This window comes from Hippocampus bargibanti, linkage group LG17, assembly GCF_051943395.1.
Source record: "Hippocampus bargibanti isolate YZ-2025 linkage group LG17, ASM5194339v1, whole genome shotgun sequence".
In the NCBI taxonomy this organism is placed as follows: domain Eukaryota; kingdom Metazoa; phylum Chordata; class Actinopteri; order Syngnathiformes; family Syngnathidae; genus Hippocampus; species Hippocampus bargibanti.
In genome coordinates this window covers 5,635,324-5,706,335 of record NC_142750.1, presented here as the reverse complement: position 1 = coordinate 5,706,335, position 71,012 = coordinate 5,635,324, and the positions used below count along the sequence as shown (strand labels likewise).

General features: G+C 40.4%; 5 protein-coding genes across 11 annotated transcripts in view; 3 read left to right on the top strand and 2 right to left on the bottom strand.

Annotated features, from left to right (window-relative positions):
* Positions 1–3,368, top strand: part of map3k14a (mitogen-activated protein kinase kinase kinase 14a) — a 17,047-nt gene extending 13,679 nt beyond the window's left edge. For all 4 annotated transcript variants that reach the window (XM_089018556.1, XM_089018558.1, XM_089018557.1 and 1 more), the window contains exons 13-16: positions 31–140; positions 1,228–1,366; positions 1,455–1,555; positions 2,705–3,368. In XM_089018556.1, the coding sequence (XP_088874682.1) occupies positions 31–140; positions 1,228–1,366; positions 1,455–1,555; positions 2,705–2,866 (512 nt within the window). In that variant the 3' untranslated portion in view covers positions 2,867–3,368. The remainder of the gene's footprint in view (positions 1–30; positions 141–1,227; positions 1,367–1,454; positions 1,556–2,704) is intronic.
* Positions 3,369–4,797: 1,429 nt separating this feature from the next.
* On the bottom strand, positions 4,798–10,622 carry LOC148885397 (apoptosis regulator BAX-like). Its single transcript, XM_089018559.1, has 6 exons — positions 10,551–10,622; positions 7,952–8,000; positions 7,710–7,868; positions 7,433–7,568; positions 6,611–6,715; positions 4,798–5,768 (listed from the first exon to the last, which is right to left on the bottom strand). Exons 1-6 carry the CDS (start codon positions 10,579–10,581, stop codon positions 5,670–5,672), a joined length of 579 nt encoding a protein of 192 aa, XP_088874685.1. The 5' UTR covers positions 10,582–10,622; the 3' UTR covers positions 4,798–5,669.
* A 5,394-nt stretch (positions 10,623–16,016) lies between these two features.
* On the bottom strand, positions 16,017–54,513 carry cacnb1 (calcium voltage-gated channel auxiliary subunit beta 1). 3 transcript variants are annotated; one of them, XM_089018020.1, is made up of 17 exons: positions 54,401–54,513; positions 52,679–52,765; positions 52,308–52,343; positions 49,501–49,743; positions 45,643–45,729; positions 34,321–34,440; positions 33,277–33,399; positions 33,066–33,202; positions 32,207–32,274; positions 29,526–29,686; positions 24,737–24,817; positions 24,522–24,580; positions 24,328–24,437; positions 21,673–21,824; positions 20,752–20,847; positions 20,492–20,677; positions 16,017–17,981 (listed from the first exon to the last, which is right to left on the bottom strand). In XM_089018020.1, the coding sequence occupies exons 4-17, from the start codon at positions 49,588–49,590 to the stop codon at positions 17,439–17,441; spliced, it is 2,013 nt and encodes a 670-aa protein (XP_088874146.1). In that variant the 5' UTR covers positions 49,591–49,743; positions 52,308–52,343; positions 52,679–52,765; positions 54,401–54,513; the 3' UTR covers positions 16,017–17,438. The 3 variants fall into 3 exon arrangements, with proteins under 3 accessions (XP_088874146.1, XP_088874147.1, XP_088874148.1); XM_089018021.1 differs by lacking the exon at positions 29,526–29,686 and adding an exon at positions 29,159–29,187; XM_089018022.1 differs by lacking the exons at positions 45,643–45,729; positions 49,501–49,743; positions 52,308–52,343; positions 52,679–52,765; positions 54,401–54,513 and adding an exon at positions 40,749–40,979.
* On the top strand, positions 53,509–55,335 carry rpl19 (ribosomal protein L19). The gene is made up of 6 exons (XM_089018023.1): positions 53,509–53,534; positions 53,868–53,974; positions 54,481–54,603; positions 54,683–54,803; positions 54,946–55,056; positions 55,142–55,335. The coding sequence occupies exons 1-6, from the start codon at positions 53,530–53,532 to the stop codon at positions 55,263–55,265; spliced, it is 591 nt and encodes a 196-aa protein (XP_088874149.1). The 5' UTR covers positions 53,509–53,529; the 3' UTR covers positions 55,266–55,335.
* A 5,873-nt stretch (positions 55,336–61,208) lies between these two features.
* st8sia6 (ST8 alpha-N-acetyl-neuraminide alpha-2,8-sialyltransferase 6) lies at positions 61,209–67,304 on the top strand. 2 transcript variants are annotated; one of them, XM_089018352.1, is made up of 6 exons: positions 61,209–61,571; positions 62,662–62,736; positions 62,860–62,934; positions 63,052–63,163; positions 63,298–63,503; positions 64,799–67,304. In XM_089018352.1, exons 1-6 carry the CDS (start codon positions 61,441–61,443, stop codon positions 65,280–65,282), a joined length of 1,083 nt encoding a protein of 360 aa, XP_088874478.1. In that variant the 5' UTR covers positions 61,209–61,440; the 3' UTR covers positions 65,283–67,304. The 2 variants fall into 2 exon arrangements, with proteins under 2 accessions (XP_088874478.1, XP_088874477.1); XM_089018351.1 differs by having other exon boundaries at positions 61,211–61,571; positions 63,052–63,196.
* The last annotated feature ends 3,708 nt before the right edge of the window (positions 67,305–71,012 follow it).

Genomic DNA, 71,012 nt, shown 5'->3' with positions numbered 1-71,012 from the left:
CTTTCATGTTTTTTTATTTTTATTTTTTAGACTTTTATCTCAGTAGCCTTTCTCAGCTTCACTCTGCAGAGATGCAAGAGCAGCTCCTGTCCTGTCTCAGCAGCGACGCCTACTCCAACCGAGATCCGTGGGACAAAAAGGTACCGTAATTTCCGGACGATAAAGCCACAAATTTTTTCACAAGCTTTGCGGCCAATTTATGCATTTTTTTCTAACGGCCGCCATGGGGCGCTCCAGCACCAAAGGTAAGAGTGAAACACGGAAGTGTGCCGAGGAAGATGAAAGTTAATGTAACTACGTGATGGAGAATAAGAAGTTATCATATTTAAAAGTTTCATGCAGTTACGTATATGCTTAGTCAACATGTGTGACTCGAATACACAATTGAAGCACAGACAACCTGGGGTCAATCTGAGGTCAACAGACACAGCAAGTTAAACTGTCATCTTCATTTAGGAGATCTGGCCTTGGACAGAATTTAGGACTTGGGAAACTCCTTTATCACCGAAGCAATTTACGACTCGAAACCCCTTCACAGGAAGAGCTCATTAGCCAGGTTACAAATTTATCAGTTCATGGAAAAGACAATGTTTTATTGCTTACAGCTGTTCGCGCTCAGAACGTTCCAGGGGCGTGGTATTCTAATCAAGAAAACTATGTTTTACTAATGTATCACTTTAATTTGCATATACTCTCAATAAATAGCTTGGCAGAGGGCTGCAGAATTCAGACATCTGCCATGAATGGCTACGTCTCCTGCCGGCAGTAAAGCCAATCTTTCTGGGTTCGAGTCTCAGTCCACAGTGTCCGATCGAAGGAGTTTCAAGTCGTAAATTGCTTCGGTGATAAAGGAGTTTCCCAAGTCCTAAATTCTGTCCAAGGCCAGATCTCCTAGATGAAGATGACGGTTTAACAAGCTGTGTCTGTTGACCTCAGATTGACCCCAGGTTGTATGTGCTTCAATGGTGTATTCGAGTCACATATGTTGACTAAGCATGAAACTTTTAAATATGATAACTTCTTATTCTCCATCATCCATCTTTCTTTCTAAGCATGCGGTTTCTAGTCGGGTGCGGTTTATGTATGTACAAAATGGTTTGTCCTTTAAAAATATACTGGGTGAGGCTTATAATCAGGTGCGCTCTGTAGTCTGGAAATTACGGTAATTCAAAACTCATAACGGGACAGTAGCATAGCGGGCGATAATGTTACACTTGGTTTGTTCAGGACTCGGGCCGCTGGTCGCTGAGCCCCGCCGACGACTACAGTTCGGGAGTTTGCTCCGATAGCAGCCAACTAGACGGGCATCACAGTGTCAGTTTGGACTTATTGAGCCACTCGCCGCCTCAACCTTGCTGTTTCCAAGGTGCAATTAACGCTAGCATGCTCGCCATTTTTCACTCACATATGTACAGAATCAAACCCTCACCTTTTTTTGTGCCGGGTCCATCCAGGGGTGGATGTTTGCATCAGAGACTTTAAAGGGACGACCATCCAAATCCGAGAGACTCGGCGGGTGAAGGTGGGCCACATCGCCACCGGCATCAGCGATCAAGTGAGAGCCGACATCTTGTCCTCGTCCATCTATTTAACTCATTCACTGCCATTCCTGAATTCATTCGGGAATTGAAAATATCACGTGGAACGCCATTACCCAAATTTGTTCAAGTTTTGGTTATTCTTGCGCATGGGTGACAGTAAACCGCTGGTCAGACCTCTGGCAATGTTTTTTCCCCTGCCACGAGGGGGCAAAATGTGCCTTTTTGTCCATGTTAGCGCTTTGTTCCAGCTTCAGCTTTTGTTAAAGCACTATATAATAACATTAATAATAATAATAACAATAATTCATAATAATAATAATACATTTCATTTGTAAGCGCCTTTCAAAACTCTCAAGGTCACTTTACAGTCACAGGATCAGTTTTTCTGTGGGTGAGCAGCTAGCTACCAGATAGCTAATAGATAGCCAGCCAGCTAGCTAGCTAGCTAATAGATAGCTAAAAGATAGCCAGCTAACTAGTTAGCGAGCTAATAATAATAATAATATATTACATTACAAGCGCCTTTCAAAGCTCTCAAGGACACTTTACAGTCACAGACAAGCATAGGTACTATAAATAAAATATAATCACAAATACTATGCAATAAATAAAATACAATTAAAAATAGAAACAAGAGAGCGAGCTACACACAAAATGCATTTTTAAATCGATAGTTAGCCAGCTAATAGATAGCTAATAGCCAGCTAACCAGCCAGCTAGCTAATAGATAGCGAGCCAGCCGAACAGATAGCTAACAGATAGCCAGTCAGCCAGATTGCTAATATATAGCCAGCCATATAAACCAATATGTATGTATGCCACCCCCATTTCAAGCTCAGATAACTCAAGACCCATATAACTTGGGAATTAACTTTTTTTTCGGATGAAAGAAGATACTCCGAGGTTTCTTACACTGCATTGAATGTTTATGTAGTCCTAAAACTCAATATTCTGTGGAATTTGAGTGAAAATAACAAAAACCCTGGCACTGGACTGGACACATTTTTGCACATTGTCTGGCAGTGAATGAGTTAAATATGTGGCTTTATTTTACCCATAATTTATTATTCATTCAGACAGCAGATACATCCCAAGTACCCATAAGATTTTTTTGTTTCTTTCTATGGCCATTCTAAATAACCTTTCTTTTCTTCCCGTTTTAGATTTCTGAAAACGTTTTCACCTTGGAGACACACCTGGGCTGCACAGTGGCTCACGACGAGGAGGTTCAGGAGTCGGGGCTGAAGCTGTGCTGTGTCCCGGCTCCTGATTTCAGTGCTTCTTGGAGGTGGAGGGTCAGAGATGGCGTACTGGAAACTAGATAAGAGTTAAATAACAACAACAACAACAACAACAATAATAATAATAATAATAATAATAATAATAATAATAATAATAATAATTTTTTGTTAAAGAACAATGAAGATCTTTTGAGTTGATGTGTCTTGTTTTGGACGTTTTAGTCCCTCATCAAATTACCATTGGTGCTTGGTTTCTTAGGATGATGTACCCTGAACAAAAGAAGCATCTAAACATGTACTGTATTTTCTGGTGTATAAGGTGTATTTTTAAACTTTTTCCATATATAAGGTGCGCCGGAATATAAGGCGCACCCCCAATGAATGGTGTATTTTCAAACTTTTTCCATGTATAAGGCGCACGAGAGTACAAGGCCGTGGCACCCCCAATGAATGATGTATTCAAACTTTTCTCATATAAGGCGCAATGGACTATAAGGTGCACCCCCAAAGTGTATTTTCAAACTTTTTCCAGGTATAAGGTGCGCCGGAATATAAGGCGCACCCCTAATGAATGTCATATTTTTTTTTTAAATCCATGTATAAGGCGCACCAGAGTGCAGGGTGCACCCACACTTAATGGTGTATTCAAACTTTTCTCATATAAGGTGCAACGGATTATAAGACGCACCCCCCGAATGGCGTATTTTAAAACATTTTCCATATATAAGGCGCACCCCCAATGAATGTTGTCTTCAAACTTTTCCCATTTAAGGTGCAACGAACGATAAGTCGCACCCCCAATGGTGTATTTTCAAACTTTTTCCATGTATAAGGCGCACCCCCAATGAATGGTGTATTCAAACTTCCCATATGAGGCGCAACGGACTATAAGGTGCACCCCCAATGAATGGTGTGTATTCAAACGTTTCCCATATATAAGGTGCAGGAGATGATAAGGCGCACCTTCAATGAATGAAAAAAAGTTTTGCAAATATAATATATAATAAATATATGTTTTCCAAATATAAGGCACACCACATTATAAGAGGCTACAGTAGAGGCTGGGGTTATGCAACACGTCTTCTACAAGGGGGAAATGGAGTCGGTGGCTTGCAAGACCTGTTGTGGCTCAATATGACTTCACATATAAGGCGCAAGTTCATCTTTTGAAGAAAATCAAGGCTTTTGGGTGCGCCTAATACACTGGAAAATACTTTTTTCCTTTTCAGGAATCACAATCATTTGATACTTGATTTAATCAGAAGTCCCCGGTTGTGAAAAAAAAGGTAAATACAGTGATACCTCGGTTTACCAACCCCTTGGCTTCCGAACTTTTCGGTTTATGAACGTTAAATTTATGAAAATTTTACCTTGGCATACAAACTATTTTTCAGGATACACACAAAGCGCCACAATGAGTGATGTGTCGTTCGCGAACGAGCCCGTTCTAACAAGAAAATGCCATAGCACATTTATTACACACAAAATAATGTATATTTTCTGTAGTTTTAATGCTTAGAAAATTAAAAAGTGGAAAATTATGTTTTATGGGGACCTGGGAACGGATTACTCTCAATTTAATGGTTTCATATGGGAAATTAATTTTTGGGATACACACTTTTCACCTTACACACTGTCGGGGAACCAATTAAGTTCGTAAACCAAGGTATCACTGTACTACAATAAATGCCACTCTACGGAGTTTTGGTGTATTATTTAATGCTGCTCTAATTCATTGTACTGCAGACACAATCACAATTACCAGGAGGACATAAGTTTAAAAAAAGACCAGGTTAAATATTTTAAAAGACATAATAAACCTCTGACTTAGTAATAAACAGTGTTGGCCTTTTGTGGGTGTGGGTGTAATTTTTATAACTCATTCTATCTGCGTCATATTTAATCTTTAAAACTGCTATATTCTCCGCTTCATTTGAATTAAATTGTCTGCAGATTGTTAACAGATGATCAATTCTATGGAAAGTTTAATCATGCAAGTAAAGAAAAACACATGGTAAGAGTGAATGTTTAATATTCATATTACAACATTAAAAACTCATTCCAAAGTGATTGTTTTCTTTCTTGACTTGAAACTTTTAAGAAATGTGATAGAAAAAGGTGAAAATTTCAGTATAAAAACAAAAAAAAAACAAGACCAAGGCACTGACAAACAAATGTATATATATGTATATATTATTTTTTTTGCTGTGCAGAGAAAACGTAATATTGAATGACTCACATTAAACTAAACTGCACTTTGAGGAAAAAGGTGAGGTACACCCAAATGTGGTGTTTTATATCCGTTTTGGGACAACACGCAGTTTATTAGAAAATCTGGTCCAGAATGTGTCGAAACATTTCCATAAGCAGACTGCATTTTTTTTAGAAGACAACAGAACTGCTCTATTAACCATGTGACATGTCGACATATTGCTTTGGATACGAGAGTCAAACAAAAACAGGAAAGAGAAAAACGGCTGCCACAGTCTTTGCTTTTTAATTTTACTAACAACAACTAAGGATTGCTATGTTTCAACATAAAGAAGCCAAGAATCGAAGATGTTGATTGCACGTTGAAAAAATCATGAGGAATATGCATTCTTTCGGAATGAAATGAAGGAGATCAAAGATCCTCCAAATGATAGCAGAAAACAAAAAAATACAGTGATTTTTTTTGTTTCTTTCTGTACCAAAAAAAGGTATAAAATAAATTATTTAAAATGCATTCCCTCGCTCAGGTGTGTGCGTGTGTGTAACCTCCAAAGAACCTTTAGTGCAGACGGCCCACATGACACAGGGAGTTGGTGGTGGTGGGGGAGGGTTACAGCAGCAGTTCAAATCCTCATGCAAGTTCTTTGTTCTCCTTGGCCCCCACCGGGTGTGCTCCTCACATTTTCCGAGTCACGATGATGGTGGCGATGACCCCTGCCATGAACACGGCCACCATTTGCCACGTGGGAGTGCCAAAGTAGGCGCCAATGCTCTCCTTAAAATGAAAAGAAAAAAAACAAAAACAAGAAGAGCAGGTTAAAGGATAACCGACGTCTCCGGACAAGTTGTGTCCATAATTTGTAAAATGGCTTCAAATGACTTTTACTGGGCGTATTTTACAAAGATTCCACCGCATATAGCTGTATTTTACGTTTTAATACTCGCGCTGAATATTCCGGAAGTCTTGTTTTTGAGTTGGTGACGAGTTCGTACGTGACGTCACTGAAGGAACGCCCCTGACCGAAAAAAAGGACACATTATAGCAGTCCTTCCATCACGTCAATGCTCGTTTGGTCTTAAAACCTCGTGTTGCACCAGAAAAAGCCAGAAGAGGGCGACCAAGCTCCATGTAGGGAATTTCCTCACACGGTGCTTGGTCGCCATTTTATGCCTCTTTTTTGGTGACCCATTCCCCCCCCAATGTTGCCTCAAAATGGCACGGAATAAATTCTTTAATCGATTGCAAACATGTATGCTTTCCTCTTCAGAACTATTTGAATCATATTCATAACTGGATGTGTAACAAGAAAGCATATTCTCTGAATCTGAAGCCATTGTTTTGATTCTCCAGCAATGCAAGACGTCTTGGCGTGATGTCACGAACTGGGGGGGCGGGACTTTCTGAAAATGCCTCATTCGCAGCTCAATTTTTTGCAGATTTTGGACACTAAGTCATTGTTATTGGTGTTTTGCATTTGAATAAAAATATACTGCGTGTTTTGGGTATTTTACATGCTATAAAACGTTTTTTTCTGATGTCAGTTAGGATTCTAAAAAGTGCCGTCGGTTGTCCTTTAAGATGTACCTGCAAGGTGTGATGAATTGCGACGTTCTTACCCAGCCTCCTTGCTCCCAGATCCAGTTGAGAAAGTGTTCGCGGAGGTAGTCGATGGCACAGTTGATGATGGTTTGGATGACGTCGGGAACTTGAGTCAAGAGTGCCTTGCGACAAAAATACACAAGTTGGAATGGCGTTACTATATTTCGGCAATAACAGTATGTCACAGAGGTGGTCAAATTATCCTGAGATGAAACTTTAAAACGATCTCAATTTAAAAAAAAAAGGTATACAAACAATTCCCAAAATACACATAAAAATCCTCACATTGTTATCTTTTATGACGCATTTTTTTAAAGTACTAAATTTGGATTTACACAACAAAGAGGCATTTTGGGTATTTTATTTCAATATAAGGGGGCCATACAGTTTATTTTTTCAATTACAGTCCTCATGTAATGCGCCTCTCTTTCCAAACAGCAATTCCCTTTGACCTTCGACCTCCAACGCCATTCCATCAAGCCATAAATGACCATCACAAATGTAAATAAAGTGACTTTATGATACAATGCAGTGTATTTCTTTCATTACAATACAATAGCACATTTATTATACATAGAATAAGGTATGTTGTGTGTAGTTTTAAGGCTTATTTAGTTGAAAAGTATATTTTATGGAAACCCGGGAATGGATTATTCCCATTTCCTATGGGAAATTGTTTTTTGAGATACACACTTTTCGCCTTACACACTGTCTGGGAACTGTTGAATTGTACAATTAAAAAAGAACTAAATAACTGCATGTTTGCCTTATGCGTTAACATTTTGCCGTTTTTTTTTTTTTTTTTGGGGGGGGGGGGGGGTGTTCTGTTCCGCACTCACTTTGATGACTAGTCGACAGGCCAAGTAAAAAAGAGTGACAACTCGGCCCCAGGTGAACTTTCCATCGGAGAAGATCTCAACAGCCACTTTCACAAACACCTCCTTAGTGGGTCTCAGCGAGGGGGAGTTGATCATCCTTTGCGAAGGGAAATTACGATCAAAATTGGATTAGAATTACTGTTAAATACAGACAGGAATGACAAATACCAGTTTTATTTCTTCATCTGATTTTAACGACGGAAATAATTAAAAAAAATGAAATGCAGCAGCGACTTACTGTTGGAGCTCCACATTACCATCCAGTTCGTCTCCAATCTTCTGCAGACACTGGCCGAGCGTCTTGTGGCTGGAATCGCCGATTTCGCTTGCACCCAGCTGGGCCCGGGTGACCATGGTACCTTTGTCTCCATGCCGGCGGACTCGCTCGTAAATGAAACTGCAAAAGGGGCGGCGGGACGGTGTCAATAGAAAATTACGAAAGCACACATTCGGGATTTGTCATGTGACAATTGAGCTTACTCTTTTAACAAGACAATGCCCAGTTCCAGTATCTGCTCCTTGGAGTCGCCTGGAAGACAGAGAACGGGATTTTTAAATCGTACAAAAGCAAAGTCGAGACTTGCAATGAATGGATGAGGTAATCCTCTTAGTCACCATTTTCATTTTAAAACCCCTCCCCTTTCCTCATACAAGATTAATAGAAACTAAACATATATTTATTTATGTATGCATTTATGTATGCATTTATTTATGTGTTTGTTTGTATATATTTATGTACTTATTTATATATGTATTTATTTATGCATTTATACATGTATGTATATATTGGATTGGATTTTGGATTGGATTTGCCTTTATTAGTCTCGCAGTGGAGAAATTTACATTTCACAGCATATATGTATTTATGTATGTATTTATGTGTTTATAGGTTTGTTTGTTTATATATATTTATGTATTTATATGTATTTATTTATGTATTTGTATTTATATATGTATGTATACATGTATTTATCTATGTATTAATTTATTTGTCCATTTTTGTTTATATATATTTATGTATTTATTTATGTATTTATATATGTATGTATATATGTATTTGTGTGTATTTATTTCAATGTTTGGTTATGTATTTGTTTGTTTATATATATTTATGTATTTATTTATGTATTTATATATATTTATAATAATAATAATAAATTTCATTTGTAAGCGCCTTTCAAAACTCTCAAGGTCACTTTACAGTCACAGGATCAGTTTTTCTGTATTTATATATGTATTTATATATGTATTTATGTGTGTATTTGTTTGTTTATGTATTTATTTGTTTATATATATATATATATATACATATATATACAGTAAAGTCTCGTTATATCGATAGTACTGCTTATTACGATACTATTTCTATGAACTCAAGGAGAAAATTACATGCCCGCAGGATCGGATATATCGATAGTCCGGTTATATCGATATAAGAATATCGAGAATATCGATATAACGAGACTTTACTGTATATGTATTTATTAATGTATTTATTTATATATTTATATATGTATTTATTTATTTATGTATTTATATATGTATTTATGTGTGTATTTATTTGTGTGTTTGTTTATGTATTTATTTGTTTGTTCATATATATATATATATATATATATATATATATATATATATATATATATATATATATATATATATATATATATATATATATATATATATTTATTTATGTATTTATATATCTATGTATGTTTGTATTTATGTATGTATGTATATAAGTATTTTAAATACATATATGCATACAAAATGAGTTAAAGTGTCCCAAAACTACTTCAAAATGACCCGGAGATGCCATGTTTCAGAATGTCCCGCCCCCTTGTTCGTGACGTCACGCAAGGACGTCTTGCCTTGCTCGAGAATCAAAACAATGGCTTCAGATTTGGAGAAGATGCTTTCTTGGGACTCATCCAGTAATGAATATGATCCAAATAGTTCTGAAGAGGAAAGCATCAATGTTTGCAATTGATTAAAGAAGTCCTCCCGTATCAATTCGAGCCATCAGGACTCCAATGTAGCATCCCAGAAATATACAAGATGGCGCACAAGCTCCGTTGGAAATGGGCTGATTTGTCTGCTGGGAATTTGTGTCAACTAGTATTAAATAGCAGTCTTGGTGCAACACACAACGATTCACCATCACGTTATGTATGTGTTTTCCTTCTAATTTCGCCATCAACACGGATCAACACGAAGTTTTCAGACCAAACTAAGTACCCAATATGCATCGTGTGTCGCTTTCTTGGTCAGAGGCGTTCCAGACGTGACGTCACGTCAGGCATCAACTTGAAAAAACTTCCTGAATATTCAGCGCGAGTCTTAAAAAGTAAAATATAGCTGTATGCCGTGGAATCTATGTAAAATAAGCTCAGTAGAAGTCATTTGAAGTGATTTTACATATTATGGACACAACTTGTCCGGAGGCGTCGCTTGTCCTTTAACTAATTTGCCTATATATAGGCAATTTAGTTGCATATCGTATATAAATAACAGCAATTAGTATATGCTGTTATTATAATATTGGTGGCATCTTGGCGTCAAGGAAGTGCATGGGAGTGACCCAATGAGTTTCAGTCTGTTCTAAATTGCGGTTGCTGGCAGCTTGTGGTACAAAGAGGCAATTACAAAGTTTCGCTACTCACGTGTATTGTCGATTCATCGCATTACTTTTTTAGTTGTTTCACTCTAACTTAATGGATTCAATTCCCTTACACAAAAACTGTAGGAAAATATCAACACAGGGTGTTCATTTTGCGCGGTAAGTAAACACTAAGCTTTAAAATCGTGCAAATATATGATTTTTGAGGTCTTAAATCGCCCACAGTAGTGTGGTTTATTTCCTCTTGACTTCTCCCGAGATTAAACTTGAGGCTAACGTGAAGCTAACGTTTCACCTCCGATGCAATCTAATGTTGCGTTTTGCCAACGAGACGTGAAGGCATATTTGTCGAATGAGAACGAATGGCGACAAGGGCAATATCGTGTAAGCGTTACGAAGAGCCAGCGATATTGTCATGAGTATTTTAAGTGAGGATAACGAAAGCGATACCGGCTAACAGACCTTGTCTTCCTCCACCCGGGTGCGCTGCCATCTTGATTTGTGCTCAAACAAACACACACCGATGGAACTTCCGTATTAAAACACGTGACAACTTGTGTGTCACGGGCGAGCGGGTGCGATGACGTCATTTTTGCTCTGTCTTCAACAATCGACCAGATACCGTATTTATTTCACTAATAAATATTTTTTTAAATATTTACCCCGTCGTCAGGAGTCACGGGCTAGTTCTGCGGGTTTTGTAATTTAAGAGCGTCGATTTTAGGTTCGCAGAAATGATCGCAAATAAAAAAAAAACAATCTACATAGCAACAATAACATGTATAATGCTCTATTGATAATAATTGTATAAGAATAATGGCCAGAAGGAAACCGATTTGATTAAAACTTAGTTTTAACCTGTCAACCTGCCAACCTGACATATTTCCGCGCACGCGCACGTTATGCTTTTATTAATCCTACTGCAGGCAGCGATTAAAAAAATACACAGTACGATTGATGATTACTTTTTCTGATTTGCCGTGACAATAGTAGCGATTATTAGCAGCGGCATTATTGTCGTTTGCTACCAGCAGTTGAAACGAATTGGATTTGAGCCAAAATGGTCTTTGTAAGATCGGTTCACAATTGTATTGTTTTCCCCTGTATAAAAGTTGTATTACATATAATACGGGGGAAACGTATAAATTGACAGGTATGAAAATATCAGAAATCAAGATTTGTATTGACGAAATTCAGGCGAAACTGAACAATAATTACCTCTCAGACGCCATGCATTTATATATAAACGATATGGCCATTCGTGAAAATTGTTATTTTTCTAATTTCGTCGTAAAATGGATTATCGACATGGAAAACGTCCCTTATCCCTTCCCCATCTCCTTAGTTATACGAAAGCTTTGTGATGATTACTCCTCTAAAATGATTGGCTGGAGATGTCACGTGGGCTCATTTTTATTATCTTTGATACAAAAGGTTATGAAATTCCCACCGTTTATGTGAGACGTGATCAAATTTCACACACGCTTTTTCATAATGTGTTCATGTTCAATAAATAAGTAAATTAATTCGTAGTCAAAAAAAATCGCAAAATGCTCTTCCGTGACCACCATTACAGCAATGCATTTTTATTTCAGTGTAGTATATATATTTATTTTGTGACATTTTAGTTTGTTTGGTGGTCTGCCGTGAGATTAGTCAGATGTAAAATGTAGAATAACTCTTGGTAAATTTGGTAAATAGTGCATATATTCGCCTGAATGCTCTGCGGGGTACATTGGAGGAGTTGTCGCACCTGCATGACATCACACTAAACACGGAGCTATTTTTCCTATGCTCTGGCTTAGAGGGTTGATAGGCGGAGTCATGATGACGTCACACTGTAATTTAAAACCGAAGTGTGCTGGAATGCATGTCCAATTTAAATGAAACCATCAACTTGCATGACCTCATCACTAGCATTGTGCTAACTATCTGTCCTCTGGCTTAGAGGACAAATGGGCGGAGTCATGATGACATCACAATATGTAATTTTAAACAATAAACCCCAGAATGGATGTCATACCGAAGTCGTAGGGAAGGATGCAAATCCTCAGCAGTGTCGGTTCTTGGCTCTCGGCAACAGCTAGAAGCTGCTTCCTTTCAACGCCCTCCACTGGAGGACTTCAGAACTCCTTCACTGGTGCATCACCGCCTCAAACTGAGCGCATCTCCCCCCACGGGAAATCCACCAAGCATGTGCTGCTGTATCAGATCACCGGAACTTGCTCCGCGAACGCTCAACACACTCCATGCTGGCAGCACCTGCACACCATAAGCTCCACGTTGAGCTACATGCACCACAGGAGGACACCCGTGCAGAGTTACCCGAACATTTCCTCGACAGCGGCATTCGTCAAAACAGGGAAACAAGTTCCCACGATGCTTGTACGCTTGACGCGGGCTGCTAGTTCAGTCGTGGCCGCAAGCGGACAGAAGACTTGTTGTTTCTTGGAGAGTCTGAAGAGCAAATTCTTTTACTGCTTCAAGATGGCGGTGACGCTGTACGTCATATTGTGCATTAGGAACCTGGTAGTGGATTGTGTTGACATTCTGGCCGCCATCCTTTACTTGATTCTTCTGTTTAAATTGTAAAAATGAAGATGAAATGGTGTATTTTCAAACTATATAAGGTGCACCGGAGTATAAAGCGCACCCCCAATGAATGATGTATTTTAAAACTTTTTACATAATATATAAGGTGCACCGCAGTATAAGGCGCACCCCCAATGAATGAGGTAATCTCATACTTTTTCCACATGTAAGGTGCACTGGAGTATAAGGCGCACCCCCAATGAATGGTGTATTTTCAAACTTCCATATATAAGGCGCACTGGAGTATAAGACGCACCCCTCCAATGAATGGTGTTTTCAAACTTTTTCCACACATAAGGCGCACCGGAGTATAAGGCGCAACCACTGATGAATGGTGGATTTTCCAAATATTTCCGTATTCTATTACTTATATTTTCCAGGCCACGTTGTAGTTATGGTTTGCTCTCGGGGGGCTGTTATGAATTTGAGGAAACCATTAGAATGTTTAAGCCCCTCCACATATTACATACAGAGCGCATAACAAATTAATGAATAACTAGTTTTCAAATTTGAAGTAAAAAATAACTGGTATTGTGGGTTACATGGGACAATTTGAAAATTTGGTTCGGACTTTAGCAAGCATTGTGGAATTTCACAAGTTGAATTTGCATTCGCGGGCCAAACAAATTGATGCGGCGGGCCAGATTTGGCCCGCGGACCTTAACTTCGACACCTGTGATTTAAAGCAATTGTTGAATTTGTACACCTAAAGATTGGCCTGACCATCCTGTGTTTTTATGATTTTGGCATAAAAACCTTCTACCTATCCTTTAGGAACCTCTAAGATGATAAAAGTAATTCAAAGTGTCTTAATTAGACTGAATCCTCAGTGGCTTACTCAAGGGATTCCGCTGACCTCAATAGCCACATTACTGGGACCTATAACACTTCCCATAAAAAAAAAACAAAAAAAAAAAAAAAACGCAGTGGCGTTTTTCTGCTTACATTTTTAATTAAAATACGAATTTATCCACAGGTTAAAAATGAAAGTCAGAAAAAGCAACAAAAAAAGATGCAGCTACAATCAGGCACCAATAATACATGTTATGTCATATATTAGCTCTTTTTTTAAACAATTGCGATAACGCAACAATAACATTATTCAATATTCATTTATCCAACTGAAGAAAGGAAGGGGGAACAGGTTCATGTTTAAAGCTTCTCACAATCTCACATGTGGAGCTTAAAAAAAAAATCAGGGTGGTGGATGGGGTGGGGGTACACACAAATAAAGTGTGATTTTTTTAAAGAACTATATCTGAGCATAAATAACACACACAAAAAAAGCCAAAGATGTTAGACCGAGAGAAAAAGACAACATGTGGCCCGCAAACAAGGAGTGTAAGAGTTAAGACGGCAGCGGCGCTGTTGGCGGACATGGCTTGGTGAAACCTTTCCGGCACTTGGGATTGTGGGAGATTTTTGGCAGGATGGTGGGCTCGGGGAGTGGTGGTGGGGGGTGCAAGAGCAGCACACTGAAAGCTACCATGGAGGAAGAAACTGTCCATAAAAATAAATAAAATAAAATAAATTAAACATAAAGCCACTTGTCCACCTGCTTTTAAGGTCCGGGTGATAAGAAGTGGACTTTTAAAGGACAACCGACACCATTTTTTGGTTTCCTAACTGACACCAGAAAAACGTTTTTATAGCATCTAAAATACCCAAAACACGCAAGCTGATATTTATTATTTATTTATTTATTTTCAAATGCAAAACACCAATAACAAAAAATGACTTTAAGTGTCCCAAAACTGCTTCAAAATGACCTCGGAAATGGCAAGTTTCAGAAGGTCCCGCCCCCATGTTCGTGACGTCACGCCAGGATACTCCAGACACAAAACAATGGCTTCAAAGAGTTCAGATTCGGAGAAGATGCTTTCTTGTTACTCATCCAGTTATGAATATGATTCAAGTAGTTCTGAAGAGGAAAGCATAAATGTTTGCAATCGATTAAAGAAGTCCTTCCGTATCAATTCGAGCCGTCTGAACTCCAATGTAGCGTCCCAGAAAATGCACAAAATGGCGCCCAAGCTCCGTTGGAAATGGGATGATTTGTCCGCTGGGAATTTGTGTCAACTAGTATCAAATAGTAGTCTTGGTGCAACACACAACGATTCACCATCGCGTTATTTAAGTGTTTCCCTTCTAATTTTGCCATCAACACGGATCAACACGAAATTTTCAGACCAAACAAAGTAGCCAAAATGCATTGTGTGTCGCTTTCACGGTCAGGGGCGTTCCTGACGTGACATCACGTCAAGGCATTGTCATCAACTCAAAAACAAGACTTCCTGAATATTCAGCCCGAGTCTTACAACAGTTGGAATCTTTGTAAAATACGCGCAGTAGAAGTCATTTGAAGTGATTTTACAAATTATGGACACAACTTGTCCGGACGTGTCGGTTGTCCTTTAAAAAGAGACAGTGTGGAGAACCCTGACACTGCACACCTGGAGGTGGTGGTGGTGGGGTGGGGGGTATATATATTGGATTTGGGGTAGGTGATATAGACCCTGTTTAAGACTTTGGAGGACAGACGTGACGACGTCCTCACATTCTACTGAAACTTGACGGCGATGACAATCAGAAAGTGGCGTCCTCTTGCTGTCTGGTGACATTCATGCAGTATTGAAGTGGAAAAGGACAGGAATCCCCCACTATTTACAAATTAAACAGATTATTATACTATTTTTCTCCCCTTTTTTATATATATTTCTTTTTTTTTAAACACGGCGAGGTGCACTGATGTGGCGACTTTCTTTAATGCCATAAGATGGTTGCCAAGCTCAGACCTTATTTCTTTTTGTTGCAGTTTAGTTGTATTTAAGTTTTTAAGTACAATCCATTCATTTAGGTGCAGTTTGTTTTAAAAGTAATGTTCACCGTCAATCTTAAATGTACTATACATTTTTAATAACATTTTTTAGATCTACACTTCACTCTGTACTAGGATATTTTAACTAATTAACTGCCAGTCTTGTGAACCGTGCCATGAAAGGGTTCCACTTTCAGAAGTGGTTGGGAGGGGGGGGGAGGTGATTGCTAGCTGGCGAGATAGCCAGACAGGTAATACATAGCTAACTAGTTAGCTAGCTAATAGAAAATAGATAGATAGCTAGACAGCTAGCGAGATAGCAAATAAATAGATAGCTAGATAGGTAGCAGGCGAGCTAGCTAATAGATAGCAAATAGATAGATAGCTAGACAGCTAATAGATAGCTAACTAGATAGCTAGCTAGAAGGATAGCTAGCTAGCAAGGTAGCTAATAGATATCAAATAATAATAATAATAATAATAATAATAATAATAATAATAATAGATAGCCAGCCAGATAGCAAATAGTTAGCCAGCTAGATAGCCAGCGAGATAGACAGTTAGATAGCTAGCTAGCTATTGGTTATCAGTTGGCCAGCTAGCTAGCTTTCTATCTGTCTGAGTTATTCCGGGTTGACTGAACGCTGGCGCGAGTGGCTGCCGCTGCTCACCCACAGAAAATGTTATCCTGTGACTGTAAAGTGACCTTGAGAGTTTTGAAAGGTGCTTAGAAATGAAATGTATTATTATTATTATTATGATTAATTATTATTATTATTGTTATTATTATTATTATCTACTAGCTAGCGAACTAGCTAGCTTTGTATCTATTTGAGTTACTTCTGGGTTGAGTGAATGCTGGCGCGTGTGGCTGTAAATGAAATATATTATTATTATTAAAACTCAATATGCTGTGGGTCCTGCAATTTGAGTGAAAATGACAAAAACCCTCGCACTGGAGTGGAGACATTTTTGCACATCGTGTGGCAGTGAATGAGTTCAAGGACAACCGACGTCACTTTTTTATAGCATCTAAAATAGCCAAAACATGCAGTATGATATTTTTAGTCAAATGCAAAACACCAATAAAAATGACTTAAAGTGTCCAAAATCTGCAAAAAAAATTGAGCTGCGAATTGGGCATTTTCAGAAAGTCCCGCCCCCATTTCGTGACATCACGCAAAGACGTCTTGCATTGCTGGAGAATCAAAACAATGGCTTCAGATTCTGAGAATATGCTTTCTTGTTAGACATCCACTCATGAATATGATTCAAATAGTTCTGAAGAGGAAAGCATACATGTTTGCAATCGTTTAAAGAATTTATTTGGGCCATTTTGAGGCAAACGGGCGGGGGGGAATGTCTCACCCAAAAAGAGGCAGAAAAATGGCGACCAGCTCCGGTGAGGAATGAATCAGCCCGTTTCCACAGGCTGATACATTCCTTTCATGGAGTTTGCCTCCCTCTGCTGGCGGCTTTTGGGTGTAAGACATGGTTTAAAAAAAAACAGTACAGGAAAATACATTGACATGATGGAAAGACGCTACAATGCGTCTTTTTTTACGGTGAGGAGGCGGTCCTTTTCTGACGTCACGTACGGACTCGTCACCAACACAAAAACAAGACTTCCTGAATGTTCAGCGCGAGTCTTAAAACGTAAAATATAGCTATATGCGGTGGAATCTTTGTAAAATACGCCCAGTAGAAGTCATTTGAAGCCATTTTACAAATTATGGACACAACTTGTCCGGTGACGTCGGTTGTCCTTTAAGTTTGGCTATTATAGTAGTATTTTTTATACGTGGTACTTGCTATAAAAAGTTTGAGTACCACGATTTGGAGTCGGGGAAGTCGTCGCCCGGTGTCCCTGCGAATAGTGGGGGATTACTGCAATTGTCGGATGTAAACATTGGTGGTCTTGTGCCCCCCCCGCCCCCTTCTCAGCGGATGTACACGTCCCTTCCCCAGTCATCCTGGTTCTTGTTGCGCCCTTTGTTGGCCACCGTGTCCAGCGGCTCCTGGCAGTAACGCTCCCTCAGCTTGGCCCGCCCGTGCTGCTGCTGCTGCTTGCCGCCGTGACCGGGCGCCGGCGGCTGGTTCAGGTTCTCCTGGTCCGGCTCGGCTCCTTCGTCTTCCCAGGACGCCTGGCGGCCGTGGTGCTGCGCCAAATGGAGGCGGCTACCCCCTCCGCCGCCGCCGCCGGTTCCCTCGCGGTAAGGCTCGGGTTCCTCATAAGGGTCGGTCTCGATGTCCATGCAGGAGTCTCCGGCCTCGGTGTACGCCGAGTCCCGGCTGCCTTGCGTCTCCGAGTCAAAGGTGTCTTGCCGGGAAAGGCCGCGGTTGCCGCCGCTTCGCAGTTGGCCGCGGGAAGAGCACACGTACTGCTGTTGCTGAGGTTTCCCCGCTAGGTTGGCGTGGTATTCGCTCCCGCCGCACTCCGTGCCCTCGTGTTTGGGGGGCTCGCTGTGCGCCAGGTTGGACCCCTGCGGTCGGTCAGTCAGTCACGTGCACAATGACCATGCAGAGACAAACAGTGTGAGCGGTTAGTTAACTCTATACAAAATGCTAGAGCTACTAAGCTAAATTATACTATTCAAAAAAAAAATCGACAGGTTAAAGTGCTGGTGTAAACATGCGCAAAATGCCCATAAAAATATGCACTAAAGTGGTCTAATCCAGGGGTGTCAAAGTCATTTTTTTGCCGCGGGTCACATTGTAGTTATGGTTTCCTCTCGAGGGCCGTTATGAATTTGAGGAACCCATTAGAATGTTTAAATCCCTTCAAATATTACATATAGAGCACACAGCAAATTAATGAATAACTCGTTTTCAAATCTGAAGTCAAGAATAATGACTTTTATTGTGGTTGACATCCAAAAATATGACATTTTGGCTCAGATTTTAGCAATCATCATGGAATTTAACAAGTTTGATTTGCTGTCGCGGGCCGAAAAAAGTGCTGTGGCGGGCCGGATTTGGCCCGCGGGCCTTGACTTTGACACCTGTGGTCTAATCGAATCAAAACACACCCGAGCTGTTAATCGACACAATTGCACCACCCAATGGCTCAACGAGATCATGGCAACAGAGAGGCCATTTTATTTAGCCCAAAATGCCAAAAATAAAGAAATCAATCAATGGTGTGGTCATTTTTTTTGGCAATGTCTGTTTGTAAAATATTTTGGGGCGTATTTTTAGGCAATTATCACAACAGATTAACTGCCATTCACGAATTTATTCGGGAATTATTAGTATTATTATTAGTAGTAGTAGTAATAGTAGTAGTAGTAGTAGTATTGGTATTATTATTAGCTAGCTAGTTAGCTGGCTATCTATTAGCTAGCTAGGTGGCTGGCTATCTATTGGCTATCTATTAGCAAGCTGGCTGGCTATGTGTTGGCTATCTATTAGTGAGCTAGCTAGTTTTTTATTTATTTGAATTATTCCGGGTTGTGTGAACGCTGGCGCATGTGGCTGCCGCTGCTCACCCACAGAAAAACTGATCCAGTGACTGTAAAGTGACAGAGTTTTGAAAGGAGCTTACAAATGAAATGTATTATTATTATTATTATTATTATTATTATTATTATTATTATTATTATTATTCAAAAGCATGACGTGGAGCGCCATTCCCAAATTTGTTCGGGTTTTTGTTTTTTTTCTTGCGGGGGTGCCGATAAAGCGCTGGTCAGACCTCTGGAAACGTTTATGAAGTTTTTTCTTTTAATCCATTGTTGTCAAATGGTATATTTCAAATAAAAAATGTTAATTAATACTTTTATAATTAAGTTTTATTAATTAATTAACTTAGTTTTTTTTTTTTTTTCATTGCCCTAAAATGGTTTATTACAAATAAAAAACATTAATATTTGTAAAATATTTGTAAATATAGTTAAATAATGGGTTTATGACTTAAAATTAAATGATGTATCAATAATGTTTTTGAATGGGCGTCAATTATTATTTTAACTTTATTTAAAAAGAGTTATTGATCAGGAGAACATTTATGAATTGGTCTTTTGTTTCAAAAATTGGTCAGTTTGTATGAAGTTTTTTTTTAAATTCCCCTGCTCTCAAATAGTTTATTTCAAATGAAAAATATTAATTAATACTTTTATAATTAATTTTTATATTTAATTAACTTAGTTTTTGTATTAATTAAATTATTTTTTATTCCATTGCTCTAAAGGAATTACAAATAAAAAAACATTAATATTAGTAAAATATTGGTAATAAATTAATAATTGGTTTATGACTTAAAGTAAGTATAAATAATATTTTTCAATGGCGTCAATTATGATTTTAACTTGATCTAAGAAATAAACATTTTGCCAAATTATTGATTATCTGTCAATTTTCTGTACTGCTTATCGACCGTCTGATTATTAATACATGATAAAATGTTCATACACATTGGAACAAGCCAATCTGTCCATTTAAAAAAATCTAATGTAGCCTTACTGCATTGATATTAAGGGATTTTTTTTTCATGATCAATAAATTAATCAACCAGCCAAAGTGTTAGATTCATAATCAAACATCACTTATGGATTAGTTTTTTTTCTTTTGTTTTGTTAAAAGGCACATTAGTGGCAGCCTAGACTAAAACCGGGCGCCTTTTCAGTATGAAGAGGAGGGCAGGCATGACTTGCTGTTTCCAGGGGCGGCGCCATGGCAACAACGGGGGAGGACAGCGAACTGGAGAGAGCGGCTGGCGGAGGAAGGAGGTCATCGAGGTGACTAAACGAGGGCGTGGGGGGCCGGGGGGGGAGCCTTCATCCGGATTTCCACTTTAGGTGAGGTGGTTTGAATTTAGTAGGTCACCTGTTTGTATGCGAGGGTGTTTTTTTTTTTATGCGGGTGTTTTTGCTTTTCTACATAGTCTGGATTGACTTTAGAGGGCGTGCTCGTCCTCTTTGCCCTCCGCGGCGACGTGGCCGTCCATGTCGGGCCACAGATCCATATTCCTGCGTAGCGAGGTGAGCACCTGTACCTGCAGGTTGGACACGGGTTCGGGTGAAGCGGCTAGCGCCGCTGTGGCCATGGTGCGGTTGAGCAACGGATTGGGTGGGTTGCTGCTGGGTGGGTGCGTGGCCTTCCAGTAAGCCTCCAGGTAGTCTGCCAGGTGCTCGCAGGCGTCCTCCAGTTGATTCTCATCCAGGATAATGTCAAATAGTTCCTGCGTGTTGAGGAAATGCCGATATTGCATGAAGAGGTTGATAGGATTAAAAAGTATCCAAAGTGTAGACTTACAGGGGGGCACTGAGCCAACTTATCGGCCGCCACCATCTGCACGTTGAGATGTTTGGCTTGGGATTTGCCCCTGGATTTGATGAGCCTTTGTAGAACCTGGAAACCATTTAAGACACCATATCAGAGATGTCCGATCGGACACTGTCTTTTTACTGCCGGCAGGAGATGCAGCCCTTCATGACAGACGCCTGAATTCTGCAGCCCTCTGCCAAGCTATTTATTGAGAGTATATGTTAATTAAAGTGATACATTAGTAAAACATAGTTTTCTTGATCAGAATACCACACCTCTTGAGTTCTAAGCACGTACAGCTGTAAGCAATAAAACTTGTCTTTTCCATGAACTGTCAAATTTGTAACCTGGATAATGAGCTCTTCCTGTGAAGGAGTTTCAAGTCGTAAATTGCTTCGGTGATAAAGAAGTTTCCCAAGTCCTAAATTCTGTCCAAGTCAGAGTTTTCGCAAACCATGATTGGCTAATCACTAGCCAATCATAGCTTGCGAAAACTTCTCTGATCACAAGCTGTTAGTGACAAAAGCATACTGGCCGAAGCTAGCATACTATATCATTAGCGAGCTGCATATGCAAATATATATATATATTGATTTAATGGCAGCAGTTTTCTCAAAGCACAATGGCTGAAGGAAAATAAGAAATGGATTTGGTTGCAGATTTACTGTTAATGTCATTTCCAAGACGGACGTTTCAAGAAAAAAAATGGACATCATTATGAAACGTTGGTCAGTTATTTCCTGGCTAACAGTACCCTCTGGTGGACTTGTAGTAAAATCACACCACACTTTTTTTCAGTCTGGATTAATTCAGACATAGCACTACTGAAGGCCTAGGAATGAAATCCACACACCGCCATTGCTTGTACATTTGGTTCACCAGAGAAATAAAGCACCTCCAACCACTGACCTTAGGTGACGCTATCTTGATGTAGACAATGATGGGAGCCAGAGAGGTCTTGGCCAGCTGAGACGGATGGTTGATGGTGTCGGCATCCAAGGCCACCAACTGCAGAGTGCGGGCCAACTCGAAGATGCGCTCGATCTCACTCTGAACCTCAGCTGGGCATGACGGTGCGACAAACACATGAGAGGAAGCGGTGAGTCGATGGCTAGCGACGCTCGAGTTGATCCTATGTTGGAACTGCGAGGGGTTAGTTTGCTATCATGCACGAAAAACCCAGCGTTAACTGGCTAGGATCGCACGTTCAGTTCCATTTATGCGCAGATAAATGGAACGGGGGGTCGGAGCATTCTCCTTCAGTGGCCTCTTAAATATCGAAGGATGTTGCTTTTCTCTTTAAGGAAAAAAAGAAATGAAAAATATGAATACATTAGAACAGAAGGAGGCGCTTGAGGAATGAGATGCCACACATTCTCATTAACATGACAGAAGACAGAAAGTTTAAAAAAAAGTTGAAGATTAGTCTTGTTCAGGCTACTATCTTCATGCGGGTGTGCTGGAGCATATCCCAGGCTATCGTCGGTGCTAATAAAGCGTTGGCCATGACCTCTGGCAATGTTTTTCCCTTCCACAAGGGGGTAGCATTTCCCTTTGTTCCATGTTAACGCTTTGTGACAGCTAACAAATAGCTAATAGCTAGCTAGCTATCAAGACAGCTAACTATTAGCTATCAAACTAGCTAACTATTTATTACCTCTCTCTTAGCTAATAGATACAGTAGCTATCAAGATAGTTAGCTAGAGTGCTAGCTATCTATTAGCTATCTGTTAGTTAGCTAGAAAGTTTTCTATCTATTTTAGTTATTCCGGGTTGAGTGAACGCTGCTTACTCACAGAAAGACTGACTGTAAAGTGACGTTGAGAGTTTTGAAAGGCACTTATAAATTCAATGTATTAATATTATTATTAACCAATATGTATGTATTCTATTGTATTTTGGAGAATAATGCCCCAAATTGAAGCTCATATAACACCAGATCCATATAATTTAGGAATTACCTCTTTTTTTCGAATGAAAGAAGAGAGTCTAAGGTTTCTTACGCTACATTGAATGTTTATGTAGTCCTAAAAGTCAATATTCTCTGGGACCGGGAATTCGAGTGACAATGACAAAAACCCTGGCATTGGAGTGGACACATTTTTGCACATCGTCTGGCAGTGAATGAGTTAACCTCTGCACTTACACACACGCACGCACACACACACACACAAAACTATACTCCCCCCTCACCCTCGCAATCCTGAGCTTCCCACAGTAGCCCCACGAGGACCATCTAAAGTGCCTCCACCCTCACAAAAGGTGGCGAGCATCATGCGAGTATCAGTTTGACACTTTACTTTGGCTCCCGCTCGAAGAGAGAAGCTCGCGGCCCTTCTGCCCACCCACGGAAATCCTTTTTTTTGGGTTTCATAACACTCCAAAAAACATTTTTTCGGGACGGTAGTCTTTATTCAAAACTACAGGCTGTCACACAGAAAAGTATGCGGAGCAGCAGACAAGGCAAGCAGACGAGCAAAATCAAATATGGAGGATGGGTGAGAGTCAATAGGAAAAAAAGGGTGAGGAGAAGGTGAGCAGAAGGGGGAGGGGTGCATACATACCCAGTACATCTGATTCAAGAGAAAGGTGAAAGGTCAAAGAAGATGATGAGGGAGGTAGACCAAAAGGAGGAGGAAGAAGAGGACACATGGGTGAAAAAGGGCAGAGACACAGGATGAAGAAGAGGTCAGACAGAAAATCGGGGAAAGAAAAATTAACCATGAACAATTTTGTAAGGTTTTTCATTCATGATCCCGAGTAACTGAAGTCTACTTGTAATAAAGACTCAAAGTATTTACTGCACGAGTACATTCAAGGATATTTCTGGTCATGTTCATTTCTCAATATCACATTACGTATTTGTTATTTTTGCTGTTGTTTTGACTTCAAAATGGTGCCGCGAAAGCGGCTGCCTTTACAGTAGCGCTTTTATTTTGTTTTTCTACTTCTTCCCTTCCTTTCATCTTACTTTCATCAATTTGCTGCTGTGAAATGTAAATTTCGCCACTGCCAGACTAATAAAAGCTAATCCTATCCAATAATTTTCCAGGGTGAAATGGATCTGGCGTGAGTATTTGAAGTCTACTTGTACTCGTGGAGTAAATACTTTGAGTATTTATTCCGTTTCAGGATATTTCTGGTTATGTTCATTTCACAATATGACATTATTTGTTATTTTTGTCATTGTTGTTTTGACTTCAAGATGGTGACGCGAGAGTGGCTGCCTTTACAGCAACTCCTTTATTTTGGTTTTCTACTTCTTCCTTTCCTCTTACTTTTATCAATTTGCTGCTGTGAAAATGTAAATTTCTCCACTGCAAGACTAATAAAAGCAAATCCAATCCAATAACTTTCCAGGGGGGAGCAGAGACACTAATATTGAGCCTACCAAACCTGACCCCCTCTATAAATTCCGTCCCAGATGATTATGAACAAAATGGTGGCAGTCCAACCCTCACTGGAAATCCGACTTAATGCTTGACAAAGCGGACCAACGTCTGAGGAATGTCAACAGAGGATTGATGACAACAGAAAATACGCGGGTGTGTTTTATGTTCTTACCCAGACTGGAACGGGTGCTGGAGCGTTCGATGATGGTGTGTTTGCTGGGGTTATTGAGGACCGAGCGTTTGGCCAGCGAAATGTCCGCCGTCACTCGTGTGATGGATATCCTGGGATGGGGGAGGAGGCAGTCGGTTGGTTTGGGGGAGGGGGGGGGGGGGGGGGGGAACAGCACAGAGGGCGGGACCCCTTACCTTCCCTCGAATTTGTGTTTGAGAAAATCAAAGAGAGCTTTCTGCATCATGTCGGTCACCTGCAGCGCAGACGGTGATGTGGACGTTGGGGGAATAGGGGGAATAATGACCATATTTGAAAAGTTAAGCATTTTCTTACCAAAGCTGGAATTTCTTAAATTGGCTAATTTGTGATGGTGTATGCGAATGAAGCATCCCCTGAGTGAGCTGTTTACCTCGTAGCCTTTGAGCGAGGGGCCCACCAGGATGATGGGTCTCATGGAAGGAACCACGTCATATGGAGGCACGTGCTCCATCTGTGAGAAGGGAAACATTTTTAAAACCCTTTCAGGGACAGCCGATGGACAGTTATTAGGAAGTTGTTTTCTCTTATATTGCCATCCATGCATCCATCAACGCAATCACCTGCATGCATCCACCCATCCATCCATTCATCATCGATCCATCCAACAACAAAATCACCCATCCATTCATCCATCATCCAGTCATCCAACAACACAATCACCCATCCATCCATTCATTATCCATCCAACAACAAAATCATCCATCCATTCATCCAACAACAAAATCACCCATCCATTCATCCAACAACAAAATCACCCATCCATTCACCCAACAACACAATCACCCATCCATCCATTCATCCCAAAACAAAATCACTCATCCATTCATCCATCATACATCCAGCCAACAACACAATCACCCATCCATCCATTCATCATCGATCCATCCAACAACAAAATCACCCATCCATTCATCCATCATCCAGTCATCCAACAACACAATCACCCATCCATCCATTCATTATCCATCCAACAACAAAATCATCCATCCATTCATCCAACAACAAAATCACCCATCCATTCATCCAACAACAAAATCACCCATCCATTCATCCAACAACACAATCACCCATCCATCCATTCATCCCAAAACAAAATCACCCATCCATTCATCCATCATACATCCAGCCAACAACACAATCACCCATCCATCCATTCATCATCGATCCATCCAACAACAAAATCACCCATCCATTCATCCATCATCCAGTCATCCAAAAACACAATCACCCATCCATCCATTCATTATCGATCCAACAACAAAATCATCCATCCATTCATCCAACAACAAAATCACCCATCCATTCATCCAACAACAAAATCACCCATCCATTCATCCAACAACACAATCACCCATCTATCCATTCATCCCAAAACAAAATCACCCATCCATTCATCCATCATGCATCCAGCCAACAACACAATCACCCATCCATCCATTCATCATCCATCCATCCATCAATTCATCCATCCATCCAACATCACAATCAACCAAACATCCATGCATCATCCATCCATTGAATAACACAATCACCGAAATGTCCATCCAACAACAGAATCATCACCCATCAATCCATTCATCATCCATCCATCCAACAACATAATCACCCAAACATCAATCCATCATCCGTTTTATAGCATCTAAAATAAAATTTTATTCAAATGCAAAACACCAATAAAAAATTATTTAGTGTTCAAAATTTGAAAAAAATTGAGCTGCGAATTGGGCATTTTCAGAAAGTCCCCCCGCCCCCAGTTAGTGACGTCACGCCAAGACGTCTTGCATTGCTGGAGAATCCAAACAATGGCTTCAGATTTGGAGAATATGCTTTCTTGTTACACATCCAGTTATGAATATGATTCAAATAGCTCTGAAGAGGAAAGCATACATGTTTCCAACCGATTAAATAATTAAATGTGCCATTTTGAGGCAACATTGGGGGAAAATCTCTCATCCCAAAAAAAAGAGGCACAAAATGGCGACCACCAGTGGCCACCTCCGCTTCGACAGGCTGATAAATTCCTTATATGGAGCTTGGATGCCCTCTTGTGGCGGCTTTTGGGTGCAACACGGTTCTCAGACCAAACATGTACAGCAAATTACATTGACGTGTTGGAAGGACTGCTACAATGTCTTTTTTTCGGTCAGGGGGCGGTCCTTTCATGACATCACGTACGGACTTGTCACCAACTCAAAAACAAGACTTCCTGAATATTCAGAGTGAGTCTTAAAACGTAAAATATAGCTATATGCGGTGGAATCCTATTAAAATACGCCCAGTAGAAGTCATTTGAAGCCATTTTACAAATTATGAACACAACTTGTCCGGAGACGTCGGTTGTCCTTTAAGTAGGTCTGCTGAAATGGAGGTGGGTCCTATATTAAGGACGGAATTAAAAAATAATAATATTCAGTATTTCACTTTAATTCAAAAATGTGAATTTTTGAATGAACTATTATTACACAGACGTACTACTATTATTACTACTACTATTATTATTACTACTATTACTATTACTATTACTTATTATTACTACTATTACTACTACTATTACTATTACTACTACTTACTACTATTACTATTACTATTATTACTACGACTATTATTACTACGACTATTATTATTACTATTACTATTACTATTACTATTATGATTATTCTATGCACGGCGAAAACATGCAAACTATATGCAGGAAGGTTTGACCCGAGATTCAACTGACCCTCCAACTTATAACCAAGAGCCAGATGTTCTCAACACTTTTAACCGCGTAAATACCCATCTTATTACCGTTAAACTTCCTCCACTGGTCGTGAATCTCAAAAGACTGCGCAGGTGTACCCGAGGATGGAAAACAAAGTAGATATAAGCATATTTGCGCTCTGCGTTGAAGCAAAGAAGGAAAACAAAGAAAAAGGGGGAAAAAAGGTACATTGAGCCTTCAACACAGATCCGCGATACCCACGCATAGATGGGCCACGCTTTAAGCTTATTCTTAAATGGTGACTCACGACACATATGATTCATTCCTATAAGCGCTTTCACTTTTCAAAAAGTCTCTTTCACCCCCAGCGTCGACTGAATCAGTCACATTGCGACAGCTCAAAATCTGTATTTCCCAACACGCCACCTCTTTGTATTGAAAGGCATTTACATGATACTACATTACATTGCATAAATGTCTTTCGGCCTCATCCTCATCCACACGGGCTATAAATACATATTTTAAAAGGCTCCTAATGGCTCTCGTCTACGCGGGGCTCGGCGCTGGAGTGGTGTGCATAACGGTGGTGTATTAATAGTGTTAGCACAGTGCACGGTGCACTGCGCGGTGTCAAGTACGGCGTACAGTAACGCGGTCCGCCCTGCCGACGCGTTTACATGCATTTTGACTCTGGTGATCCGCTTTGGCAGAGAAAGCCAAGCTTTCAAAATATCTGTTCTGCTATCACTGGAACCTGACGCAAAATTGATGACTACAGTATGTGTGTAAAGTTTTATGCGTCTCAGATATGCTAATCATTAGCGCAGGATTATCCATGCTATATGATAAATTAATTCTGATTTATTTATGTATTTATGTATGTATTTATTTATTTATTTGTGAATGTATTTATTTGTGAATGAATTTATTTGCGTAATTCTTTATTTATTTATCTATGGATGTACTTATTTTTGTATTTATTTATTTATGTATTTGCGCGCGCACACACACACACACACACACACACACACACACACACACACACACACACACACACACACACACACACACACACACACACATATATATATATATATATATATATATGTGTGTGTGTGTGTGTGTGTGTGTTTATTTGTGTAGTCATTTATTTGTGCCATTCTTTAATTTTGTATATATTTATGTATTTATACATTTTTGTTTGTCTACTTATTTATTTATATTTATCCATTTATGCGTTTATGTATATAGTTGTTTATTTGTGTATTTATTTATTTGTGTAATTATTTAATTTTGTATTTATGTGTCCACGTATTTAGGTGTTTATTTGTATATGTATTTATTTGTATATGTATTTATTTATTTGTCTATGTATTTATGTATTTATTTGTATATTGCTCTATTTATTTGTCTATTTCTCTATTTATTTATTTAGTTGTCTATTTCTGTATCTATTTAGTTGTCTATTTGTCTATGTCTATTTATTTATTTATTCATTTATTTATGTATTTATTTTTGTCTATTTATTTATTATTAGGTTTTTTTTTTATTATTAAGTGGCATAATCTGTCCACTTTCAAACGTGAATTTCCGTTTTGTGATTATGTTCAAACAGATCTACCTGCGGGGCTTTCGTCTTCCATTTTCATCGCAAATGAAAATGAAGGCGTGCCGGGGGTGCATCAATAGACGTGCACCTGCGGCGTCGCCATGGTGAGGTGGCAGGTGATGCGTTTGAATATATATTTGGCGATGTTAGGATTTGGGAAACACTCCCATGATGCCGCTATGTGTGTGTGCCCAAATTTGTGGCTGTTTGAAGAGTATTAATGTTTCTTTCTGTACGCCATTTTATGGCACTTTGTATCTATAGAATAATACAATACAATACATATTGATTTATATCGCGCTATAACAACAGCTGAAGCTTTAACAAAGTGCATAACATGGACAGCTACCATATCCAAGAAAAATAAAGCAGTCACAAAGATAGTACAAATCGCCAGGGAGTAAAACCAAGATCAAGTCGGAATCATGCTCGAGTCGAGATTGAAGTCGTTAGTTTGGTTCAGAAAGGAAAAGCGCACTCACCGATTTCTGTTTCTGTTTCGCTGGACCGCCTACGGAAGCATTCCAGAGAACATGCCAGAAGACACACAAAACACACACGCAACGCTTCGTCATTAGCAAGTTAGCATTGTAGAGGGGCGGGGGAAGAGGGTGGGTGGGTACCAGCACAGGTTACAGTGCCTTCCTGTTAGAGTTTCAGGCACCTGTGAGATGTTAGTGGAGCCATCTTGGAAGAGTTATGGGCAGAGGGGGAGTGTGTCAAATGCAGGAAGGTGGGAGGAGGGGATGAGGGGTGTGTTGGCCAAGGCGAAAAGCATCCAGGACCCCCCCCCCCCCAATCCTCTATCCTGAAACCTCAAACTACAGTCACATCACTTCCTATTGTTACCTTCTTAAAGAAAGGCAGCCGGTGCGCGTTGGCCTGAGGCGAGGTCACGCTGCCAGATATGGCCTTGGGGGAACGAGGGTCCCCCTGCGACTCAGGGAGCTCCTCGGCATCCAGGTCCATGGGGTCAACGTCATAGGTGACAGTGGGCATGTCCATGTGCGCTGATTGGTAAGGGCAGGTCGGGGGGCAGTGGTATTGGTATTGGTTGGTTGGTTGGTTGGTTGGTTGAAGGGGGGCGCAGAGTAAAAGAAGCGAAAGACCAGAGACAGTGACAGAAATAAGGACAAAAAGGGGGAAGATAGAAGACCAGAGATGAGATGCGAAATGTGAAAAGCATCAGAACGGAAAAGCACCAAAGGAACGAAAAAAGGCAATGATATTGACAAGTGTGTGAATACAGATAATAAGTATGAGAATAATAATAATAATAATAATAATAATAATAATAATAATAATAATAATAATAATAAAATTTCATTTATAATCGCCTTTCAAAACTCTCAAGGACACATTCCAATCACAGGATATTTTTTTCTGCGGGTGAGCAGTGGCAGCCACACGCGCCAGCGTTCACTCAACCTGGAAGTAACACCGTAAAAAAAATTAAAAACTATCCATCGAGTCACTCTCAATTCCCAGTTATAGCCCATCGATTTGGAATGCTACCGAAGTTTTCATTTCTAACAGAAATTTCAGTGAAATTTAGAAAATAATTCCCCTCCTTGAATTTTTCTGCCAATTTGCAATATGAGTAATAAATGAACTTGGATCATTTGTGGTTGGTTGTTTCAGCGTCCACCACCCCACTAAAAAGGAATAATACAATCTAAATGTTCACAGTCACTAAACAATATATATATATATATATATATATATATATATATATATATATATATATATATATATATATATATATATATATATATATACAGATGCTCCCGACCTTACGAACGAGATATGTTCCAAGGGGTCGTTCGTAAAGTGAATTTGGTTGTAAGTTGCTTCAGTGCTATATTTTGGATGGAATGTATGTTTAAGTCAAACACTGAACGGGGAAGTAGAAAACACAAGACGCTCTAACAGTTGTAAAATAAATTCACACCTCGTAAATGACGTGCCAGCAGCCATTACTTTTTGTTATGCATTGCGTCCTCCTTGAGGGGCAACTGGGAAGAGGGATTTCCTCCCTGCCCGCATACTCTACGCAGCCAATCGTGAGCGAGCTCGGCGAATCGAGGCCTGAACTTGTTGGCAACACTTCAGCAAAGCCGGGCGCTGATTGGTCAGCCTTGGTGCCCGTCGCGTAAACATCCAGCTCTCAAAACCTCTAATGTGTGAAGCATAGTATGCAACCAATCACAAGTGAGCTCGGCCGTAAAAAGGTGCATAATACAAAATCTAGCTTACATCTCTGCTAGAACATTTTTCGACATACCGGCAAACATGTATGTATCTACCTGATGGAGAATAAGAAGTTATCATATTTAAAAGTTTCATGCTGTTATATGCTTAGTCAACATGTGTGACTCGAATACACAATTGAAGCACAGACAACCTGGGGTCAATGTGAGGTCAACAGACACAGCAAGTTAAACTGTCATCTTCATCTAGGATATCTGGCATTGGACAGAATTTAGGACTTGGGAAACTCCTTTATCACCGAAGCAATTTACGACTTGAAACTCCTTCACAGGAAGAGCTCATTAGCCAGGTTACAAATTTATCAGTTCATGGAAAAGACAATGTTTTATTGCTTACAGCTGTTCGTGCTTAGAACACAAGAGGTGTGGTGTTCTAATCAAGAAAACTATGTTTTACTAATGTATCACTTAAATGTGCATATAGTGTCAATAAACAGCTTGGCACAGGGCTGCAGAATTCAGGCGTCTGTCATGACTGGCTACGCCTCCTGCCGGCAGTAAAGTCAATCTTTCTGGGTTTGAGTCTTTGTCCACAGTGTCCGATCGAACATCTCTGACATTACTGTTATTCATAACTCGAATGTTCATAAATTGGGGAGCGTCTATAAAAGGAAATATCGGATAGGCGCGAGAAAGCTCAGAAGAAGCTAATGAATTATTTCAAGTCATTTGTTCATGCCGTGTTGTTGAATAGAAATAAACAATTCCCCTGTTCATGACATTCAAAGAGCCGGAATACTGAATAAAATATTGGCTGGTGGAATTTTGCGATGTTATGAGAGCCAGTCAACCCGAGTTTCAATCGGATGAACGATTGTGCCTCTATTCGTTGCAAGAACAAGACGGGGGAAGAAAAAAAAAAAAATCCAATTTCTTTGCCGCGATGACGAACGACTAGAAACGTGTCAGGATCATGATTTAAAAATCCCAGAGATGATTATACGTCGGTTTGAATGCCTTGTCTGAGATATCAAATGATGAAATGAGACGCAACTGATGTGGCAACAAAACGGCAGAGGAAAGCCTTCATTCAAGCAACAAAAGCTGAGTGACGTGAGCGGAAAAAAACGGAGACAGAGAGAAGGAAGTTATCAAGGAATGGGCTGAGGTCTTTGTTTTGAGGATCTCGTGATTTAACGCAGACTGGGAAAATCCATTTTCAGACAGACCCCCCCCCCCCCCCCCACCTTCGCCCCCTATAGCTCATAACCTGGTGGTCAACTGATGATAATTATTTTACACACATTATTTTGAACTCACCTGTGCCGGGTGGGGTGGGCCTGCGAGTTCCCGTGGCGACATCCAGACTGGAGCTTCCTCCGGATTTACTAAAACATGACAAAAGGAGAGCTGTTAGCATTTGGGAAGCCTTTTTGGAGACACAGTGCCTTTCGATGGAGTACAGTGATACCTTGGCTTACGAACTTAATTGGTTCCCAGACCAGAGTGTGTAAGGCGAAAAGTGTGTATCCCGAGAATTAATTTCCCATAGGAAAAAATTAAAATGAGAATAATCCGCCCTCCACATCATTTTATTCGGCCGGTGAAAGCAAATTAAACTTGTGAAATTCCAAATCGTCCGGGCTAAAATTTCAAATTGTCGTATGTAAACCACAATAACAGTCCTTATTCCTGACACCAGATTTGAAAATGACATATTCTAAGATTTCCTCAAATTCATATCGACCCCCGAGAGGAAACCGTAACTACTATGTGGCCCGCAGCAAAAAGTGCGTTTAACACCCCTGATATACACAAACATTTTTTAACCAAAGCTATGATAACCAGTTAACCAATTTATTGCTAGCTTTAGCTCATCGCTACAGCTCATTTTTATCTATGGATAAAAATCTTCACCACAATGTGCTGTGTCTAATCCTCACCGCAATGATCTTGGTATAAATACCCCAACATTGGCTCAGTCTCTTTTGGACCTAGCGCTGAGTTAGCCACTTTTTTCGCTTTTACCCAGCTTTTGGTGTGCAGCATCTATTTTCTATGTACTATTTAGGGTGCATCTTCTCAACATTTGAAAGATGACATATCAGCTTGATTTTACAACATTTTAAAGCCCTGTTTTTTTTTTGGTATCGTTTCTTCTATTTTTCCAAATGATCACCTGGAGCTGAGTCGGTTCTGCCTCATCCTCTGCTCCTGTAGAAGCCGAGTGTTTTCCAACTTGACCGGGCTGGGGATAAAACCCACTTCGCAACCCTCCTTCACCAGTCGCCCGATCCACCAATCATTGTTGTATTTCTATGTTAAAAAAAAAAAAAACGACAGCCAGGCATTACTAGAGGTTCACCGAGTACAGCGTAGCGCAAACAAACCTCTTTGATGTGTAGGAAGTCTTTGGCTTCGAAAGATATGGCCATGCCCTGCACAGGAACATCATCGCTGGGGCCCGGGTTGTAGCCCACGTTTGTCCGCACCGCAAACGCAACTGGTTTGGTCTGGACATAAATGTTTTTTTTTTTTAAATGAATAAAAAACAGATGAATAAATAAATATGTAAATAAATAGACAGATGAATAACAAACAAATGCATAGATTAAAAAAACGAATAAAAATAAATAAATACATGAATAACAAATACACAAATTAAAAATATAAAAATAAGTAACTAATAATAAACACATAAATAAATACATTGAAAAAGTTACACAAAATAAATAAAATGATAAATAAATAACTACACGAATACATACATTCAAATTAATATAAAAACAACTAATTAAATAAACAAATAAATAAATACATTGAAAAAATCAAATAAATAAAACACAAAATAATAAATACATGTATAAATAAATAAATAAACAGATTAAAATATAAAAATAACTAATTAAACACATAAATAGATTGAAAAAGTTATGCAAAATAAATAAAATAATAAATACATAAATAACCACACAAATACGTACATACATTCAAAATTAATATAAGACAACTAATTAAATAAACAAATAAATAAATACATTGAAAACCAAATAAATAAAACATAAAATAATAAATACATGAATAAACAAACAAACAAATAAATAACTAAATAAATAAATAGTAAAACAATGGCAAAGTACTCACAATTTGTACATAAAAAAGTACAAATGAAACATTATTTTACATACCGCCATGAGTATAGTATTAGCAGTAAAAAAGAAAATGTCGAAATTTCTTTTCACTGTTAATTACATGCAGCTAAATATTGTTTAAATAACTTTGTAGAACAGAAAATAAATCAGCAGGTGCAGTAATCCCCCCCGTTTGCTGAATTAACTGGATCGTAATCTTTGTCAAATGATGCCGACAGAAAAAAAAAAAAAAAAAAAAAAAACTTCCATGAAGAAAAGTAAAATGTCAACTAGACCACCGACCTTTGCTTTCTCAAGGGTGGCGAGGGCCTGCCTGTCAGCTTCCTTCCTCAAAGCCTCGGGATCCTCCTCCAGGGACACGTCCGAATCCGACGGCCGGCTCGTGTAGGAGTCGGCCGAGCCCTGACGCGCAAGCAGAAGAACGTGAGGGATGTTCCGTGCGCTCTTTTGCAATTTAGCCATTTTTTTCAATTTCCTTTGCGCATTTATATCGAGATCAGGACGCGGCCCGACACGGTCTTTCATATTACTGTAAGAACCGAAAGCTGAGTCACTGTCATTTGAGGCGCTTTGGTGGCGCTACAAAAGGGAGAGTCAGCCATGCGGATAAGCCATCGGGTAAACAGCACGGCGATACACAAACTGTACACGCGTCACGGCCTAAAGGACAGGACGCTTCATTAGGTATCCCTGCACACTTCCATGAGAGCCGATACGTGAGCTGCATCAAGAACAGTTCGAGGTAACAATGGAACTAAATTTTGAAGTTGAAGAATTTTTAATCACCTAATTTTAAACATCGGATCGAATTCAAAATACTTCTGTTTACATTCGAAACCATCCATGACATTGCCCCTCCCTATCTGTCTGATCCTCATCCTCCCTTCACCTCTATGTGCCCCCTGCCCATCTCACCACGATGGGATGCAGAGCTTTCAGCCGCTCTGCTCCCAAACTCTGGAATTCACTTCCACCCAACATCCGTAAACTTGACTCCCTCCCTATTTTCAAGTCCTACCTCAAAATCCATCTGTTTAAAATTGCTTTCAATGTCTAGTTCAATCTGCTATTTTATTATTTATCATTTTACTTATGGTTTTATTGTTGTGTGCATTGTTTTTATTGTTTTTATTGTAAAGTGTCCTTGGATGCTTTGAAAGACGCTTTAAATTAAATGTATTATTATTATTATTATTATTATTATTATTATTGTTATAGTTATTGTTATAGTTATAGTTATAGTTACAGTTATATTATTATTATTATTATTACTAATTTTTAAGACCTTTTACTCAATAGAGGAAAGTGGGTGCAATAGGGCATATTATTATTTCAGATATTTCTTACAAATATTTTGTTGTAAAAAACATTATCTGAGTTGCGGGCCGTGCCTGAGCCTATCCCAGCAGTCATTGGACAGTAGGTAGACTACACCCAGAACTGATTGGCCAGCATGTGGAACTGTCGCAGCTAGGAATTGAAGCAGACTTACGTGGGACAGTAGATGTGAGACTGTCTCTTTTAGTCAATGGATGCTGCAGCTTCGTGTTTGCTTTTAACATTTAGCTTGTAGCAGACGTGCACGTTCCACCATGACATCCCTGATCCATTGGTGAAAAGGATGCTTTGATCCCCAATTTCATCTAGAACTGCTTTATACAACAAAGAGGGTGCAGAAAATGCTTAAGATTGAATGACCGCCTGTCCTTTATATTGAGTCACATTATTTGTTTTTGTTTTTGGTTTGATTTCAAGATGGCGCCGCAAGAGTGGCTGCCTTTACAGCACGTCCTGTATTTTGTTTTTATACTTCTTCCTTTCCTTTCATCACTTTGCTGCTGTGAAATGTAAATTTCTCCATTGTGAGACTAAAAAAGGTATTGCATTGTATTTTGGACAGGCGCCCTCATTTCAAGCTCATATAACTCCAGACCCATATAATTTAGGAATTAACTCTTTGTTTCCTGATGAAAGAAGAAAGACTAACGTTTCTAACGCTGTATTGAATGTTTATGTAGTCCTACATCTCAATATTCTGTGGATCCTGGAATTCGAGTGAGAATGACAAAAACCCTGGCACTGGAGTGGACAACATTTTAGCACATCGTCTGGCAGTGAATGAGTTAATTGGTGACTGCGGCAGTCGTTAATAAATTCAACGACAAGCGAACGCAAACTTTTTGACGCGGCTCATGTCTTGGACTCTGCAAGTGTACCTAATAAAATGTCCAGTCAGTGTATATTTTTCATGCTGGGGTCACTTGACTCCCCTCCCACGAACCAAAACGCAGATGCCAGTCCGACCTGACGTCGACCCACTTTTGCTGCGTGAACTGCAAACGACAGAGTGTTTAAGAGCCCAATTTATATAACCATCTCTCATTGGGTTTTTTTTCGTTTTATTTTTAAAAAATTTAGGCCCCCGATGCTTTGTAGGTGGTGCTGACAAGAGCGCCAACAGCTGAGTGCGCTAAACAGAACAAGTGAGTCATGAGGTATAGGCCTCCAAAATAGAGGTGAGAGAGCGCAAAAGATGACACAAGCCAGATGAAACCGCAACGGACAAATTCCCGGCCGGCAAATCAACCGCACGTGTCGGATTTGAAAAGACCTCTTCCGTGAGTTCGAATTGGACAATTAAATCTTGATAAGTAGCGGCACCAAAAACCCGGAACTCATAATGTTTTACAAATGATTTTATAATTACATTTTACAATATAATATCATTTTATGTTATTGAAAACATAGACCCCCCCGTTATGAATGTGAGGAAACCATGAGAATGTTTAATGTCCTCCACATATTACACACACACATAACAGAACACACAACCAATTAATGAATAACTTTTAAATCTGAAGTCAAAGATAATGACTGTTAACTCATTCACTGCCAGACGATGTGCAAAAATGTGTCCACTCTAGTGCCAGGGTTTTTGTCATTGTCACTGGAATGCCAGGACCCAAAAAAATATTGAGTTTTAGGACTACATAAATATTTAGTGCAGCGTAAGAAACCTTAGATTCTCTTCTTTCATCACAAAAAAAATAGTGAATTCCTAAATGATATGGGTCTGCAGTTATATGAGCTTAACATGAGGGTAGCTGTCCAAAATACAATGCAACACATACATATTGGTTTATATTTAACAACAGCTGAAGCTGGAACAAAGCGCTAACATGGATAATAGGGAAATAATGCCCCCTTGTGGAAGGGAAAAAAACATTGCCAGAGGCCACGGCCAGAGCTTTATCGCCACCTAAACAAGAAAAAAATAACCCGAACAAATTCGGGAATGGCATGCGACGTCATATTTTCAAATTCCGAATAAATTCTTGAATGGCAGTGGAGTTAAGGTGGTTTACATACGACAATTTGAAACTTTGCTTCGGACTTAATAATAATAAGCATCATCATCATAATCATCATCATCATCGTACATTTCATTTCGCAGCGCCTTTCAAAACTGTCACAGTCACTTTTCAGTCACAGGATCAGTTTTTCTGTGGGTGAGCAGCGGCAGCCACATGCACCAGCGTTCACTCAACCCAGAAATAGACAGAAAGCTAGCTAGCTAATAGATAGCCAATAGATATCTGATAGACAGCTAGCTAGGTAGCCGTATAACTAATCGATAGCCAGCTAGATAGCTAGCGAGCTGGCCAGATAGCTAATAGATAGCAAATAGCGAGCTAGCTCATAGCTATCTATTTGCTAGATAGCTCATCTCTCTTTGTGCAATTCCCGACCTAACGACAAACACCAGAGTGTTGATTCTGGCTCAGCCACCTGTTGCATTATGCCGCTCCGCAGTCTCCCATGTAGACACTCCCTGTTGCCGGGGCGACGGCACCCCTCACTAATACCCGGTGTTTCTCACGCGTACACATACACACACACGTCCCCACTTCCTGTTGCATCTCGACTCAAATAATGAGGATGGCACCAGCAGCCGCCTCCGCTGACCAGCTCTGACTCATCCCATTAGGGAGCATCCCCGACGACACGGGAAGTTCAATCGCGATTTTACGGGCCTTGTTCGGAGGCGGCGACGAGTGAATTGTACCAAAATAAAAAGGCACGGATGGTGATGACGTCTGAAATAGCTGACAAGCGTTTGAGTCACGCAGCTTGTTGAACTGAGTAGCACACACACGCACATACAATCACTAAACACTGGCGGCCATTTTAGAACAGTTTCAATATGTCAAAACAAAATGGATATTGTCTTCAATGGTACCAAACCAAACACTGGCTAGATAGTAGCTGAATAGCGAATAGCCACATAGCTAGCAATCCAGCTGGCTGGCTATTAGCTATCTATTAGGTATCTATTAGCTAGCTAGCTTTCTGTTTGAGTTACTTCCGGGTTGAGTGAACGCTGGCGCGTGTGGCTGCCGCTGCTCACCCACAGAAAAACTTATCCCGTGCCTGTAAAGTGACCTTGAGAGTTTTGAAAGCCGCTGATAAATGAAATGTATTATATTATTATGATAAAAGTATCCAGGAATTCAACTCCAATCAGCAGTGGATACCTTTTATGTCAACATTAGTAAGAAATATTGTGCGAAGTCTCTTTGTCTTTTCTGTAATACAGTACAATAGCAATCAGACTGGCTAGCTATCTAGCTGGCTAGCTATTATCTATCTATTGGCTTTCTATCTATTTGTCTTACTATTCTATTTGAGTTACTTCCGGGTTGAGTGAACGCTGGCGTGTGTGGCTGCCGCTGCTCACCCACAGAAATAAAATTATCCTGTAACTGTAAAGTGACCTTGAGAGTTTTGAAAGGCGCTTAAAAATAAAATGTATTATTATTATTATTATTATAAAATCTTCTTCCTGCCCCCCACCCAAACCTTTTTTTGTGTGTGTCTTCCCCCTCCTCATGTCTCAAATTTAGCCGCTTGCTTCACTTCGCTACTTTCAGCTACTTGTTCAAAATAGGTGCGAGTCACGTGACGGGCCAGCTGTCACACCATTGGCCGCCGCCAAGCTCGAGATCTCCCGCGGTGTCATAGTAACCACCTCAGCCGCATCCTCAACTGAAATGCGTTTAGTCATTCATCACGTAAAATCTAGTTTCACGCCCTCGTAATAACTTCAAGTCCTTAAATCGGAGTTGAAAATTACACCATGGCAGTTTTAGAGTACGCCATTTTTCTAAAACAAGACATTTCATGCAATTCTGCTAATGATAGCATCCGAACGCTAATAGCCGCTTTGGGTAATTTGCTATTATTCATGAGTGAACACTCCTTAAGTAAATGTCCGATTGATTTTTACGTTTAAAGCGGTCGCGATGATTGAGGGGGAGCGATAGTGGGACGGGGGCCGGGGGGAGAAAAGTGAAGTACAAAAACAAATCACGTCCACAGATAGCGACTGCGGCCATCTTTATTTTCTCTGTCACAGTAGCAACAATGGCAACAACATTCGAGGGTGTGGAGTTCACCGGAGAAGTGAGTCGTCTATTCATGTTTGTCTCCTCTGATTCATTTATGTTTTTTCTATGCCTTCGATAAATATGGAAAAAAAAAATAATAATAAGCCGGACACTTCTATAGGAAGATAATGCTTAAAATACATACATTAAAATTAGGTTTAAAAAACTACAAGCGGCTGCACATCAGTTTAACTACAACCACAATAATAAAAAATATTGCAAAACAAATATCTATAAGATTGGGCGTCATTTCCATGTCAGAAAATTTACAAAAATTAACTCATTCACTGCCAGATGTGCTAAAAATGTATCCATTCCAGTGCCAGGGTTTTTGTCATTGTCACTTCAATTCCAGGACCCACAGAATATTGAGTTTTAGGAGTACATAAACATTCAATGCAGCGTTAGACTCTCTTCTTTCATCAGAAAAAAAGAGTTAATTCCTAAATGATATGGGTCTGGAGTTATATAAGCTTGAAATGAGAGCGACTGTCCAAAATACAATGCAATACATACAGAGTGGTTTATATAGCGCTTGAACAACAGCGGAGGCTGGAACACAATGCAAAGATGACAAAAGGAAAATGCCATCACCTTGTGGAAGGGAAAAAAACATTGCCAGAGGCAATGGCCAGCACTATATCGGCACCCAAGTATGAAAAAAACAAAACCCGAACGCGCTCTACGTCATATTTTCTATTCCCGAATAAATTTGTGAATGGCAGCGAATGAGATACAAAGTAGGATGATTATTTAACTCCCCCGTAAACTCCTCATACGCGGCGAGGAAATCAATTACAATGTCAAAATATTAATTGGGTATATTTTCATAAATCATTCCATGGCTAATAGACATTAATGTCTATTTTTAAGTTTTCCCTCAAAAATACACCTTCAATATGTTCATGAGTCATTCCTTCGGGTAAATAAAGTGGAAATCTCTCCATGAAATGGCCGGATAGCTGACTGGTCGCTGTGCATAGCATTCGAAGCAGCCGTTAGGACTGGAAGTCTAAATTAAAAACACAGAGCCTTTCCAGCAGCTGTGACCAACCCAAAATGGAATTATAAAGCAAGCCGGTGACCTACACTTACGATCATCAGAGCCATCAGGAAGCTTGGTGGCAAAATTCATATTTCCAAAACACAAGTGAACAGATCTCAAAGCAACACCTGTCAAGGCCTGGACACTCACACAAACGCACACACACTATTAGTCCGGCAACAAGGCTGATGAAAAACAGTCTACAAGATTCTTCTTACCACGACGGGCCCCCGATTCCGTTCAGTCCTCTCCATGCCTCCTTTGCCAGACTCCCCCTCACCACGGCCGACCCAGGGTGGGCAGTGCCGGAGTCCACAGACTCTGTGTGTGTGAAGGTGCAACTAGTGTCTGTGTGAGAGTGTGCTAGCTTCACAAGTGTGCTAGCTTGACAAGAGCGAGTAAACCGGGGGACACTCCGTTAACCCCCCCCCCAACCCCTTTTCGCCCAGCCAGCCCCACTGCACTCTCCCGTGTGCCTCCACAAGCCAAAGGAACGTGAACCTTGTGTAAAGGAAGGGAACCGGAGCCAGCGGGATGGGGGTCGGGTTGCAGGACTTGTGCTACATTTGCAAACTGGGGAAATATATTTAGCCACCGGCTCGCCAGGAACAGGGCCCTAAGTGCGTCGAGGCCGAGGAGGAGGCACGGTATGCAGCCGTCAGCCATCCAATGCCCCAGCTGACGTGGGATAGGATGGGGCAGTGCCCAGGGAAACCCCCCTCCCCTTTTTGTACATCACTCTCTTATTATACTGCTGCTGATCTCTTGTGGGCACGCAGGACCTTGTCCAGGACCACTTTGAAGCAACTGGCTCTGGACAACCTTGACCAATATGTGACTGAAGACCAGAGAACATTTAACTCCAAATCTGAAGCAATCCTACAAGAGGTTTATGCAGTTTAGTCTTTTTACCACAATTCAACATCAACTGCTACAGAGGAGGTCTTCGGTCTCTAGGCCTGAATCCAAAGTCATGTGGCCGTAGTCTGAAGAAAGTTAAATTGAAGTCTAAAACCGATCTAAAGTCATTGAAGAAATGTCTGGATTCATGTAATTTGGTTCAAGCCAATTCCAACTCTGGAATCAAGCCCAAAGCTAAACTGTACTAGACTAGCTTCAAAGCCAATTGAAGTCAATTTTACTTGGTTTAAATACAATGTCATGTTGTGCTTTTTTCTAATGGGGGTCTAAATTTGAAAAGAGATAGAAAGATAGCTAGAGAGACAGCGAGAGAGATAGCTAGAGAGATAGCTAGCGATAAAGATAGCGAGATAGATAGCGAAATAGCGAGAGAGATAGCGAGAGAGATAGCGAGGTAGATAGTGACATAGACAGCAATATAGACAGCGAGATAGCTAGCGAGATAGCTAGACAGATAGCTAGCGAGATAGCTAGAGAGATAGCTAGCGAGATAGATAGCGAGAGAGATAACGAGATAGACAGCGAGATAGGCAGCGAGATAGACAGTGAGATAGATAGCGAGATAGATAGCGAGGGAGCGAGATAAATAGCGAGATAAATAGATAGACAGCTAGATAGGCAGATAGGTAGACAACGAGATAGACAGCTAAATAGACAGCTAGATAGATAACTAGATCAAATCTAAATATTAATCTACAGATCAGATACCACATCAAATTGGTCAAACAGAAACTCCTATTTTTGCTCGTGACGGGAGATTGTAACTGTGCTAGGGCAGGCACTTTGTAATTTGGGCTCATTGTGTCCACGAGAGGGCAACCTGTTACCCGATTAGTCGCCGGCCGGCTCTTGCTGATGACAACACAGTCACCAGGCGAGGGTGACAGAATGAAGATCTGCTAGTTGGCCACACTGCAGCAACTGGGGCCCTGCTGGCATTCATGTGTCACCGCTGACAGCAACAACACACAATCCTGTGGTTCTAAAAAAGAGCCTTTGTCCAAAATCTTTCTTATGGCTATATGTCACGACAGTACACGTTTTTTTGATCTAAAAAAAAAAAAATGCTTTCCACGCTCTGCCATCAGCTAGCTCATAAGCTAACAGTACACCGGAGCTAACGCCACGGACTAGCGGCGGGCTCATCCACTACGTCACCTTGGCAGACATACATAACTAAATAATAATAATAATTAAATAATAATAATAATAATAATAATAATAATAATAATAATAATACTAATAATAAATTTCATTTATAAGTGCCTTTCAAAACTCTCAAGGTCATTTTACAGTCACATGATGAGTTTTTCTGTGGGTGAACAGCGGCAGCCACACACGCCCACAGAAAAACTTATCCTGTGACTGAAAAGTGACCTTGAGAATTTTGAAAGGAGCTTGTAAATCAAATGTATTATTATTATTATTATTATTATTATTATTTTCGGCTTTTCCCCTCAGGGGTCGCCACAGCGAATCAATGTCCTCCATCTATCCCAGTTTTGTGCATCCAAATTATTATCATAAATAATATAAATAATTATTATAATTATTATTATTATTAAAACAGTTAGGAATAGAAATGACCTCACCGAGCCATTCTAAAAAGTGGGACTTCCATGGAAGACGCATTTTCAGGTAATAGCTAGCTAGCTAGCTAGCAAGCAAGCTCACTGCATGCTGTCGCAGTCAAAATTAGATAATAAATAGCAGTGAGGGAGAGGTAACTTATTCCAGTCACTGAAATGTGTAAATCCAAAATATTTTTGTTGGAGAAGAAAAAAAATGTAGAAAGGGGAAATGGTGAAAAACATTTAACACGATACCGTGCCTCCGTAATTCATGGGTACAGTTTTTATAAATTTCCAGCTATTATATTCAAACGTGTAATGCGTGTCAAAACAAACATCTCCATTCACTTAACAGGGCCTTGAAACGAATGGCAATGTCGTGATACTATTAGCGGTGTATCAGTAGCAGGAAATCACATCCCCCTTTCCAACCGCAGCATATCATTGCCCAGGAAAGCGCAGGCAACCACCCCATCAGCGTCCGCGGCAGCCAGTCATCTTCATCGTGTTTTTGTTGAAGTTGACGCGCGAACGAGGCTACGCAAACACGTAGGCCGCGGCGGCGCCCACGCACACAAAAAACACAGCGCCATCAGAGCGCCGTCTCCCTCGCATCTCTATCCCACTGTGGTTGCGCACATGGGGAGATTCAATGGCCTGGTTGCCGTGGAAACCAAGCACCGGTTCACCAGCAATCTCCGCCGACGGGTGATTGTGTGTATCTTGTGCGTGTTTGAATGAGTATGCTGCTCTTGCGTAGGTGTGTGTGAGACTATAATGCCTATACAGGGGCCACTTGCCTTGAGCGGAATGACATGAAAATAGGGTATAAAAGCTATAGGGTGCCGACAGGTTTTTTGGTAGTGATGTTTTTCAGATAAAAAGGTTACATGCCAAAACAACAGGTGCTGCTGTCAACCAAAACCGATACGGACATTTCAATAATCTCTGTCACGTGGCAGTTTATCCAAGTCAAATTGTAGCCCTAAAGCTCGTAAGTGACTCACTGGATCCAAACCTAAAACGATATTCGAGTAAATAGGCCAAAGAAGACGTAAATGATAGTTTCATCCAAGTCTTAAACCAAATTTTGTTTCGTTTTAGTTCACGAAAGCAGTCACAGGATAGGATGCGTATGTGAAAGGGTCGCGGCTTAGATTTGAAGCGGATTTAAGTGGGGCAGGAGATGTGAGACAATCTCACGTGGAACTGTCGCAGCTTGGAATTGAAGCGGATCTACGTGGGGCAGGAGATGTGAGACAATCTTAGGTTGAACTGTCGCAGCTTGGAATTGAAGCGGATTTACGTGGGGCAGGAGATGTGAGACAATCTCACGTGGAACTGTCGCAGCTTGGAATTGAAGCGGATTTACGTGGGGCAGGAGATGTGAGACAATCTCACGTGGAACTGTCGCAGCTTGGAATTGAAGCGGATTTACGTGGGGCAGGAGATGTGAGACAATTTTAGGTTGAACTGTCGCAGCTTGGAATTGAAGCGGATTTACGTGGGGCAGGAGATGTGAGACAATCTCACGTGGAACTGTCGCACCTTGGAATTGAAGCGGATTTACGTGGGGCAGGAGATGTGAGACAATCTTAGGTTGAACTGTCGCAGCTTGGAATTGAAGCGGATTTACGTGGGGCAGGAGATGTGAGACAATCTTAGGTTGAACTGTCGCAGCTTGGAATTGAAGCCGATTTACGTGGGGCAGGAGATGTGAGACAATCTCACGTGGAACCGTCGCACCTTGGAATTGAAGCGGATTTACGTGGGGCAGGAGATGTGAGACAATCTTAGGTTGAACTGTCGCAGCTTGGAATTGAAGCGGATTTACGTGGGGCAGGAGATGTGAGACAATCTCACGTGGAACTGTCGCAGCTTGGAATTGAAGCGGATTTACGTGGGGCAGGAGATGTGAGACAATCTCTTTTCGTCAATGGATGCTACAGCTTCCTGTTTGCTTTTAACATTTAGCCTGTAGTTGACGTGCACATTTCACCATGACGATGAAAAGGTTTCTTCAGCTGTCATCTGTACTTCTTTGAAGGTGTCGGACGTTTCGAACCGTCACCCCTGGACAGTAGGGATATAGAACCAGAGCTACCAGCAAAACTTTAGTTCGCTGACGAAGCCTCTTGGATGTGAAGCGAAACGTCCGACACCATCAAAGAAGTACAGATGACGGCTCAAGAAACCTTTTCATCCATGAACCACTCCTGTACGATTGAGAGCTTAAACAGATGTAGCATACCGTGACGTCCCTGATCCACTGGTGAAAAGGACGCTTTGATCCTCTCCTCTTTCATCTAGAACTGCTTCATACAACAAAGAGGGTGCAGGTGGCTTTGTGCTGTGTCATATTATTTGTTACTTAGTTTTTGTTGTTGTTTTGATTTCAAGATGGCGTCTTTACAGCAGCTCCTGTATTTCTTTTTGTTTTACTGCTTCCTTTCTTTTCCTCTTAGTTTCATCACTTTGCTGCTGTGAAATGTAAATTTCTCCACTGCGAGACTAATAAAAGCTAATCCAATTCAAATCCAAATGATTGACAGCGTTTTTGAATTTGGAGTCCGTGACGCGTTTAGGGTCCAAATAACCGAACGGGACGGACGGACGTTACCTGTCGGACGAAACTGTTGGACGTGGTGTCAGATGAGGTGCTTCCATCGGAGCGCTTGAAGCGGCTCTTCCTCTTGGCATACTTGCCCTGAGGGAAAGAGAGGAGCGTGGGTGTGGGTTTGATAGAAGAAGTCATTTATCATAACACATTGTTCTAAAAGCCCCCGGCCGCTGTATGCGATGGAGTTTTAGATAAGGCGACATTAGCCTGAGAGGAAGCGCACACACACACACACAAACATAAAATTCACGAGCAGCCAAGGCGACTCCTCATTTTTCATGTTCCGTTGCAACCCTCTAATCAGATTGGCGGACCCCTGCCAAATGGGTTCTATCCGGGTTGAGCAGAGGGCGCTCATTACATTAGAAACCCACCCTGCCCACATTGCCATGGTTACGCAATGCCGACTAATCACGTTTGCAGGGGAGACGGTCTATTCTTCTTTTTCTTCCCGCGTGAAGTGAATGGCGGGTGCACCAGAAGAAAAAATGTGCCGCCTAACATAATGCGTACCTGGGTAACACTCTGTGGATAATTTATTAGGTACACCGGTGAACTCAAAGCATTCATTCCTGTTGCGTTCACGATAATCATACGCCATCTTTAATAACTTGAATAAAGTTCAGATACAGTGGCACGATAAGCCCAAAAAAAAGTTTGATTCTTAAAAGTGTATTTTGCTCCTCATCAGTGGGGACGAAGGGAAAAGAAGGCCAGGCCAATGTCAGCAACAGGAAGCGTCAGAGCTTTGTGTGACTAAATATCCCGCCAGATTAAAAGTAGTATATAATTAAAGAGGAAGCAAGCATGGGGTGTTTATTCAAGTGGAATCCTGGTGTGGGGCAAACTTCCTTTCCTGCCGTCCGGGTGATTTATTTAAATCAATGAGATTAGTTTCATCACAGTTAGGTGTATAAGCTACAATTGTCTGGGTGGGTATCACAAAATGGTTTGAAAATGGCAACCTAAAACGAGCTATGGGGAGTAGTGGCTCCGTTCAGATTCAAATGTTGGCCATTATTCATCAAAAAAGCATATACAGTAAAGTCTCGTTATATCGATATCGGATATATAGATAGTCCCGGTTATATCGATACTATTTCTATGCACGCGCGGAGAAAATTACATGCAAACAGGGTCGGATATATCGATAGTCCCGGTTATATCGATATTTTTTCGGACTCCCTTGAATATCGATATAACGAGACTTTACTGTACATATACATATTGCTTTATATAGCACTAGAATAACAGCTGAAGCTGAAAACAAAGCACTAACAAAGAAAAAAAGGGAAATGCTGCCCCCTTGTGGAAAACAGACAAACATCACCAGAGGCCATGGCCAGCGCTTTATCGGCACCTAAGCATGAAAAAACAAAACCAGAACACATTCGAGGAGTGTGCTCTACGTCATACTTTCAATTCCCGAATAAATTTGTTAATGGCAGTCAATGGGCTAAGAAGGAAAAATAACACCCGATAATATTGCCACAATATGGTCAGAGGACGACATCGTTTGTCTCCTTTTTGTTGCTGCGAATTGGAAATTTCTCTAATGTCAGACAAATAAAGGATATCTCATCAGTAAAGCACTAATATATGTCACTCTTCATGGAGGATAAAGAATATATGACTGTTTGTATTGATATACAGTAAAGTCTCGTTATATCGATATTCAAGGGAGTCCGAAAAAATATCAATATAACCGGGACTATCGATATATCCGACCCTGTTTGCATGTAATTTTCTCCGTGCGTGCATAGAAATAGTATCGATATAACCGGGACTATCGATACATCCGATATCGATATAACGAGACTTTACTGTAGTGTCAACCTACCTCTGTTAGTACACCATTTGTGTTCACTTTGTTACTATTCAGGCTTAGCATTAAGCTAACAATCTGAGAAGCTATGTGGTTGTTTTACTGTAAGTACACAAAATGTGATTCTCTTTGAGTTTAGTTGGCCGGTAAGCTGCCGTTGGGAGTTGCAATACACATTTCACGGCGTTAGACGCAAGTTGAGACGAAAGTTCACGTTTCCTGGTACACAGAGAACTTTGAGGGAGCCGAAGGGATAAAGAGGCCGGGAGGAGTGGGAGTGAAGGCATGATTGGAAGCTCTGGTTTCTCTCATTGCAAGCGGCAAAACAATAAGTGCGCTCAGTGTGGGTGTTTTTTCCCCTTTTTTTGATTTTAAAAACATTGTCTTGTGTCGTCTTTCCACACCCAATCGCCCTGAAAAAGAACGGTACAGCTTATTTTCAACTGACGTGAGGTGACACGAGAAAGAAATGAAGAGTATCAATATTGTCAATGATGGATGTTTATGTATCTATAAACTGCTAACCTCATTTCAATCTAACAGTTTTTCCTCAAAAAAATTCATTTGCCGACCAATTAAATCTGCTTATTTTTTGCAGTTTTACCACCTCCCCCGGCATTAATAGAATGCAAAAAATGGCAGAAAAAAATGACTTTTGAAGGGGTGGGGGTTACAGACAGAGAGAGATAAGCCATTCTCCAAAAAAGAAAATGGCTGCCGACATTTTTTTGTCCTCTGTTCCCTGCCCCCAGTCTTCGGTTAAAGCCACGTGATTGGTCAAGAATGCAGCAGTGAGGTTAGGTGGTTTAAACATTAAAGAGACAGGCAGACGACCGAGAGTGACAAAATGGATAGGAAACTGTGAAATTTGGACTCGTTTCAACTTTGATAGTTCAAAGGCAGAGTGTGTACTACAAGGTTAAAATATCCCATCAATCAGGCTCCACAAATAACCCGCACGAGCCATCTGTACAATTTGAAGAGAACATACAAGCAAGGGAACTAGCCATTAATGAAGTTTCTAGTGTGTCGGTTTGCATCTGTTGCTGTTGCAATATCACAACTTCCAAGATGTACAACCCAGAGCTCCTTGAGACACTTTATGCAAAAAGCTATCCATTCCATCAAGGACCATCACAAAGGTAAATAAAACGACTTTATTATACAATGCAGTTTATTTATTTAATTATAATACCACAGCACATTTATTATACATAAAATAAGGTGTATTTTGTGTAGTTTTAAGGCTTAGAAAATTAGAAAGTAGAAAATTATGTTTTGTGGGGACCTGGGAATGGATTATTCTCATTTTAATAGTTTCCTATGGGAAATTAATTTTTGGGATGCACAATTTTCACCTTACACACTCTGTCTGGGAACCAATTAAGTTCGTAAGCCAAGATATCAGTGTACAATATATCCACAGACCGATTTTTCAGAATTCTCCCTCCGTTGTAAAGTTACACAAAATCTAAAGGACATTATATGAAACTTCAAAAGTGAGCATTGTCATCTTTGACAAGCACACTTTTTCACAATGCACAAGTATCCAACGAAGGTGTTTACGATACTAATCATTTTCGACACAATCAAACGCATTCTTCTGCGTCGACTTTCTTGTAATGATGACAGAATATTGTGCATGTGTGGAGTGACACAAAGGTGTGGCTTTGCATCACATCCAATGGACATCCTGGCATCGCTTATCGCGCCGCTGTATCCACAAACGCTGATTTATTAACCACCAATTACCATCTGCTCGCATGCAAACGGGCGTGGAATATGTTGATAAAAATGTAAAATGTATGTCGGGAAATTGGAAATCAATTGTATATCGAAAGCCTTCCTGTTGGCGAATCTGCTCAGTGAAAGCAAATATGCAAGTGGCAAACAACCTGTTAATCTCTTTTGGAAAACACACGCATTCATTTAATGTGTTATCAGAAAAACGCGTGCAGTCTAGTTGTATGTCGTGAATATAGTACGTATGTGTGGGTTGTTTTTTTTTTTTCAATCCACGCTTTTTTTCTTACCTGTGCCTGGGGATGGGGGTCGAACATGTCCATTTGGATCTCCTGGGTTGAGCTGGAAGGCGTCCTGGACATACTACTTTTCTGTACCATTGATTTAACTTTTGGCCCTTAATCAAAGAATGTATTTTCGGTAGTGGGTGGGGAGTTGTTTACGTCGACGTCCACGGACTCATCTCTGTCGTGTCAGAGGGGCTCTTCAGGCCGATGGTGAGTGGAATGGCAACAGCTGCCTTCGCTGTCAGCCTGCAGACCAAAGCGGAGGAAGGGAGCGCCGTGTTGCCAAGTTAACGGAAGAGTACAAACAAACATCCGGTTCTTGATGTCAAAATAAAAGAGAAGAATACGACCTTGCAATGTAATTTCGCCTTGCGTACAGAGGGTTGTGCCAGGAAGGGCATTCGACGTAAAAAGCTTGGCCAAAACAATCAAACCGCTGAAGATGGATGACACTGATTCGCTGTGGCGACCCTTTGAAGGGAAAAGCCGAAAGGAAAAGAGTACGAAGTATTATGTACTGTGTATAATGTTTTTTTCCTTTTAATCGTCATTTATTTATTTATTTATTTATTTATTTTATTAATAGAAATCCCATTAATTCATCATGCTTCCAATATTATTCTTCCCGTGATATTTTTTAGGGTGAGATTTATTTACCAGTGAGTGGGGAAATGCCCATTTTTCAAGAAAGCATGAGTGAAAGTTAAGCCCTGTATTAATTAATTGTTTTTTTTTGTCACTGCATTCACAGTTCTATTTAGAGTGTCCGGTGCAGTTAGAATTAAAAAAAAATGCCTTTAAATCTCGTCTTAAGGGAATACAATACAGAGTACAATAATAGTAAACGGATACTACTGTACCTTGGAAAATATTAAGAGCACCCTAAAAAATATCATAAATAATTAAATAAACTAAATGGCTAGCTGGATGGCTAGCTGGGTGGATAGCTGGATGGATAGCTTGGTGGATAGCTGGATGGCTAGCTGCGTGGATAGCTGGATGGCTAGCTGGGTGGATAGCTGGATGGCTAGCTGGGTGGCTAGCTGGATGGCTAGCTGGGTGGATAGCTGGATGGATAGCTGGATAGCTAGCTGGATATCAGGGGTACTCATCTGTTTCCTTTTATTTCAAAGGCTTCAAGCTCTTACTTCCAGTGTCATGTTTCCACATTGATGTTATTTCTCTCTCCAGATGGGAGTCCAACAGCCCCACCTTGCCGGATAGAGTTTATGGATTGATGAGGGAAGAACATATCCTCTCCCACAATAGGTCTGAGTAACATAGTATTATCAACATTAATATTACTACACGTGTCGCTAAAAAATTATACTGGATATAAAAAGGTGTTCCTGAATCTTTGGAAAATTGTCATAAGGTGACATAACCTTCCATCCAAACAAAATACGGCTCGATATTTTCAGTTTTTAAACAAATGTCACATTTGCCCAACCTACCCTTCATAAAATACAGTATACGCAGTAGCTATTTAAGTGCTTGTACGTGCTATGTGAAATACGATGTAATATCCTAAAGAGGGCCTTCATGGATATTTCTTTGGAACCTATAAGCACACTTGTTATCTGATCCCTCGCCTGTAATTGTTTTTAATTAGCATTTGATCAAAAGTGTATCATTATGATCCTGCTTAGTTTGCAGTTCTACTTAAGAGCACCTCTGAGATTTATTCTCCAGACTTGTCACATTTCTTACATTCTACAGTATATTCATGCTGAATCGTTACAATTTGGAGTTTATAACGATGGGATATCAAGCGCCGTCTCCTAGTTTAGCACCATGTGTGATGCCATGGCAACAGCACAGGATATTTAGATGATATCACATGTGTTTAATCTTTAGATGTATCATATAACACGATAGTTTGGAAAAGGGATTAGACTGCCACCAAAGTTATTCAGGCAGCAAAAATGGAAGAAGGTAATAAATGAACACATTTTGTTTTAAATTCTTCTACTGATTCTTAAGAATATAGAAGTAGAGGCTTCCTTTTGTAAAATGTGTTCCGGTCGTTGATGCATCGACAGGCATGTTGCCCCCCTAAACGGACTGAAAAAGGAATAGGATCCAGAAGTAAAAGTACCTATCGAGTCGAGGTTTTAACATTATTAAAATGTAATATATATATATATATATATATATATATATATATATATATATATATATATATATATAAGTAAAGTGTAAAGAGAGACCACAAGTTGCAGAAGCAAAATTGACTTGAAGTAAAAGTCCATACGTGGACTTTTTTTCTGCTTGTAAGAAGTAAAGCGACAGCAAAATAGTATCTAACACCAGCAGAACAAATTTTCTGCAAATTTTCTTCCTCCCTCCACCTCTGTATGCCCCCCCCCCCTGCTCATCTCAGCACGATGGGGGGGGGGGGGCTTTCAGCTCCTCTGCCCCCAAACTCTGGAACTCACTTCCTCCAACATTCATAACATAGATTCTCTTCCCACCTTCAAATCCCATCTCAAAATCCACCTATTTAAAATTGCATTTTCTGTGTACCTCTATCTATTGTTTCTATTTATAATTGTATTTTAGTTATTGTATTCCATTTATAATTGTATTTTATTTATTATTGTATCTGTGCTTGTCTGTGACTGTCAAGTGTCCTTGAAAGCTTTGAAAGGCGCTTGAAATAAAGTGTTTTATTATTATCATTATTAATACAATGCTGCTGTCCATACGGGATAAGGCATTAACTTAACTTAACTTAATCTGGAATTTTGAAAAACAAGAGAAAATCAGCCTTACGTTTTAGAAAATATTGCTAGAAATATTATCCGCACCTGAACACTCCGGTGGGATGACGCTCCCTCGATGGGCTGTGGAAGAAATGGTGAACAGATAGTCAAATGATGGCTTACCTCTTATTATAGACACAGTCACGTAGATGTATAGTTTTGTTATGCATTTTACTCATAGTTACACTAAAAGTAGCCATATACATTGTAATGCATTTTCCTCAGTTACACAAGCTGATGATAAGTAACCACCTCAATACCCTCTGAATGAAAAATGTACAACATGTACTTGCAGCTGTTTTCTTCCCCACATTGTTATTCTCTGTTTATAGCCAAATAACATACCCTGTTCGGTTATAAAATGGACTAGCATTTTATCTTTGAGGATAAATTATGCTGGAGATATTGTCAGTTACCTCAGGTGAAGGAGTGCATCCATGCACCCACATTGCTGGCTTGCAAGGTTTCCATGGCGACGGGCTGTGACTGCTGCCAAGTTGGGTCTGTATAGCAAGCAAAGGCGGTAGAATGAGGAGCACTTGCTCTAGTCTATTCAGCGGCAGTCTTTACGGTGGGGGTATTGCGAATAAGCTTGTGCGAATTGCATGATTTCACGAGTAATTGCGGGGGAAACGATTTTGAATTGCCTGAACATGTCACACGACAGTGGAAATAATATTTTTGTCTCAATGAAACTCCACAATTCAGTTCAACACGACATGGCATCAATTCATAGCAAAAGAAAACATTAGACAGGCAGGCATGTTTTTCCGTGGTCATTTTGGATTTTTTTGTTGGCTTTTAGAAAACTTTTTTTTCGGATTTACCTTTAATGTGATACGTTTCCACAGTCCTTCGCATTAGATGTTTACGGATTTTAGGTTTTATACACAGTACGGCATGATTTTTTAAACTTTTACTAAATTGCTCCAGGGCCTTGAGCCAACAGTGTCCTCGTGTGGTAAGAAAGTAAACTGCAACAATCCGACCCACAATGCACCAGAACGACAGGGGTCGTTACCATTATGGTAAAAAGGGGATTTCATTAAATATATTGTTATTTACATTGGGTGTATCTACAAAATACAAACGAAATATTGTTGTGTTAGGCCTGATTTACAGTTTTTTAAATAAACTTCAGAACAATTATACAAAATGTAATCGGCACTTGAAGAAACCTATTTCATAGATCGCGGTGGACTAGCCTCAATAATGGTACATGCCGACCCACCGCTGAAGTCGCTCTTTTTCTATCCAAGTAGCAGCCATGAGGTAGGACTGCTTTCGTAAGAAAACAAATGGACGATTTAAATTGTCCCAAAACAAATTATTTACACAACACGCTTCTCAGTTAAAACGTTATATGTTACATTTGAGTGGCAGATGTAGTAACAAGACCTCCAAATGCTACCATGGCTTGTTTAATCGTTGCTTCGCGTCACACGATGTAGAGGCCATATTGCCAACCCGGCTAGTGGTTAGCAACATGAGCTAATTAATCGGCACTCCCTTGCCACGTTATAAATGCAACATGAACATCCACGTATACTTTAAGAATATGGTTCTGTGTTTCACCTATTTGTGTGTTGTGTTGATGTTTTGCAGCATGCTCAGGCTCCAGAAGAGGCTCGCCGCCAGCGTGTTACGCTGTGGCAAGAAAAAAGTCTGGCTCGACCCCAACGAGACCAACGAGATCGCCAATGCTAACTCCCGTAAGTACACATGAAGCAGACAGGCTTATTATTATTGTAGTATACATGAAAAGGAATGCTCAACTTAATGTATTTGGGTAAAACGATGCGACTTTCCTGCTTAAATGACAAGTAACACATACCCCCGATGTATGAATAGCCACTTCTGGTTATGCTCGTCATAAAATCAAATCAAAAACTGGTAGAAGCAGGGTTCTTTTTATGCCGAATGTATGTATTTATGAAAGTCACATTTGTTTTATGTTCAGGGACCATTTTGTTAAATTCAGTGTTGAATTGCATAGTTTTTTTTTATGAAATTGAATTTTGTTGGGTCAGGGGCTTAAACAGAAGAGTTAAAGGGCTTTGATTCTCCTGTATTTTCTTCCAAAAAATGTTTAATATACGTGGTCAAATCTCCTTAATGATCAACTATTGACATTTTACCATAGAGGGCGCCATTTTCCAAGCAGACTGCACTAGGTTGTCCTGCAACTCCTCACATCTCCTTTTGTTGTCCCTTCCAGGCCAGCAGGTGCGCAAGCTGGTGAAGGATGGTCTCATTATTCGTAAGCCCGTCACGGTCCACTCCAGGGCCCGCTGCCGCAAGAATACACTGGCACGCCGCAAGGGCAGGCACATGGGCATCGGTAAGTGCCTGACGCCGCTTGTGATAACCGAGAGTTTGTACCAGGGCCTTTTCCTCACAGTTTGCCTTCCCATCCGCAGGCAAGAGAAAGGGTACCGCCAACGCCCGTATGCCCGAGAAGCTGATGTGGATGCGCCGCATGAGGATCCTGCGTCGTCTGCTGCGACGCTACAGGGAATCTAAGAAGATCGACAGGCACATGTAATGTATTATTGTGTATGATCAAATTGTGAGGAAAAATGTGAAATTCAAAGTTGCACAACTTTAGTTTTTGGAATGGACATAAATGTGTGGACTGGATGTGAGAAGAGTCTCTCCCCCCCTTCCCCCTCCTCCCTTTCAGGTATCACAGCTTGTACCTGAAGGCCAAGGGTAACGTGTTCAAGAACAAGCGCATCCTCATGGAGCACATTCACAAACTGAAGGCTGACAGAGCTCGCAAGAAGCTGCTGGCGTACGTGTTCAGCTGCACTTTGATGTCCTTCTCACCAGATGACTTTTCAATGAAACACTTTCAATGTTTCTTTCTTTTTTTGTAGCGATCAAGCCGAGGCTCGCCGTACCAAGACCAAGGAGGCCCGCAAACGCCGAGAGGAACGTCTCCAGGCCAAGAAGGAGGAAATTATCAAGAACCTGTCCAAGGAGGATGAGGGCAAAAAGTGATCGAGGCTTATCGTCTCTTGCCTACATATGTTGTGTGTGGATCGCTGAAAATAAAATGTATATAAAGACACATCGAGCCTTGTCTGCCAGTTCGTTTTCTCTCGCAGGAGCTCCACGTCAATATCTCTGCGGCTGGCCGACACTCCGGAGGACTTTAACAGGTCCACTCGCGCAGTCTTTTTCTACCTACATGTACAATCTGTCCAGCTTCTGGCTAACAAAGGCCTAAAGGCTCAATCGCCCAGCTTCCTAATGGCTAATTTGGAGGTTTGCTCAGACGTTGATCTTTATGGTTTCTGGCCCTTTCGCAACCATCTGCACGGATTCCACGTGCTGACCGATCATTACTACGACGACGTTAAGGTGAAAGACTGGGTTGACAACATGCCGGCCGAGTTTGACCTGCTGCTCAAGCTGCACAGTCGGGGTGTCCTCAGACTTCACCTCGGACGTTGTCCATCAGGTTGAATAACCGTCATGGAAATGGAGAACTGAAGCTACTCATTTACAGTAAACAAAATAATGACCACTTGTGAAGTTTGAGCCTGAAAGGTTATTTATTACTTGGGATCATTCAACTGGAGTCTGAAGTAATCCTAATGCCTTTGAGTGGAATGATATCAAGTTTTTGCAGGGAAATTACTATTCACCTGGCACCATTTTTAGAATCAACATGTAAATCAACATAATATAATAAAAGCTGGACAATCCTGAGAGAGAAGGTCATTCACTGCCAGACGTGTACAAAAATGTCTACTCTAGTGCCAGGGTTTTTGTCATTGTCACGTGAATTCCAGGACCACAGAATATTGAGTTTTCAGGTTACATAATCATTCGATACAGTGTTAGAAAGCTTAGACTCTTTTTTTCATCGGTTAATTCCTAAATTATATTGGTCTGGAGTTGTATGAGATTGAAATGAGGGCGGCTGTCCAAAATACAATGCAATACATAAATATTGCTTTATATAACGCTTTAACAAAGCTGGAACAGAGCGCTAACATGCAAAAAAAGGGAAATGCTGCCCCATTATGGAAAAGAAAACATTGCCAGAGGCCATGGCCAGTGCTTTATCGGCACCCAAGCATGAAAAAAACAAAACCAGAACAAATTCGGCAATGGCGCTCGACATCATATTTTTAATTCCCAAATTTGTGAATTGCAGTGAATGAGTTTAAAAAATAAAACAAACAAATTTTTTTGTTTCCGAACTGACATCAGAAAAACGTTTCTAAAATACTCAAAACACGAAGGCTGATATTTTTAGTCAAATACAAAACCCCAATAAAAATGAGTTAAAGTGTCCCAAAACTACTTCAAAATGACCTCGGAGATGCCGAGTTTCAGAAGGTCCCGCCCCCTTGTTCGTGAATTCACGCCAGGACGTATTGTCTTGCTCTAGAATCAAAACAATGGCTTCAGATTCGGAGAAGATGCTTTTTTGTTACACATCCAGTTATGAATATGATTTAAAAAGTTCTGAAGAGGAAAACATAAATGTTTGCAATCGATTAAAGAAGTACTTGCGTATCATTTTGAGCCATGAGGTCTCCAATGTAGCGTCCCAGAAAATGCACAAGATGGCGCCCAAGCTCCGTTGGAAATGGGCTGATTTGTCTGGTGGGAATTTGTGTCAACTAGTATCAAATAGTAGTCCTGGTGCAACACACAACGATTCACCATCGCGTTATCTATGTGTTTTCCTTGTAATTTCGCCATCAACACGAAGTTTTCAGACTAAACAAAGTACCCAAAATGCATTGTATGTCACTTTCTCGGTCAGGGGCGTTCCTTCAGTGACGTAGGGTGAGGACTCGTCACCAACTCAAAAACAAGACTTCCGGAATATTCAGCGCGAGTCTTAAAACATAAAAGATAGCTATATGCCGTGGAATCTTTGTAAAATACACTCAGTAGCAGTCATTTGAAGTGATTTTACAAATTATGGACACAACTTGTCCAGAGACGTCGGTTGTCCTTTAAGTAATAATTTCTCTATAGAGAACAGATGATTTAAGACAAAACTACTGCATTTTATGGCCCACGTAATTTCTCACTGTCCGTGGCTCGGCACGGTTTGGGCGCCTTATCACCTTGGGAACTTTCTGTTTTTGTGATTCTCTTTTTTGTAACCCGCCCCCTCTCATTCCAAAAAAAAAAAAAAGCCTGGGAGATTGTAACCGTGACACGCTAGATAAAGTTCTCACAGAGAGCTAAATTCCAATTTCTTCCGTTTCCCACGAAACTGCCGAAAGTTGTTTTAAGACTCTCTTGAGCAGCTCAAATGTTCCTGAGAGGCCGTCGGCTATTCCGAAGAAGCAGAGTGCGGCGGCCGCGTGTCCCAGCGGGTCACAGTCAGACCGCCTAACGAATTGTTTGCGATGCGGAAACAAAGATGACATCCATCCCGTTAATGGCCCAACTGGCTCTCCTCCGTGAGGACTTTGGTAACCCCCGGTTGACACGACAACGGCATTTTGAAGCCTGAAACAAAACAATGTAAAATGACACCACTATTGTTCCTGTCTTGAATGCGGTCAGGTGTGAAAGTTCAAGTATACTTTAACTGCAGAGTTTGCGCTAAAAGGGGTGGGCAGACAACCGTACACCCTGTATTATATGTCATCGTCCATCTTCTCGTGTTTCGTTCGGCGGGTGAGCTGGAAAATTCCGAGTTGTGAATGCATGTTTCACTGACGACAGCGCTAATATCAATTTGGATTCAGACCATGCTACCAGTGGCGGGCCGTGCTTGTTACTCCTAGGCCTTCAGTAGTGCTATGTCTGAATTAATCAGCTGCGAGTGTATATTACTACACGTCCACTAGAGGGTGTCGTTGGCCGGGAAATAACTTGTGATTTGAAGATACAGTAAAGTCTCGTTATATCGATATCGGTTATATCGATAGTACTGCTTATTACGATACTATTTCTATGAACGCAAGGAGAAAATTTACATGCCGCAGGATCGGATATATCGATAGTCCGGTTATATCGATATTTTTTCCGACTCCCGAGAATATCGATATAACGAGACTTTACTGTACTTAAGAAAATACTGTCATTAAACTGTTTGATTTTTTTTGCTACAGGGAGAAGAGATAAAGAAGGTGGAGGATTTTAAGTACTTGGGGTCAACTGTCCAGAGCAACGGAGAGTGTGGAAATATTCAGGAAGTCTTGTTTTTGAGTTGGTGACGATACCTACCTTGTCGTCGCGGTAGGTATCGTCACTGACTGAGAAAGCGACACACAATGTATTTTGGGTACTTTGTTTGGTCTGAAAACTTCGTGTTGATCCGTGTTGATGGCGAAATTAGAAGGAAAACACAGAAATAACGCCATGGTGAATCGTTGTGTGTTGCACCAAGACTACTATTTGATACTAGTTGACACAAATTGCCAACAGACAAATCAGCCCATTTCCAACGGAGCTTGGGCGCCATCTTGTGCATTTTCTGGGACGCTACATTGGAGTCCAGATGCCTCAAAATGACACGGAACGACTTCTTTAATCGATTGCAAACATTTATGCTTTCCTCTTCACAACTATTTGAATCATATTCATAACTGGATGAGTAACAAGAAAGCATCTTCTCCGAATCTGAAGCCATTGTTTTGATTCTCAAGCAAGACAAGACGTCTTGGGGTGACATCACGAACAAGGGGGCGGGACCTTCTGAAACAGGCCACTTCCGGTTTCAAATTGAAGTACTTTATAGACACTTTAACTCATTTTTATTGGTGTTTTGCATTTGACTAAAAATATCATACTGTGTGTTTTGGGTATTTTAGATGCTATTAAACGTTTTTCTGATGTCAGTTAGGAAACAAAAAAGTGATGTCGGTTGTCCTTTAAAAGATTCTAAACATGCCGCGGAGATGCTAATTGTTAGCATGTCATTGGCCTTTTCCATTATGTGTTAGCATCAAGCTCGCACACATTTATTTATGTATGTATTTATTTATGTATTTATGAATGTATTTGTATTTATGTATGTATTTATTCATTCTTACGATGATACCATAGCAGCATGTTCTACCGGAGACAAATTCCTTCTGATATGCAGTTTTAAATAACCAGATATAAATGAGTTCAAGTTATTTTTAGTTTGACGCGAAACTAGAACCAGCCGTGGTATTAAAGGTCTTGGAGCCTCTTCGGCTATTTGTGAAGTCTTGCTTTATGTGCTCGGATTTAGCTGGTTGGCATTTCAAGGCAACGCTGCGTCTCATATTGACACACTTAACTCATTCGCTGCCATTCATGAATTGAAAATGTGTCTTTTGTAATACTACTACTACTACTACTAATAATAATAATAATAATATAATACATTGTATTTCTAAGCTTTTGTTTGTGTCTTTTGTGTTGTGTCACATTATTTGTTTAGTTGTATTTATTTTTTGGATTCAAGATGGCGCAGCGAGATTGACTGCCTTTAAAGCAGGTTCTGTATTTTGTTTTTCTACTTCTTCCTTTCCTTTCCTCTTACTTTGATCACTTTGCTGATGTGAAATGTAAATTTCTCCATGGCGAGTATAATTAAGGCTCATCCAAAAGTGTCCCGAATTTGTTCGGGTTTTATTTTATTTTTTCTTGGGGGCGGTGTCGATAAAGCACTGGACATGGCCTCAGGCAATATTTTTCCCGTCCAAAAGGGGGCATCATTTCCCTTTTTCCATGTTAGCGCTGTGTTCCAGTTACAGCTGTTGTTAAAGCGCTATATAATTATATATATATGATTTTCTGTATAGCTCTCTCTCTTGTTTCTATTTATAATTGTAGTTTATTTATTGCATTCTATTTGTGATTGTATTTTATTTATTGTAGTACCTATGCTTGTCTGACAGTAAAGTGTCCTTGAGACCTTTGAAAGGCGCTTAAAATGTAATGTATTATTATTATTATTATTATTATATAAACCAATATGTATGTGTTGCATTGTATTTTGGACAACTGCCCTCATTTCAAGCTCATATAACTCCAGATCCATATAATTTAGGAATTAACTCTTTTTTTATGATGAAAGAAGAGAGTCTACGGTTTGTAACGCTGTATTGAATGTTCATGTAGTCCTAAAACTCAATATCCTGTGTGTATTCCTGAATTTGTTCGGGTTTTGTTTTTTCTTGTTTGGGTGTCGATGAAGCGCTGGCCTTGGCCTCCGGCAAGGTTTTTTTCCCTTCCCCAAGGATGCAGAATTTCCCTTTTTTCCATGTTCGCACTTTGTTCCAGCTTCAGCTGTCATTAAAGTGCTATATAAATCAATGTATGCTATTGTATTTTGTACAGCCGCCCCCATTTCAAGCTCAGATACCTCCAGACCCATATAACTTAGGAATTAACTGTTTTTCTGATGGAAGAAAAAGTCTAAGGTTTTTAAGGTTGAATTGAATGTTGATGTAGTCCTAAAACTCAATATTCTGTGGGTCCTGCAATTTGAGTGAAAATGACAAAAACCCTGGCACTGGAGTGGACACATTTTTGCACATCATCTGGCAGTGAATGAGTTAATGTTTTTTTGCCATAGTCCTGAGGGTAAAATGAAAAACACACCCCCTTACTCATAAGTTTTGCAGTCTGATGGATTTCCTGTTTTTTGTTTCGTTTCCGCTCCGTGCCGTGCTAGAAGCTCCATTCCGTCCCCTCCCTATGCTCCACCCCTAACCACTGTTCTTTTTGTTTTTTGGTGGTGGTGGTGGTGGTGGGGGGGGGGGGGTCACCAGGCTCCAATGAGGCACCTCTGGCCCTCTCCCTACATATGTCCTCGGAGGCTAATTAGATCCAGGGCACTCATGTTACTGCCTGCCTTCTTGTGCCATGAGGAGATAGAGGACAGAAGGGGGAGGTTGTGTGGGTGGAGGATGGCCCAGGGCGGGGAGGGGGGAACGGGGGGGAGGGGAAAAAGGGGAAGGCAGTGGGAAGGTTACTTTTTTTCTTTTCTTTTCAAGAAGTAGAGACCTTCAGAATCGGCAGCTTTTTTCGCTTTGGCGACGGCCCTGAAGATATGATATGAATAAAGATCCATATTTTTTTTTGTAAGTTTGTATGAAGGGGTTAAATATGAGGAGAGTAAATTTTGGAGGTGAGAGACAGAGGGAGGTGCGACTGAGGTTGAAGTAGGAAATATGACAGCTCATGGACTTCGGGCCGAGAAGTGGTGATTTTGGCGATGCGTTTACCTGCTGAAACGGAAGGAAGACCGCAAGCCAGCATGGCTTCGGGCATGTCCTTTATGATCGCTCTGCTTTGCTTCGGCAGTTTGTTGTCAACTGTCACCTGGTACTTGATTGACGATGAGAGGTACGTCTGTCTCAGGGTTGACTAGTCACTTCCTTTTTATTATGTTCCGGATTTTGACGGAGAGATGCTTGTTTTGATATTTGTAGAGCTTTAAAGAAAGAAAAAAAGGGGAGAGGTCAAATATAACAGCAATATAACAATATGACGAATCATTCGCTGTCTATTCTAATAGGAAAATGATTTTTTTCCCCTGCTTAGTCAATATTTCAACTTTATTTTCTCTCCAAAATTGATTTTCCTATTGTTTTAGATTTTAACCAAACATAAATTTTACATATTTTTTTTCTCATGTTTTTACTTTGTTTCCTCAAAACGTTCTGCTCACTTTCCCATAATCTTATTTTGTTAATATTCAATCAAGCATCAATATTTTTTACTGGAAAAAGTTATTGGAACATCCAGATTTTTCCCCTCAACCTTCTGCCATATTTTGTAACCTGAATGCCCTCACATATAACAGCTTTTTGAATGCACTTTGGAAAATTCACCAAATAATCTATGTCACAAAAGAAATATGCTGGATGTGAATTCGTAGAAAAAATACCAAACACAAACTACATTTTGCACAGCTCAGATGCAGGTAGTGAGAACCTGATATCATTGTAGTATACTTCCCACAATAGGCTAACTATTTACAGTGACTGTTTACAGAGCGTATTGCGAAGTGGCCGAAAGCAGATTTGCCGGAGTTGATGTACGTAAAACATGAGCAAAATAATAACAAAAAAATGCAGTGACACAATGAATGTTTACTCAAATGCTTTTAGAATCCATTTTGAGTACATCCTGAAGTACAATAAATAGTGCTTAAAGGGGAATAGGCGGTTATTTTGCCTTTGATAGAATTGTTCCATCCATCCAGTGACACACAAAAACGAAAAGCAAAATAATTTTGGGAAATTAATTTTGGGGATACATACTTTTCGCCTTACACACTGTCTGGGAACCAATTAAGTTCGTAAGCCAAGGTATCACTGTACTGTAGTGTAGCAGATGAGGAGCAAAAGGAAGATTCTTATTACAAGTACTGGTCATAATATTTGTATTCAAATACATCACAAGAAGAAATAACTATTTTGTGTTTCCACAGTGCAGTGAGTGCCTACAAAGTGCCCCCTTTAAAGAAAAATGCCCCTGAGCCCTCTGGCTTTTGTAAAGGCTGTAGGTGAGTAAGTGAGCTTGCACAAGTGGCCCCTCAATCCACGCCGCCATTCAGTTTTATTTGTTTTTTTTTTTTCCCCCCCCAGTCAACTTTATTTGTGGCCTTCGTGTCCGTCCTTTGTCGCAGGGAAGTGATTGACAACGTGATGAAGCGTTACCCTGAAAACTGGATGAAAAACGTGTCGAACCACCGAGCATTTACGTAAGGCAAACTGGCGGCTTGTAGAAACACCCCATGAGTCGTGCACACAAACAAAGCTAACGACTAGCATCACAAGCTAATGTGAGGAAAAACGTTTTTTTTTTTCCGGTTTCGCAGGTACAATCTCAGTCGCTCCTGTCGTGGTTATGAGAGGGCCATCGTCACACAGGCCAACACGCCCGTGGGAACTAAGATTCAATACGATGGAGAAAAGCGCAGGATCCTACAGGTGACGCCGGACATTTTTAAAATCTTCATCAAGGTAATAAGCACACTGCAAGCATTTGTGAATTGCTAAATAACCTATACTGGATTTTAACATGAATTCACTCCACCCTTACCTTCACTCGTGTCAACTTTCAGGATCATCCGTTTGGCAACAGGTCGTTCGACACGTGCGCCGTGGTCGGCAATGGAGGCATCCTGATGGACAGCGGCTGTGGGAAAACTATCGACTCCGCTCAGTTCGTAATCAGGTGCAATCTACCACCTTTGAGCGATGAGTACAGCGAACACGTCGGCGTCCGGACGGACCTCGTTACGTCCAACCCCAGCATCATCAAGGAAAAGTAAGTATGGCAACACATCATCATGACACACCCACCAGACCGTAAATCTTAGGACCGTGGTACCTTGGCTTTCGAACTTTCCGATAGGAAACCATTAAAATGAGAATAATTCGTTCCCAGGTCCCCATAAAACATAATTTTCTACTTTCTAATTTTCTAAGCCTTAAAACTACACAAAATATACCTTATTTTATGTATAATAAATGTGCAATGGTATTAAAATTAAAGAAATAAACTGTACTGTATAATAAAGTGGTTTTATTTACCTTTTTGATGGTCGATAGCTTGATGGAATGGAGTGGCCGGTTTCATCAGCATGACACACTTGATGAGGAACGTAACCTTCTTTCACATCTTGAGGAATGATCCCTTATAGGTGCTTTCTCTGTGATAATTTTATCTCGTTCCTCATCAATTGTGTTCTGTTTATCTGGGTCGATAGCTTTTTGCATCAAGTGTACAAATGGCTTGCGCGGGTTGTTTGTGGAGCCTGATTGATGGGATATTTAAACCTTGCAATTTACACTCTGCCTTTGAACAATCAAAGTTGAAACTCTCACTGTCGTCTGACTGTCTCTTTAATGTTTAAACCACCCCCCCCCATCACTGCTGCGTTATTGACCAATCATGTGGCTTTAACCAAAGACTGGGGGCGGGGAATAGAGGACAAAAACAGTCGGCTGCCATTTTGTTGTTATAAGAACGGGCTAGTTCACGAACGACACATCACTCATTGAGGCAGCTCCGTGTGTAACCCGAAAAAAGTTCATATGCCAAAGTAAAATTTTCTTAAATTTAACGTTCATAAACATAAAAGTTCGTAAGCCAAGGGGTTCGTAAACCGAGGTGTCTCTGTATATAAGTTTAAAACCAAGTTAGCCGTTGTTAGTGTGTTAGTGTTTAAACTTATCAATTGTCAGCCAAATTAAATCTTCTGTATTTGTCAGCGAGCTAGCTAGGTCGCGAGCTAGCTAACAGGCGACCGGGTTAGCAGGCGAACTTGCCCGCAAGCGACCTAGTTCGCTAGCTAGCAAGCACCAATTAATTGGAGTTTGAAAACTCAGTTCATCAATACGAAAGAGGATTAGTGTCACTTAAGAAAAAAAACAAGGTTGGCAATATTCTCACGTTAATCTCAGAATTCTGACTTTAATCTCAGAATTCTGAGATTAAAGTGAGAATCTTGCCAACCTTATTGTTTTCTTCACTGTCCCTCATCCTTTTTCGTACGTAAGCAACTCCAGTCATTTTGAAGAGTTCTAATTCGTCCCCCCGGTTGGTCCTACCTCCCCCAGATACGACTCACTGATGGGACGGCGACGGAGTTTTGCGGAGAGACTCCAATCCTACGGGAAGGCCCTAATCCTCCTTCCAGCCTTCAGCTTCGGTTTCAACACGGCGCTATCAATGCGGGCGGCTTACACCATGGAAGATTTCGCTAGCACGACTCACCCAGTCTTCTCCAACCCGGACTACTTGCGCAATCTTTCCGATTTCTGGAACATCAGAGGACTCAAATCCCGCCGGCTCAGCACGGGCATCATGATGGCCAGTTTGGCTTTGGAGCTGTGCTCCAACGTCCACCTGTACGGCTTCTGGCCCTTCACCCACCACCCACACGGACTGTACGCGCTGACCAATCATTACTACGATGACAGGAAGGTCAACATCAGGTTTCACACCATGCCGGTAGAGTTTGACCTGCTGCTCAAGCTGCATAGCGAAGGAGTGCTCAAGCTTCACCTTGGGGATTGCTCAGCCAGTAAAAGGAAAAACTAAACTAAACACTCAAGACTTTTGGGGGGGGATTATTTATTACTGCGCGTCATCCAATTTGAGTGTGGATTTTTTTTTTTTTTGGGGGGGGGAAAGTAATTCTCTTCCCAAAACGTACATTTTTATTTTTTTATCACAAATGTTGAACTCTTTTTTTGAACAGAAACAGAAGTATTTGAAAGTTATCTTTTTCAACATTACAGTGATACCTCGGTTTAGGAACCCCTTGGCTTACGAACCTTTCAGTTTACGAACGTGAATCATATTCATAACTGGATGAGTAACAAGAAAGCAGCTTCTGCAAATCTGAAGCTGTAGTTTTGATTCGAGAGCAAAGCAAGACATCCTGGCGTGACATCACAAACAAAGGGGCGGGACCTTCTGAAACTCAGCATCTCCGAGGTCATTTTGAAGTCGTTTTGGGACACTTTAACTCATTTTTATTGGTGTTTAGCATTTGACTGAAAATATCAGCTTGCGTGTTTTGGGTATTTGTGATGCTATAAAACGCTTTTCCTGACATCAGTTAGGAAACAAAAAAAAATTATGTCGGTTGTCCTTTAACTGGGGTGAATAAAACTCCTCTTTTGACAATGCGGAATTAACATTCCTAAACATGTTAGTTATTTATTGGCTAATCTTGCTGCTATCTAGCTATCTATTAGTTATTTATTGGCAAGCTAATCTCGACATCTAGCTGGCTATCTAGCTAGCTATCTATTAGCTAGCTAGCTAGCTCTCGAGCTGGTTTTCTGTTAGTTATTTATTGGCTAGCTAATCTCGCTATCTAGAGCGCTCTCTAGCTGGCTACCTTGCTACATATCTATTTACTAACTAGCTATCTAGCTGGCTACCTCACTAAGCTATCTGAATCAGAATCACTAAGCTATCTATTAGCTATCTAGCTGGCTACCTAACTAGCTATCTATTTGCTTTCTATATGCTATCTATGAGCTATATATCTCGCTAGCTATCTATTAGTTATCCATTAGCCAGCCACTTTCTATCTATTTGAGTTATTCCAGGCTAGTGTCTAGCTGGCTATCTTCTTGTGCCGGTCCCAAGCCCGGATAAATACAGAGGGTTGCGTCAGGAAGGGCATCCGACGTAAAAGCTTGGCCAAAAAAACATGCGGATCAAACCTCTAAAGATGGAGGACACTGATTTGCTGTGGCGGCCCCTTGAAGGGAAAAGCCGAAAGGAAAAGAAGAAGAAGCATCATACAAGTGTAATGATAAGTTCACAAATTTCCAACACTTTCTCCTCTCCTCAACAGGGCGCAGATGATACATATCCAGCTAGCTATTTGCTATCTAGCAAGCTATATATAGCTATCAAGCTGATTTGTAACAGACAAGGAGACAGAATGAACTTAACACAACTAGCTAGCTCTCTAGCTAACGAGCTATTAGCCATCTATGAGCTATGCTATTAGCCTGCAATATTTTAACCTAACAATTTTTGGTAACCTAACACTAGCTAGCTTTCCAACTATTTCAGTTACTTCCGGGTTGAGTGAATGCTAGCACGTGGAGCTGCCGCTGCTCACCCACAGAAAAAAATATCCCTTGACTGTAAAGTGACCTTGAGAGTTATGAAAGGCGCTTATAAATACAATGTATTATTATTATTATTACAGTATTAATATTATTATTTCTAGTTTTTCATCTTCAAATACAGCAATCATCACCGTAATATAACAAAACTAGCTTAACACTTGTATTCTTTGGTGTTTTCCATTTATTTTTCTTAAAAAAATAAGTCTTTTTAACATGCATCTCAAATATACCCATTACAGAATATATATAGTATATAAAAAACTTGGCAAGTAACTTGAGTAACATGTATTTTTAAAGGCATAGGAAAAACACATTTTGGAACAAAGACTTTCTTTTTCTTTTTTGTTTTGTTTCTTTGTCACGGAAGCAAAAGAATGCAGCTTGGCCACATAACATTGTTTGACTGACACCTGCTTCTGTGACAGGATTTCCTCCAAATGTAAAAAAAAAAAAAAAAAATCCACAAGATCAGTGTGGGCTTGTGTTTTTTTTCTTTTTTTTTTTTTAAATATTGCTTGGCGCCTCTTGTGTCTGGATAAAATGATAATCTGTTTTGCGTACTTGTTCGCTACCGTAGATAGCGACAGATGCGGGACCTGAAATATCACATGCTTGAGTAGATAGAGCGCTATCAATAGATTTAGCGATGGGAATGCATGCAGCTTGATGCTGGTCACTGAGGAATTATTAAACTTGGTCCCACAAGTGAAGGTATGAGGGAGACAACAGTGATGAAACGTCGGTGGACGGTAGGGGGCCGTCACCCCATATCGCCCCCCTTCATCTGCACACCACTGGAGTCTTTCGATCAGGGGTGTCAAACTTTTTTTTTTGCCACGGGCCACATTTTAGTTACGGTTTCCTTTCGAGTGACGATATGAATTCGGGGAAACCATTACAATGTTGCATCTCTTACACATATTACACACAGAATGCACAATAAATTAATGAATAACTAGTTTTCAAATCTGGAGTCAAGAATAATGACTCATATTGTGGTTTAAATATGCCAATTTCAAATTTTGGTTCGGACTTTAGTAAGCATGATGGAATTTCACAAGTTTAATTTGGTTACATGGGCCGAATAAAATGATGTGGTGGGCCAGAATTGGCCTCCGGACCTCAACTTTGACACACCTCCAAATTTGAACCATTCGTCAAAAAAAGAAAATACACACCAAAAAAAAAAAATCATTTGGGGTGAATTTGTGAGGACCCTTCTGAAACTTTAACAGATGCATATATAGACTCTCTCGAACCCTTTAGAATGAAAAACCGGTGAGGACCGGCCAAAAGGTCCTCACTTGTCAAAAATGTCCTCACTACGTATGGTATAAAATGTTAGTGGTCCTCACAAGACTAGTAATACAAACACACACACACCTTCGCGAAATATTGCTGCGTTTTCAGGTTTTGAGGCCTATTCGAGGCATTCAAAAAAAGCAATTCTGCCATCCGTGCTCTTTTAGCTCGGAGGGTACCTGAACGCACCTTCTTTGGAACGGATGTACGGTAAATCATCACCTGCAAACCCCGCATTGTAATCTTTAGCTGACACTGACTGCTATTGAAAACCGGGCCTGAACGGTCGCCTTCACTTTTTCGGCGGGTGAAATCCACTCATGCTTGACTGCTTTTGATTTGCATTCGCCCAAGCGTTGATGCTATGCAAACACAAGCTCGTTTGGGGGCATTCTGATGCCATGTGGCATTCGGGCGAGTCATCTTTAGTAATTTTTTTTTACCCTGTCCCTTACGAAGTTTTAGCCCCAGATGGTTGATAAATTCCTTTTTACTTGAGTTGATAAAACAATACACTGCCCTTTATCTTGTACATTTTACAATTTAAAACACCATGACCAATACAACTCACACAGTCTAACTCATTCACTGCCAGACATGTGACAAAATATGTCCCGCCAATGCCAGGGTTTTTGTCATTGTCATTCAAATTATTCTTATCCAAGAGGCTTCGTCAGCAAACTAGTCTTTTGCTGGTAGTTTCGGCCCTATATATATATATATATATATATATATATATATATATATATATATATATATATATATATATATATATATATATATATATATATATCCCTACTGTCCAGACGTGGCAGTGCCAGACTCTGCTATGATTGGTCTCTGCTCTCAGGTTGGGGGGAGCAGAGGACTACTCTCTGCGGCAACACTGCCTGAGTAATAGGTCTACGACTGGCCTGATTGCCCCATTTGCTCTGGTATGACCTCATCAGCATAACTAATCCTATGTTGCCAAAAAAGACTGTTGTACGAACGATCCTAATTGAACCCCACCCCACCATGGCGATTTAGTGAAGGATTTTAGTTGACTTTAGTTCTATCGGATAAGAAGCGAAACGTCCGACACCTTCAAAGAGGTACAGATGATGGCTGAAGCAACCTTTTCATCGATGGACCACCCTTGTACAACTGAGAGCTTACAGACGTATTCAATGCAGCGTTAAAAACCTTAGACTCTTGTCTTTCATCAGAAAAAAAGAGTTAATTCCTAAATGATATGGGTCTGGAGTTATATGAGCTTGAAATGAGGGCGCTGTCCAAAATACAATGCAATACTGTAGATACATATTGGTTTATATCGCGCTTTAACAACAGCTGTAGCTGGAACAAAGCGCTAACATGGAAAAAGGGGAATGCTGCCCTTTTGTGGAAAAGAAAAAAAAACATTAGCGGAGGCTATGGCCATTGCTTTATCAGCACCCAAGCATGAAAAAAACAAAACCCGAACAAATTCCGGAATGGCGCTCTACGTCATATTTTCAATTCCGGAATATATTTGCTAATGGCAGTGAATGAGTTAACCCAGTTCTACAGTTTCTGTACACTTTGTTGGGGTTTAAAAAAATAGCAGGTAAAAAACCCATGTAATAAAAACAGCCACCTGCTTGTTATTGTGGTCGTTGTTTTAAATCCCAACAGACACCGTAGAAAAAAGAAAGACAAGTGACTTTTACCCAAAAAAAAGTTGGTCGTTTGGGGTAAGCATGGCCACCGCATTCCAACGTTTGGCACGGATAAAAAGTCACACAAAACAGTGTTTGGTCTCGTTTTTTAAAAAAAAATGGCTTGGACCCCTCAGAGTTTCACAAGAGCTTGGATCAATATGAACACTTCGGATCCATCGCAGGTGCTGCGGGAAGCAATTGTCGAACTTGGACTGCAATAATCACATCGTCCAACAGAGGGCAGTCAGTTCACAGGCGTCAGAGAACAAGAAACTGGGAAGATGTGCGCCGTGTTGCTTCGGGACAAACAAGCGGAAGACACCTTTGGGATCGGACAAACGCGCACTGAGACATGAGACAAATGTCAAAAACACACAAAAGGGGACACGAGACGTTGATTCCTTCGCTTGACGAGAAAAATATTCACTGGAAACCACAAAATGATCCACTACTTCTAATTTCCCCATCTGTATGTTACTTAGTGAACGCTGGCGTCAATGGCTGCCGCTGCTCAACCACGGAAAAAAAAGTTGTTATCCCGTGAGTGTAAAGTGTTTTGAAAGGCGCTTAGAAATCAAATGCAGTGATACCTTGGCTTACGAACTTAATTGGTTCCCAGACAGATGTGTAAGGTGAAAAGTGTGTATCCCAAAATATAATTTCCCATAGGAAACCATTTAAATGAGAATAATCCATTCCCAGGTCCCCATAAAACACAATTTTCAACGAAATAAGCCTTAAAACTACACAAAATATACCTTATTTTATGTATAATAAATGTGCTATGGTATTATAATGAGAGAAATAAACTGTACTGTATAATAAAGTCGTTTTATTTGCCTTTGTGATGGTCGTTGATGGCGTGATGGAATGGAGTGGCCGGTTTCATCATTAGCATTAAACACTTGATGAGGAACGTAGCCTTCTTCTTTCATCATCTTGAAGAATGATCCCTTGTAGGTGGTTTCCCTGCGATAATTTTATCTCGTTCCTCATCAATTGTGTTCTGTTTAGCTGGGTTGCTAGCTTTTTGCATCAAGTGTACATATGGCTTGTGCTGGTTATTTGTGGGGCCTGATAGATGGGAATTTTAACCTTGCAGTCTACACACTGCCTTTGAACTATCAAAGTTGAAACGAGTCCAAATTTCACTGTTTTCTATCCATTTTGTCACTCTCTGTCGTCTGCCT

What these genes read in the sequence shown, in the direction of transcription:
- LOC148885397 (XM_089018559.1), bottom strand. Translation starts at nt 10,581, where the DNA reads ATGGCAGCGCACCCGGGTGGAGGAAGACAAG. An exon ending in GGCATTGTCTTGTTAAAAGA is followed by an intron (nt 7,869 to 7,951) that starts GTAAGCTCAATT and finishes CCCCTTTTGCAG; the next exon opens with TTTCATTTACGAGCGAGTCC. An exon ending in GGTAATGTGGAGCTCCAACA is followed by an intron (nt 7,569 to 7,709) that starts GTAAGTCGCTGC and finishes CCCTTCGCAAAG; the next exon opens with GATGATCAACTCCCCCTCGC.
- cacnb1 (XM_089018020.1), bottom strand. Translation starts at nt 49,590, where the DNA reads ATGGTACAGAAAAGTAGTATGTCCAGGACGCCTTCCAGCTCAACCCAG. An exon ending in TCAAGATAGCGTCACCTAAG is followed by an intron (nt 20,848 to 21,672) that starts GTCAGTGGTTGG and finishes AATGGTTTCCAG; the next exon opens with GTTCTACAAAGGCTCATCAA. An exon ending in AGTTGGCTCAGTGCCCCCCT is followed by an intron (nt 20,678 to 20,751) that starts GTAAGTCTACAC and finishes CTCAACACGCAG; the next exon opens with GAACTATTTGACATTATCCT.
- rpl19 (XM_089018023.1), top strand. An exon ending in GATCGCCAATGCTAACTCCC is followed by an intron (nt 53,975 to 54,480) that starts GTAAGTACACAT and finishes TGTCCCTTCCAG; the next exon opens with GCCAGCAGGTGCGCAAGCTG. An exon ending in GCTCGCAAGAAGCTGCTGGC is followed by an intron (nt 55,057 to 55,141) that starts GTACGTGTTCAG and finishes CTTTTTTTGTAG; the next exon opens with CGATCAAGCCGAGGCTCGCC.
- st8sia6 (XM_089018351.1), top strand. Translation starts at nt 61,441, where the DNA reads ATGCGTTTACCTGCTGAAACGGAAGGAAGACCGCAAGCCAGCATGGCT. An exon ending in TCGAACCACCGAGCATTTAC is followed by an intron (nt 62,935 to 63,051) that starts GTAAGGCAAACT and finishes CCGGTTTCGCAG; the next exon opens with GTACAATCTCAGTCGCTCCT. An exon ending in CCCAGCATCATCAAGGAAAA is followed by an intron (nt 63,504 to 64,798) that starts GTAAGTATGGCA and finishes TACCTCCCCCAG; the next exon opens with ATACGACTCACTGATGGGAC.